The sequence below is a fragment of the Manis javanica genome, chromosome 1 (genome assembly GCF_040802235.1).
Source record: "Manis javanica isolate MJ-LG chromosome 1, MJ_LKY, whole genome shotgun sequence".
Classification (NCBI taxonomy): Eukaryota; Metazoa; Chordata; class Mammalia; order Pholidota; family Manidae; genus Manis; species Manis javanica.
The window spans coordinates 174,604,940-174,677,028 of NC_133156.1; the positions used below are offsets into that span (position 1 = coordinate 174,604,940).

Consider the following 72,089-nt stretch of genomic DNA (forward strand, 5'->3'; position numbering starts at 1 on the left):
CTGATGACTGGAAGGCAGCTGAGCAATTACTTACTAGGAACGGAGGGGAGGAGAGAATGTGCGTGCTTTCCCATCCGACAATCCCAAAACTGAGGAGTGGCTCTGCCCCTGATAAACATCCCACTGATGTGCAAACAGGCTCTTATATGTATACACAATGGGCACTATCAAGGCCAGGCAGGAATCTTGGTGAGAAAGTTCCATTTCCCCACACAGCTATCTCAGGTTTCTGTTATTGAGTAACAGATTACTACATATGCTGAAGATAAAAATAATATGTTTTGTTATCTCACAACTTCCTGTGGGTCAGATGTCCAAATATGGCCTGACTGGGTCCTTGGCATAGGGTCTTATAAGACTACAATTAGGTTTTGGTTAGGCTGTTTTCTAATCTGGAGGCTAAATTAAAAGAGTCTGCTTCCATGTTCATGCAGACAGTTGGCAGGACACATTTCCTTGCAGCCGTAGGACTGAGCACCCCAGCTTCTCACTGCCTATAGACTGAAAGCTGTGAAGTACAGGAGGCTACCCACAGTCCCTGCCGTGGTATTCTCAATATACCTATTTGTCTCTGGAAGGCCAGCAGAAGAATTTCTCTCTGCCGTCAGATAAATGGAGACTGAGAAATAGAATCCTATGTACTTACATGTAAGTGACACTCAGTCATTGTAAAATATGACATAACCTAATCAAGGGAGTGATGTCCTATCTCCTTTGCCATATTGTACTGGTGAGAAGCAAGTCACAGTTCCACCCAAACTTAAGGGCAGGGGAATATCCAAGGATGTAACACACTGAGGATTGCCTAAGGGTGTGTCTGCCAACATAGTTAAACCATCCCTGCAAAGATGTATCTAGAAACCCCATTCAGAATGTGCTCGTGCTTATCTATTTATTGCAGCTTTGAGGTTTTAGCTGTAATTCAAAGCAAAAGGAAAAGTCTCAGCCAACATTCTGTTACCAAAAAACCAAAAGAATCAAAATGTAAGATTCTATGAAATGAAAAATTTAAACAAAGCATGCAAGAAATATGGGAATTGTTTATGTTTGAAAAAGATTTAGTCCATATATCAGAAGTACACTTTAGACATCAATTTATTTGTGATCTTAAAGAAATTAAAATATGAGATAGTTAATGAAAAGCAAGGAAAAATAAATAAAAAAACATACTATAATAACAAATAAAAATGACCTAGAGACTCTAAGAAAAAAAAAATAGAAAATTTTCAATATTGCTAGTAATAAACATGGAATCAACATTATAGAAAATATAATTAAGTGAAGTACAGGTCAGGCTTATGAATGGCAGTTTAAAGGAAATACAAATGTGCCTTATGTTCATCATTTTTATGTAATCAAATGATAATTTCATCTTCAATTGATAAACTGAGAAATATACATTTAAATGTTTTGTAAAGAACATAATTATAAGTAGAATGCAAATCCATCTATAACATTTTACCAGAGGAAAAATATTTTACCAGAGGAAGAATAGTCCTGGTTTACACCATGCATAGAAAGAAAATTGAAACAATAAAATAGAAAATAAAATAATGTAGCTGAAATAAGATAATAAACCTACTATGATATTAAGTTTAATGTGATTAACTTTCCTGTTTAAAGAAAAACATAATCCATATTTAGCATCCATGGTGCTAAATATAATCACAACTGAGACAGAAAGTATAAATTTAATAAGGCTGGCCCATTTCCAGGCCAGAGAAATTAGATACCACCTTTTGAAAGGAGGAATGTCAAATAATTTGCAGATATGTATTAAAACTGCCATAATTTCTCACATTCCTGTATCCTAAAAGAACAGAATCTCCCTAGATTACATCATAGGAAAGAGGTTTTAGAGCAAGTAGAGAGTCATTATAATCTGGGAGTGGATGATTTCTGCCATGGCAAACATCAGTCTTTCATGGGGCAAACATCTTCCATAAATGCCTTTGTTCTCTGGAAATTTCTTCTGAAGCCACCTTCCATACTGCCAGTTCTTTGAAGAAGTATTGCAGTTTTGGGCTAAATAAACCTTTGAAAGCTTCCTCTCCAAGTCCTGAATATATTTGTACTGCTGCCCGCAGTTCCTACTATAAATCTCTACCCATCCAGGCAAGGCCCGGTGTCAGGGGGGCACACTAGTGCTCTGTAGCAGGCACCTCCCCACTGGTTCCAAATGTTTCCTTGCCTGGCATATGGTAGAAGTGATGCTCACCCAATACTCTTTGCTCTTCCCTTGGCCTGCCATCCCAAGAGGCTCCAACCTGATTCCTTCCTTAAGCATTCTAGGAGTGAAAAATGGGTGCCAGCTTCTTTGGGCATACCCTCTAAACTGTAGGGATACATGTAAGCCTTTCCTAAAGCTCTTTCACCATGTTTTAGTCAGTCTTGTATGTGCATTTGGGGTAGGGACAGGAAGGGAAACCAAATGTATCTATCTTTGCACAAACTCCTTTCAAGCGTTCTTCTTTACAATTTCTAGTGTTTTACAGAGTCTGGAAGTTCATGGCTATAATGGAGCAAGGCAGAACCAGTTCTGATATTTTCTTAAGTTCAGCATGGATGTATCTAGACTTATCTCTAAAATATATAAAAATTTCTCAGCTCATAAAGCTAATACTGAACTTGTTTAACTGAAAGTCTGGGTAAATGAAAGGTCCTTTTTTTAACATCCTATTGTAAGATAATGACTAACAATTGTTAAACACTTATGTTACAAACACGTTATGATTAAAACCTCAATGTATGTTCACAACAGCTTTAAAGGTAGGCATTATTATGCCAATTTTATGTTTTAGGCAGGGTAAACCAGAAAATATATTCCCCAGATGATTTGCCTACAGGAAGTTTGCCTGTGAGAGGGTGATGGTAGTAGGCCTGGTCAGAGAGAAAAGTTGAACTTTAAGGCATTTGCAACAAATCCACAGCCCATCCCAGGCTATGCTTCTGAGCAGAGATTACTCTTCATATTTCTCCTGAATTAAGTCCAAAGTGCCTGGACTTTATATCTGCACACTGATCATTCATTGTGCCAGGGAGTTCCCTATGGTTGAGGGTAATCCCTGCAAGGGACTCAGTTATGTGTCATCATGAAGTGGGAAGAAGAGTGCCTTGGCCCTGAAAGCATGATTTGGGTGCTGCCCCCTAACATATATTACAGCTACTAATGACAAAAATTGAGGTTAGAGAGTTTAATTATATCTTCCATTTTTACACAGTCCACAGTTTATAGACAATTAATTCTACCTACCTAAAATCAGTTTATAATGATGAAGAGGAAGAAAACATGAGGACACATAATAAAAGAGTAAAGGACATTTAAAAACAAAGGAGAAAGGAACAGAACAAGAAAATTTTTACCTTAGACCTGGAAAAATTGAATAGACCATTGCCATTGAAGAAAACTGGTAGGTGAATAAGATCTCCTATGGAAAAAGGCACAATGACCAGATGGATTTATAGATGAAGTTCATCTAACCTGTAAATACTGGAAAATTTCAAGGTCTTTAAAATCTACCAGAATGTTGAAAAGTTTAAGAGCTTAATTCATATTTTGAAGCCAGAATAATTTTAATACAAAACCTGACAAAATGACACTACAAAAAAGAAAACTAGTTCATTTGCACTGATGAATATATGTGTAGTAACTCCAATTACATCTTCAAAATGCAATCTGGTAACTAAGGTCAAAATACATTAGGGAAAAGTAAAGTTTATTTCCTGGAATAAAGAGTAGTTAAAATATCAGGAAATGTATGATTTGTTATTAAGAACTGAGACCTTCTGTGTCAGAAGGACTTATATAAAACCAGAGTACTATGCCAGTATGACTTGACTATTTGGTCTAGGAAAGCTATGCCCAGTAAGTAGAAAAGTATAAGCCAACAAATTATTTCACTGTTTGTCTCAAAACACTTCCTCAGAACTATCTATCAAAGACAGGGTCTGCTGACCTGGGCACTTTACTTACTGCATGACATTTTGCTTATTAAACTTGTCCCAAGATCCTTACTTTGCTTTGTTTATCAATCCAAAAACTATTTTAAAATGTGCCTGACACCTCCACCTTAAACCACTTGAACCTGGATACTAATGCCCTGTTATTATCCTACTTCTGACTTCTCTGTTAAATGATTTCTATTTTACTGCTGTATGCTTTCTGATATTTTGGTGATTTCAACAATATCAACAAATGTTATAGATTACAACAATATATAGGAAAATATGTTTAACTTCTTTTGCCATTAAGGGAATACAAATTTGAAATCAAGTTGATGTATCACTGCACACCTAGTAAGACAGGTAAAACAGAAAATAGTGACAATACTAAATGCTAGTGAGGATGTAGATAGACTAGATCTCTGATATATTCTTAGTGGGAATATAAATGGTATAGCTGCTCTGGAAAATTGTTTGGAAATTTCTTATAAAACAAAACATTCATTTACTATATAATTCAGCAATCACCCTCCTTGGGAATATGTTGCAGGGTAATGAAAACTGATGTCCACATAAAAACCTATAAGCATAACAGCATGTTTGTAAAGCCTTATTTGTAAATTTGTCAGAATTTGAAAATAATCCAAATGCCCTCTGTAGGGGAATAGTTAAACAAACTGGGGGAAATCTATACAATGGAATAATACTCGGCAAAATGAAAGAATAAATTCTTGACATATTGTGACTACTTAGATGAAGCTCAAGGGCATTATTCTCCATGAAAATAAAAAAAGCCAGTCTCAAAAGGTTATACACTGTATGACATATATATAACATTCTTAAAGTCACAAAATTGTAGAGATGGAAGACAAATTAGTAATTGCCAGGGGGACAAGGGTAGGGGTGGGTGCAACTACAGAGGAATAGTACAAGAGAGATCTTTGTAGTGGTATAACAGTTCTGTGTCATGATTGTGGTGTCGATTCCATGAATCTGAATCTACACATTTGATTAAATTACTTAAACACACATATATGCACACACCACTGATAGATGCTAGCAAAAAGGGCATTTGATAAATTCAACAGTAATCCCTAACAAAAAATCTAAGTATAATGTAAGGCAACTACCTAAATATCCAAAGAAAGCCAATACCAAATATTATCTAAACTAACAAAACTCACTATTTCCACTAAAATAATTTCTTTTGCACAAGGTTTAGCAGTAATTAGACAATTTGTGAATTTCTGTTGAAATTGTTTTTATTACAGTGATATGTTTTGGTACACACAAGCAAATTGACTTAAAATGAGGTATTAGTTTAAAAATCAAACAATTAATAAATTAAAAATTAACAATAATAGTAATGAATATGATCTAATGTTGGTCCTCTAATCTAAATCAAGAGTCAAGTCTCAAGTGAAACATAGGCTATTTAAACTTTAATGGTTTATAATTTTATTTTGAATTTTATCACTCTGATTTTATGTCATGATTTTTAAGTATAGAGATGCATACCTAAGACATTTATGAAATTACATATTTAAGTGAAATTATGAATAATTTGACTCAACACTTGTGTTCATGAAGATTTCTAAAAATTCCCTTCTCCATATGACTTTGATGAATATTATTTTTCCAACACAGACTCCTGGGAACTTTGCATCACACAACTAGAAAGGATTGAAGCTTTCTTGCAGGGTATGGTATAATAAATCATCATAGCTCTAATTTTGCCTCCTAAAATTATAACAAATATTTAAATGCAAATTTGATAGGCATGCCATAAACACACCACAAAATAATTTTATATCAAACAAACGTTGTGACATGATTTGCAAAAGAAGGGAGAGGCATAAGCGATATAACTTATTGTAGAAATGTGAAACTCCCTGATTATAAAAGCTCTAAAGAGGCAAGCAGTATGCTGAATGATGGTTTTTTTTGTAATTATTACATTAAAATACTGGTTTTTGTAAATTGAGTCCCTTTCTTCTTTTTTAAAAATGAAATTTTTAACACTAAAAAGAATTAAATTACATAGCTTTTACTTTACAACTATATCAAAAAGAGTAAATTTAAAATAAATATTGTCCCTGGTGGGCAAGAGGGATTTAAGGTTCATTATAGGTGATGAGAATGAAAGAAAGCATCAACTGTTTTCTTTTAACTTAATTTTCAAACCAGAAAACTTACGTTTGATTACTGAAGTACTTGTCAAGTCTAAAATTACCATAGATAATCTTTAAGATAGCATGGATCTTGAAAAAGCTAAAAAATCATTTTTTTCAGTATGAAGAATTTGTATTCTGATTTTGATAGCGTAAATTTAGTTTCTGGAAACCACACGTTAATAAACTTGATATTGGTTAACAGCAAAATTCTGAATTGCCAATTTTTAATAAATTAATTGACAATGTAAAAAATATCCATTAAATACACACACACACACACACACATCTGTATCATATTCCTAGAACCCCTTAACAAATTACCGTCTGGAGGCTGAAAGTCTGAAATCAAGGTTGACAGAGTTTCTTCCTCCTGGGGTCTCTGAGGGAGGATCTGTTTTGTGCTTTTCTTTTAGCTTCCAGTGGCTGTCAGCAGTTATAGGCTTTCTTTGACCTGTAGACCCATCACTGCAAATTCTAACAGGGATGGGCTTTTTCCTGTTATACCTCTGCTTGTCTCAAGTCTCCCACCTCCCCCTCTTGTAAGGACACCAAACAATGGACTTTGGGCCCACCTTAAATCCAGGATGACCTCATCTCAAGATCTGTCACTTAATTATATCTGGAAAGACCATATTTACAAATAAGGTCACATTCACCAGTACAGGGAATTAGGACTTGGACTTATCTTTGTGGGGACACAGTTTGACCCACTACAATTTCCATTAAGAATCTTGATGGGTTGGGCTCATTTCATAAAAATTTGAAGAAACTAAGAATTCCAGTCTGAAGAAATGCTAGACCAAGATCACACACTGATATTGGGACCACATCCAGCCTTCCAATCAGCTAAACCTATGTACATCTGCATTTTGATGAGGTGTCTGTACATAAACATTTCTAGAGTCCCTTCAAGGTTTCAGATTTCACAGTACAATCTAAGCAGTGCTAGATTTATATGAACTTTTGCTCACTCTTCATTCCTGTAGATCAGAATTTTAAGCTAAATTAGGCAAAACTTTTTAGGGCCCAATGTTTTACTTCCACAGCTCCTGGGTTGGGTTTTATAAAAGGATAGAAAGGAAGTGGGATCCTGTACTTGCCATCTCAGAATGGTTTTCCTTAACACCCAGGTTGAAACACCATCCTATCTGCAAGACTACTAGAGAGCTAAAGCTGTCTAAAACAGTGCAGGAGAAAGAGGTCATATGATTAATGACCACCATTGTCAAAGTTGGGGGCATAGTTATTCCTAGTGGAAAATATTAGATATTGTGGGGCTAAAGTAGGTCAGGATGCAATTCTAGGGAGGCAGTTTGAGAGGACAGTCAGACACCACCTTGTAAGGTATTGTGGAGGAAATACACTGGAGGGTGAACTCAGTTCCTCCATTTCTTAATATTTCAGTCTCATTGGAATTAGTAAACCAACAAACCACATAGATTTTAAAGATTTTATTTTATTTGTGCCTACGTTACACTGCTTACGTTTTGCACATCATATAAAGCTAATGGATTATTCTAAAGATCCAAGACAGGGTTCAAAATTAACATGCCAACCAATACAAAATAATAAAATGGTTTCAACCTCACATTCCCTGCTAGGTGCCTTTCCCATCTTTCCTTTCTTTCACAGTCAACATTCTGGAGAGTTATTTATAGTCTTTAATTTCTCTATAGTCTATAAGCTCTTCTACTAACTCTCACCTGGATACTATACCGTTATTTTACAAAAACTGTTGCCATTGTGATCATTAATGTTCTTTACATAGTTCAACACAACAGGTACTTTTCATTCATGTATTTGCTTGACTTAATGATATATGACATTATCAACCATGTCATTCATTATTCTAGAAAAACTCTCCTCTTTCCAGTTCTAACATCAACTACTAGATAATCTTCCTATCTCTGTAACTATGCATATGTAATTCCCTTAGCCAGCTTTCCACTTCTACTCAATCTCATTGAGATTCTATCACATGAATTCTATAATTTTATAATATCTTGCTCTTCTCAGCTCTCTCTTGGCCTCAGTTACCATCTATTTGCTGAGACTGAAAATTGTCAAATCTACACAGTCCAGACTTCTGCCTTGTGAACCAAACCTATATAATGTCAGCTAATCTACATGGCATCTCATCTTAGACATATAGTAGGCATCTTAAATTCAGTATATTCAAGCTGAACTTGTCATACCCCAACTTCCAAAATGCATTATCCTTTGGTGTTTTATTATTTAATAGTACAATCTTCACATTGCTTAAGCTAGAAACCTGGAAATCATACTTGATCTCTCTCCTTTATTTTCCCTGCCTACCATACATTTCTTCAATTCTCAGTGCCTGAACATATTGTGTGTGTGTGTGTGTGTGTCTGTGTATGTAGTGAATAAATGAAGCTTTTGTCTATATCTCAAGAGACTAGATGATACAATTTCACAGGTTCAGAAATCTCTCGTGTCAATTAGAAGAAGCTAAATAATTAGCCAACTGTAGGATGTGTCATACAAAAGTTTGTGTGTTTAAAGACTATGTTGAAGCTTGTAATTCCACAATTACATATGCTTCTATAATATAGGATAAGTACAGTTGTAGATTTTCATTTGAATGTAATGTTAATAAGGTATATAAGTGCAATTTGTGCTCCCTGGTCACAAACTGTAGACTTGAGTCCAAACCTCTTTTCAAGAAACACATATGGAACCAAAGTGGAGAACATACAAATAGCTAAATTCATTTCTTCTTTACTGTCACAGAACAGGTAGAGACCCTTTTCCATGTGGTATGAATATGGGCTGTCCAGGTCAATTTTTCTTCCCATTGACTTATATTCCTCTACCATATTTGTAAGAGCAAAGGCTAATTGGGAGAACTTATTTTGTACAGTGCTGAGCCACTTGCTTAAGCACAGCTACCATGGGTGATGGCATATTCTTCCCCTTGATATCCCCACTTTGCTTGGTGGCTGGGGACAGCATGCATTCAGGAATTACAGCTGTTCTCAGGATATTCTTGTCACCTTCCAAAGAGCACTTCTGACAGCATTACTACATAAAATTTATTTGTGCAGTTACAAAAGCTTTGAGAAAAACTAAAAGAAAAGTTAATATGAGAGAAAATATACTTAATTTGCTATGCTAATTGTGACTTCTATAGCCTAAGGTAAAATATCCTGTTTAGCTTGTCTAATTCTGTGTAATGAACTGCCCCCAAACCTATTATTATCTTTGGATATTATATGGTTTCATATGTATTTCTTGAAAAATTGTTTGGGTTCAAGGTGACCACAGAGTATAGACTGAACTTGGTCTTATTAACATAATATTTAACTGAGAACCTGAGAACTGGAATTCTCAGTAGAACTGGAGTGCTCAATAGAGCATATGGAATGGTGGAATTTCAGGCTTCAGAATACTATGTAAACACACCAAAAAAACTGTAGAATACATCTTATAATCTGGTTTCATCTAAGTAACACAAATGATTTCCAAATTTGTGAAACTATATCATCTGTTACATTGCTCTATAGTTACAAGTTCTTTTAATTCATCACACATAAACACACATAGGTATACATATATACATATATATGTGTGTGCATATTATATACAAATGTATAAATATATATCCTATAGTACCCTGGCACTAAGATTTGAATACATGTGGGCAAGAATGAGGGTGGGGCTAAGTATGATTCCCAAGTTTTCAGATTAGCCACATAGTGGTCATTTGTACTGTTTATTGAATTATTCTTTTTTCTTTTTTTTTGGTATTATTAATGTACAATTACAGGAGCAACATTATGGTTACTAGACTCCCCCCATTATTAAGTCCCCACCACATACCCCATTACAGTCACTGTCCATCAGCATAGTCAGATGCTATAGAATCACTACTTGTCTTCTCTGTGTTATAATGCCTTCCCCACCACATTATGTACGCTAATCGTAATGCCCCCTTTTCCCCCTTATCCCTCCTTTCCCATCCATCCTCCCCAGTCCCTTTCCCTTTGGTAACTGTTAGTCCATTCTTGGGTTCTGTGAGTCTGCTGCTGTTTTGTTCCTTCATTTTTTTTCTTTATTCTTATACTCCACAGATTTGAATTATTCTTTTTTATTATATCCCAAAAGTCTAGAGCTAATGAGCTCTGGAGGGGGTCTCTCTCTTAGGGGTTTGTAGTCAGATGCTGGCTGAGAATGGAGTTACCTGAAGTATTCTTTAATCATATGTTTGTTATTTGGGCTAGGATGGCTGCAATAGTTGAAGTCTAGTCTAGTCTATACATGGGTAGCTTAAGCTTCTTCATAACATGATATTCAGTTTTATTACAGGGCAGCTGTCTTCTAAAACCAAGCATTCCAAAAGACAAAGTGGAAGCTGCCCATCTCTTCAGTTCTAGATCTAGCACTTGGCACAAGACCATGTCTCCAATAATCTGTAGGTCAGAGCATCACAGAGATCACAAGATTCAAGAGGTTGAAATTATAGATCCCATGTCTCAGTGGGAGAAGAGTTAAAGAATTTATAGCCATCTTTTAATTGGTCACTGTTGCCACTAAGATAAAACATTCATAAAATATATCAATTTAAAATTTTCCAATCTGTCCTTAGCTCTGCAAATTTCCATGCATATATCTCTAACTATTCTTCAAAAAATTCTATCCCTTACCCAAAAGTGTTTGTTTTGTTCTATGATCCATCATCTTCCTTTAAATGTACATTTCATTTCCTATAGTCTAAGTCACCCTGTATAAGATAAATCCCTCATACCTCCAGCAAGACAATCCAGGGTGGGTGTTCGTACTCTAAGTCCTGTGGAATAAGATCATTTCAGAATGTCTTTACCATCATAAATTTCAGATTTATCAAGAAGGACATGCCTAATTCAGGCCTACCCCTGACCCCCAACCCCCACATATACACATGCATCTCCCATCACCCAGGGGAAACATTCATTTTCAAAATTAGCGTAATTGAAGTTGATATATTTAACTACATTAAAGGGTCGGAAAAGAAATATAAAGGTTTAAAGTTGTCCTGGTCTAAGAAGCAGGGAATGTGTATTATAGAAAATAAGAATTGCATTTATCATCTAAAAGAGGGTCTTTAATAGGACTAATTGTTGCATAGTAAAATACAGGACTGGCATTATCAGAGGTTCCATGTTCCTACAAATAAAAGAATGTCCTTTACTGATTCATTATGCTCTTTCTCTTAGATAAAGATGGCCCAATATTAGCTTATCTTCCATTTTACCAAGTAAAACTTGCTTATTTTCATGCATGTCTCTTACAGTTTATAAACTCAAGGTGGTAATGGGTGGTTAAAAAATCATTATAGACATGATAAAAATATGCCAGTGTCTGTAACATTTAATTTATTCATGTAGTTATATATATATATTTAAAATTATGTATCACATACAATAGTGTATTAAGAAATAGTTTTCATTCACATTTCATGAAAAATATTCCAATTTCTCACATGCATCTTTAACATTAGTATAGTTCTAGAGTCAGTTTTTGTCATTTACAGATGCCTAGAATGTAACATAGTCCCTGCTTTCTAAATTGTCTTAGATATCTTTTTTTTTGTAATATGAGCTGAGTTTTTTCTTTTTCACTAAAAATTTTCTCTGAGATGTTACTGTTGCTTAATAATATACCATTGTTACTTATCATATTAATTTTGTGGGTACATCTTCTTAATTTTTTCAAAGTCATCACTAATGTATTTCTGCTTATAGCGGTCTTTAAAAATCTTCCAAAACACCAGTTTACAATGATATCTAACGTTTGCAACTGTGATTTCATATCTCTAGGAACAATTACTAAGTTTGGTTTGTACTCTTCCCTGCAAAGTGGTTATTTGTTTATTTTTATTGATGTATAGTTGATATACAATATTATATTGGTTCTGGTATATATCATAGTGATTTGACAATTACAGACATTATTAAATGCTCACACAGTAAGTATAGTTACCATCTATCATCATACAAGGATATTACAATATTATTGACTGTATTCCCTGTTCTGTACCTTCTTCCCATGACTATTTTATAATTAGAAGTTTGTACCTCTTTATACCCTTGACATATTTCACCCATTCCCCCATCTCCCTCCCCTAAGGCAACCACCAGGTTGTTCTCTGTATTATGAGTCTATTTGTTTTGTTTTGTTTTTTAGATGCCACATATGAGTGAAATCACATGGTGTTTCTCTTTGACTTATTTCACTTAGGACAATACTCTCTACGTCCATCCATATTGTCATAAAGTGGCAAGATTTCATTCTTTTTTATTATGTGTCTCCTTATAAATCAATTCCCTGAAGGAACTCTAGAGATACCCAAAGAGCCTTGTTTGATGTTTTAAAAAATTTTACTAGATAGTAGCTTTTCTTTCAAATTAATTAAAAATAGAAAATTCATAAGCACTTGTACATAAGCTAATTTTGCATCAGTCAACTTTTGCTAGGTTTGCTGCAAAAGTAACAAACAATATTATAATCCATTAGGGTTTATTATTCAGATTTACGTCAGTCCCATGCCATTCTGTTCTATTTACCTCCTTTATTCTAAGATTCAGGCAGGGGAAATATGCCCTGCCAATGACATGCATTTCCATGGATGGATTGCCAATGGCACCTAGAGCTTTTGCTTAGATGTTGTACAACCACATTAATCACATTGCATTGATCAAGGTAAGTCAGATTGTCATGATGAACATCAGTGGGATGAGGATGTATACTCATCCTATAGAGGAACACTGCCAGTCACAAGGCAACCATAGAGATCTATAATCCTGGATAACTAGGAACAAAAACAAAATCTAACAATTTTCTGAGAAATAATTTCAATGAACAACCTTGCTTGTATTTGTGCATTTAGGGAGTATCTTAACATCTGCTTTTAGCTACACAAAGGTCCATATGAGGTCCTGACCCATATACTTCCTAGGGATTTACTTAAATTCTTAGTCAAAGTATTCTCCTCTTCTCTAACCTGGCTGGAGGTGGCAGTGTATTGAGGGCACAGGGCTTCCTTTTTCCAGATATAAATACAAAGAACACTGTGCTCTCACTTATATGGCTATAAACTTATTTCTTCACTTCCAAACTTGCCATTTGCAATTGAATCCTATGCTTACTGATGTTAGAAATTAATTACATTTATTATCTTTGGGGAGTTCAGTTGCAATTTTGCCAGAGTAAAAGATTGCAAAGTCTGCTCTTGGGAAATGCTTTTACTGTTTTCTTATGATTAATTCTGTGTGGATACTATAACATTTATTATTTAACCATAACAATCATACAAAATAATATAATTGCCTAGGTGCTGGTCATCAATCTTTTATGGAACTTGAAATGAGAAAACATAAAAAGGCATAGACTTTAAGTTGTTTTTCACAGCTTTCTCCCCCATTAATATAACCCTCAAGGTTTAGCTCAACTATAGTATGGTGATTTAAAATACTGATTTTATTGTAGATAGTCTAGATTGTGATGACTAATCAGGTGATATTGGGACATTCATTTACCTTTCTAAACCTCAGTATCATCATGGCAAAAATAGTTTCTATTTCATTCATTTATTATCAGGATTAAAAGAGGCACTTCATGTAAAAAGTCTGGCCTATTGAAGAGTAAATATCTAATAATTGATAGCAATTCATACAACTGAAATTACTAATATTCTCTGAGAATTAAATGAGTTCATATGTATGTGTAAATCACTTAGCCCAGTGTCTTGTACATAAAATAAGTAGTATTAAAGGATTAGCTATAATACATTATCATGCATTATTCCCATTAAGGTGTACACTCCTCTTTCCTGGAATTTTCCACCTTGTGAGTTACTAAAAATGGGAAAAGATCCAATCACCATCACATTTTACCTAGATCATATTAAGACATAAAACATTGACGTGCTCAATGTTTGTTTTCCCAAACCTATCTCACGATTTTCACCTTGTTCTTTTCCAGTACTTTTTAGCCTGGCGTTGTGAGAATCAGATTATTCATGTATTTACTTTAGAACTAGATAATACCAATTAGTCAAATACCAATCTTGCCATTTCATACTTCAGACACTTTGAAAGTAATTTAACTCAGTGTGCTCATGTGTAAAATACAGGTGTCATTTATTTCACAGGGGCTGTTGCATGATTCGAAGGAAATGATAAACTAGTGGGAACATGTCTTGAACACTTACTATTTGAGAAGCAGTGCCAGTGAATATTCATAAACTTTATTCAATTTAAAAAGTTACAGGCTACAAAAGTTCACTTGATGGACTACTGCCAAGGTTTTGCAAACTAAATACAGCACTTCACATATTTAAGGAATACTTTAGTCCTTGCTACTGTTGAAGGTAACTTACTCTATAAACTATGTTTAAGAATATGTTTCAAAAAACTTTTTCCCAGTATGTTTATCCTTGAAGACATTTTATGGAAAAGGATTCCCTGGTCATATAAGTTTGAGAAATGGTACATACTATATACACTTTACCCTAATTCAAAACGTATAGTAAAGGCTCTAAGAAATCCTACCAAAGAAATTTGTTACATGTAGGAAAAGTGAGTTAATAAACTTCATTAGGACTCTGAAGACATTTTACATGTAACCATTATTCTGGAGTTCTTGAAAACACAATATGCCTGTTTTTCCAATATTGCTTTAAGTCACTAGTGTACATGGAAAGAGACATGAGGCTAGGAAAAACAAAGGGACAGGAAATGTTACTTTTTACTTAGGAAAAAATGACACAAAAGAAATTCTTTTTTTAAAGTATCAAAAATTATGCAAAAGGTGTGTGAAATTATGCTAAGGAAACCAAGGTATTTTAGCTTGTAATGGAAAGACATACCCTTGGTCAATGTGACTGGACACGTGTGAAATGAACATTTGTTTTTTAACTCCTTTTGAAAGCCATATTTCCAAATTGTCTGAGGAGGTTCCTGAGCTGGCTATAAGGGAGAAGTTTGCAGCAGGCCAATCATACAGTCAAAATCAACCAGAGAAGCCAAATTATATTTAAAAGAAATCTTTTCTAAGACTTCAGAGAGTTTCTGAGGCAGCCAGGACTTGAGGGGCCAGAACTTGGAGAGAAGGAAGTGTCAAAGTGAGCCTATCTTTCTGGGTGTTGTTCTTTTTCTCAGGGCCTTTCCCATATTTGGCATGAAGAAGGAGGCTAAAGAGCCAAGCAGAAAGCCCCTATTGAGATACAAAGTAGTCCTTAGGACTTTGCAAAAATTCGTAAGGCTGAACAGTGACTACTGGAGGGAAGGCCCAGGCAGGCAAGGCTAAGAGATCCGGGTCCCAGAAGCAGAGAGATACCAAGAAGTGAGCCTGGCACTAGGCATAGGATTTTCTCTCAAGGCATTCTTGTAGAACTGGGCAGAAGGGGATATGAAGCCAAGAAAAGGTGGCTGAAGATCAGAGCAGAAATTCTTACTGATTTTTAGTCCTAGGGCGGCAAATCCCAAAGTTCAGGACCAGCAAGGAGGGAGAACTCTGGATGACAATGTAGGCTTTTAGTCTGCATCTATGCAGGGCTGTCCTGGAGAAATGCCATCCAACTGGTATTACAACAAATTTTAGCACAAAGCAGCCTCAAATTCCTCACTACACTGAGTCAGTCTGCCCTTCAGCTTTTTGCCAGAGTGTGGGATGAATCCCCTCTGGAGAAAAATATCATCTTGAGGTGCTACAATTTTCATGTACATCATTCAATATTCCATTAAAAATCATGACCAAAAGGAGGACTAGGAGGGGAAAACAAAACAAACAGTAGAAAAAAGAAACATAGATGACCCACATATTAGTGTGATTAGACATGGACTTTAATTTGTGATTAATATGCTCAAAATAACAGATGACCAAAATGGTTCTCCTAAGAACTAGAATCTGTAGGGAAAAAATGGGAAGAATATTGATTCTGTCATGGGTTGAGTTTACTCTCCTTGGTTCTTATCCCCACTGCAACAAAGAATTAAAAAGCAGAGACAGAGCAGCAAAGCAAAATGAAAGTTTTATTTGAGTACACTCCAAGGGAAGAGCGTGCCAGAGTCAAGGTAGACAAAGGCAGGAAAGGGAACCTCACTGAAATCCTGCCCAGCATTGGGCAAATCCCTTGACACCTCCTTAAAGCCAGGGTCACCTGGTGTCCAGTGTCTGGCTGGATCTGCACAGCATAGGAACTAAGCCCCTCCCACCTCAGGATTTGGGTGAGCCCCAGAGCACTGGATGGAGAGAGATTACATTCTGAGAACTTCCCAAAGGCAAAGAAAGGAGATTTTCAGGCAGGCTACTAAAGAGCAAGATTATACAGCTGCAGTCCTGTCTGAGTAACCCAGGCGATGGGAACTTGATAGCCCAAATCAGAATTCTCAGTAGCCCCTTCTACTTAGCTGGAGTAGAACAGAAAGTGTGACGCCCTTGAAGAAAGGGGAGTGCAGGCAACCTCAGAGGGGAGGGGTGCTTAAGGGTTTAGGGTTTTATAGAGCCTTTTGGTTAAGGGTCAGCATAAGGCATGATATTTACAGGTGATTCATAATTCCTTTGAGGTTTTGTCTCAAGAATAGGGTAATCTAGGTGACTGCGCTGGTCTGGAGCCAGCATTCTTTATTCACATAGGTTTATTTACACTTCAGAGGTCTAGCTCCTCTCCTGGTTACAAAGTTGGTTAATTAAGGGGCTGGAAGAAGAGAAAGAACAGCGTATAGCTTAAGTTAAAGAATAAACTGGGTCTTTTTGCAGGTCAAGTAGATTTTACAATGGCATTTTCTAATTGGTTCAATTAAGACATGGGCTGCACTTGGATACTTTTCTTTATCTGGGGAATATCCGGACATTTCCAGTTGCTCCAGCCTTTAGAACTTCAACTAATTAACTCATTATCTCTTTGAGTCCTTTCTGGCTCTCTGGTTTTATCTGCTTAACTCTTTGACTTCCTTTTTAGTGGGCTTTACTGGCTTTATTCTCTCTCCATCTGCTGTATCTTGTCTTTCTGTTTAGCAATTCCAGAACTGAGAAAAACAAATTAAGAACTCAATAGATGGGCTTAATGATATGTTTGATACAACTGAAGAGAGCATTAGTGAGCCAGAAGATAAATGAGTTGGATATATTCCTTTGAAGCACTGAGAAAAATGGAGTCTTGTGAGGAAAAGATTTGTTGAGAGAAGAAAGTTAGGTCCCTGTGGTTAGAACACACTGATTTAAAAGATGGGTTATACTAAATGTCTTTAAATACAGCTTTAGAGTACTTTCCAGAGTGCATCCCATTGTGCTGTATTTTTGTTGTCATTGTACATGTTTGTTTCTTTATTGTTTCTTCCTTTGGAGTTGCAAGTAATTTGGTATTGACAAAGGAGCCCCTTCCAGAAGCACTGAAAATTTCTGGAGTGACCCATTATAATGAAAAGATAAGGTAAACATATTTAGACAGAGGTGGGTCACAACTGGCTAGAAATAAGTGGCACCATTACTGCTTTATGCTGGAAAAGGATTAGTGGAAAGTAAGGCTCATTCATTTATGAATTATATACTTTATAACTAACTTTATTAAATTCTAGGAATGAAAATTGACACATATACTGAGTGATACTCTTGCTTTTTCAAAGTTATCCTTGTCTTAAGAAATCTAATTTCTGGTGTAACACCCACTGCAAGTCAATAGGAATTACTCCTAATTACTAACATTTTTTCTACAGTGGAAATATAAAACTCAATAGCATTACATATATATCTAGGTCTCCATGTAAGCATTTCATCCCCCTCACTCTCTATCTTTTAATGGGGTGAAGTAGGTAAATAATACGAGATTTGGTTTAGTTTTCATATCCCTAGAAAACTGCTCTTTAAAGCAGTCCAGGGGTTGCACTCTATTTCTTTCTGAGCAATTAAAATTCTTTCATAGAGTATAATTCAGGAGGAGTGGGGAGAAACAAGACCAAGAGGTTTGGTAAAGTGCTATCAGAATGAAACATTGAATTGCTTGATTACCTAATTGCCAGGTATAGATGGTCAATATTCTTCTTTCCTTGGTGAACAAAAGTGCTGCCCTCTTATTACTGGGAGTTTGGATGTTAAGATGGATTAATTAATAGTTAAAGGATCACAGTAGAATATTTAGGTCAAAGAAGTTACAGTCAAGAGGAGTGGAGTATATATGACTTCCATATTATGAACTGAAATTATAACCACATACATCATTTTTTTTTAACTTGCAACACCATTCCTTCAGGTTGGCATTGTGCCCTGGAAGCCTCACATGGCCAAGCAACTGGGAAATAGAATAAGGTAACTGGAGAGGAAACTGGAGTGGAGCCTGGAGGCAAAAATTCCAAATGGCACTGAGCAGTGATATCCCCAGAAAGTGACTGAGCATTTACTCACCCAGTGAACTGAAAAGAACAAAAATTACTTTTCTTTTGGTGATGGAAACAGGGCACTAGAAAATCTGATTAACAGTATACAATCAGAGTGCTGTCAGTTCACAGAAATCATTGGAATTAAGAAATACATACTTCTTTTTAAGACTCATTACTCAGGATAGAACTGAAACATTCAGGATTCATAAATTCTCTTTTCATTCCTGTGATATGAGTTCAAGACAAAGTCCCATTAGTGTATCGGGGCTGTTCGAACAATTCATAAAGGCATACTCAGTTAAAACCACTGGAAAAATAAATAATCTATGTTCAGGGTATGCTGTGGAGAAGTATGAGTATAATGTCTATTCATAACCACAAAGTTCCCCCCACGGTTTTCAAGGACTTTATTGTTGGGGTGGGATTTGAGTAGTTCTCGGTCCTTAGAGACCATCACCTCCAGCTGCCTGGGTGGCCTCGTGGGTACCACTGCAGGACCGGTTCATAGATGTGTCCACTGGGCTCTTCACCAACACCTCATTTCCCAAAGAAACTTTCACCACTGCTATTAAAATGCCATGATTCTTCATCTGGGAGAGAGAAAGACTGTGTTTAAGGAGGATTTTTATTCTGCTCTGTGTGGAAATTCCATTTCAACACTGTGATAATCCAGTGTAATCCTCCTCCGTCATCGGAAACAGCAGCTGTTACTCTCTAGAGAGGGAGGGTAAGGACAGTGAGATCCTCCCTAGGTCAAGCAGGATTCACTGTGTCACCAACTCTTCGGGTGTGCTGTTGGGAGTGTTTGTTTCTTCTTCTGCCTCTCCTTTCTTCCTTTGGAGTTTGCAAGTACTTCGGGGTTGAAGTCTGTAGTTTGCAGATATGAATGGGAAAATCAGGATATGGGTGCAGCAGGAAATGGGGAAGCTGTGAATTAAGTTTACTAACCTGACAGTGTGTAACTAGCATCCTAGGGTAAAACTTTAGCCTGCTTCAGCAATTTTGGGGGCAGTCTAGAACACACAGGGGTGAGAAGGCACTTCAGGTGTCCATTGCTACAATGGAATACTCTCCTCAGAGCCTTGGAGGCAGGGCAAAGCCCCAACAAATCCATATTGTCAGGCAGAACACCATAAGCCATCCTCAAGAAATCTGTCTCAACTCTGCAGATTTCCATTTGAAACTGCTGCCTTTTCAAATAAAAACAGCAGCTTTCTCCCAAAGATTAGCACCTCCTCCTATTGGAATCCCTCCCTCAGGCCTTGTGTTAACCAATAATTCTCATCCTTTTGCTGCAGACCAGCATCCAGACAATGTCCATAGCTGGGAGTGCAACTGACTGCACTTTGAAAAGGGGAGAAATGTTCAGGGAGGAGAAAATAGTTCCAAGGAAATCTTGTTTAAAATATTTCCACTACTGCCTCAAAGTAATAAGGAGCATTGGAGTGTGGGGAAAAGGCTGCCGCCTCGCACTCCCATTGGCAAGAGGAGAAAGAGGGGAAGTATTGGGTGAAGAACAAGAAAAGCCTTTTAATAGTTTCTTTAAAAAGTCTCAGTTCCTCTTTTCTCAGAACTAAAATTGTCAGAATTATCAAACTGGTAAAGTGCCCTTGTGATGTTCTCACATTTTTCTTTAAATTAATAATTACTACCATTTATTCAGTGCTTGCTGAAGCCAAACATTGTGCCAGATGTTTTACTTACATGCTGTCTAATTTTCTAATCTCATGTAAATTTTGCTATCTTTATTTGAAAGCTGAATGCTTATCCCCAGTAGTTTGCATTTAAAGGGGATTTAAACTCATGTCTATCTGAACCTCATCGCCTTGCTCTCCACATGTTACAAGGCCTCCCTTCTGTGCCTTTCTGAGTGATCCCCACCCAGCCCCCAAATGTGCCACATCTTCTATCACCCCCAGGCAGTCACACTTCTTTCTCTTCCCACTCACCAAACTATCTCTTTGGACACATCTTGGCCATCAGTCACTTACCATTCAGGGACCATCCTCTCTGTGTGCCCTCTTGAAAGGCCTTTGGCATTTGAAGACTCATTCCTCATATGCCTGAACAAGGGTCCACTGCCCATTGGGCACCATAACCCAAATGCAGGACACCAGCTTTTGCAAAAGAAAAGAGCTTTATTGCAAAGCAGCTGAGCAAGGAGATAGGAGGCTAGCTAAGTCTATATTCCTGTTCATCAGCAGGAGAGGATTTTTAAGGCACTTGGGTTCAGGGTTAGGGTGGGGGCTGTTCAGAGCATGGTGAAGTGGGAGGGTTAGGAAATTCCTGCTCAGGTTTCTCCATCCCACAGTGATTTCCACATCATCTGATCCCTGTGACAGCTATGTTTTGTTTTTTAGTAGGTAAGTAGTTACATGCTGATTTGGGACATGTTTTCTGTTGTTGATTGCCAGTTCCCTTTCATTTTATGTCCACACTACAATTATTGGCATCCTACCCCTCAGATCATCATCCCCAAGTCTTGAGGTAGCAATGAGAATTTTTGTTCCAGGACAGTGAAAGGTCAGTGACCCAACAAATGAATCTATCCTGCACGTGATCTAGATGGCTCAGCCAGTTTACCTGTATATAGTGGGTTGTTGGGGAGGACTTGACAGGGTCTTGGAGGCTTCCATCATTCTCTGAAAAATAAGCTCTAGTATTGACTAATTATCTGTGACTGTGCAAGGCACAGTTTCACTCATGGCGGAAGGAAAGGCTCTGCTCCTGGTCCGATGACCTCAGAGGTCATCAAGCAGATCAGGGGACAGATTTGGGGCCAAGTATTCCACTAGTTGCCTGCTTTAGTTAGGGAATACCTTGTTTCCTATTGCCAAGGGGAGAGTATTACCCCTACTAGGAAGTCAGGACGAGGACCTTTAGAAAGCCTTTAGCTGCTCTATATTTGAATGACCAGCAGGTATGGCCATCCATCTCCTACATTTTAGCACAGACTCTCTGCTTTAGGCTAGGGAGTCTCCTGAGTGCCCCTCTCATTGCTCCGGCCTCAGCTGTATCAGCCCAGCGTCACCTTCGGGGACACACACCCTCCCCCACTCCCGGCTTCTCCCCCTATCCTCAGCTCTTCTCTCCATATCCATCTTGAGCCACACACTTTCCTAGATTCCTCTAATTCATAATGACCTTTCCCTTCTCCACAGTCATGAGATCTAGTGGAGCTACATAATGTAGGCTTTAATTCTAAACATCTTTCCTGTTTTCCAAACTAAATTACATATAACACAGGACCAGGCTTTTTTTCTGTTTTATTGTCATTTTTATTGAAAGTCCCCAAGCACCTAGCAGAGGGATGGGCACTCGCTAATGTTGAATGGATGGAAAGCCTGCTGGTTTTTCTAACATGTAAAATAATGTGTTCGTCCCTCTTTGGTCTCTCAGACTGTGACTGAGCTGGCCAGGGGCTGTGACACCATCATTCCATTTCTCTGTCTGCTTGCCCATGTTCCTCACCAGAATGAAATCAGTTACGTCTCAGTACTGAGTACTTACCTAAAGTATTTTGGTGGCAGAAAGCAAAGACCTCTTTTATTGCCCCATCATTTTTTCTATAGAGAAGAAACTAAAGCTACCATTAGAAAGAAAACGCAATCTACTCTAGACGTTTTCCCCATATATATGTATATATAAATAATAAATTTTGTTTTCAGAATCACAGCACAATTGTAGTTGTCCTTAATTTATGCCTCTGAACAGAAGTACAATTCTCATCCACATTGCTTCCTGTCTTCTCTATCTCCCTGTTTAACGTACAGTTATTCAATAACAATTAAAACAATACTCTCCTCCCAGTCAGTTGCAACTGAAAATCATTCTGTGCTGAAGGCTTCTGGGTGATCATGTTGGGAGCAGACAGAGGTGGCTGTAATCTGTGATCCAATCAGGGTAATTACCCAGACATGCAAGCTAACGAGCAGATGAGACTTGAGCCTGCCGAGTAGAAGAGGACCAACTAGGGGATTTAATACAGGGGTAGGGGAGAAGGAACAGACAGGAACGGCTGTCACTACCCATGCCACCTCTTCAGTGCAGCTGAAACAGTAACTGGGTTTTGGCACAGTCCATCTAAATTTTCTCCAAAGATGCTAAAGCCTGTCAGAAATTGCTTCGCTGTCTTACTCACCTGGGAAAAGAAAAATAAACAAACAGCAGAATGGGTAGGAGGGGTGCCAAGTGGCTAGAGCAATAGGCTGGAGTCAGTGCTCTTGGGCAAATGACATCCTGGAAGACCCAGAGAGTCACGTGGGACTTGGCTTGGTCTCTGTGATTACATGGAGAGACGCCAACAGCCCCTGATGTGAGTGCGGCAGACCAGGAAGAATGTGACTCTGGTTCTAGTGGTGCCACGGCTCCTGTTTAGCAGTGAAAACAGGAAATTCCCTTAACTTTTCTCATCCTCGGTTTTATTGCAAACTCAAATGCTTTCAGAGGCAGGAGGGCATTCAGGAAATTCAACCGCTCAAAGATATAAGAAGGGCTTAGAACTAGGGTGTCTAGGGTGCACATACTTGGTCAAAAGGGTTTTGGCATTCAAATCCAGTTTTTAGAAACTGCGTGTATCTTCAGACCTCTGTATTTTGCCTCTAGACTAAGTAATCTCTTAATCCTTTCCTACACAGCTATTCTGTGAACACAAATCCCTGAGAGAGTCTGATATCACTGTCTGACCAACTCGCCATGTTCACCCCAGCATCTGACAAAGTGCCTGGCACACAGTGGTTGCAAATACAATTTGTTGTGAGGCTGGCTGTTCTCCCTTACCCTTTGTTTCTCCAGAGTGAAGTGTTGTCTTGATATTTTAGACTCTTGCCCCATTTGACAGTTCTCGGCTTTCGTCTCTTTTATCATTTTTCTTACCATCCCTCTAGCACGCCTGCAGCGAAGCCTTCCCTGAGCCATGAGGGGCACCCCTGTATGCGGCTCTATTTGGAATATCTGAGACAACCGGGTAAGAACGATCCTTCCATAAGTGAAGGCAGCCCCCAGGGAAGCCAGTGGCCGTCTCCCAGCCCTGGCAGAATGAGCACCATCAGCCAGATCTCCTGCTCCCTTCTTTTAGAAGCAACTTTTTCTTTGTCTGTCATGTCCACCTTTCTTTTCGAATTCCTACTTTAATAACCCATTCAGCTCAATGCCTGTTTCCCTTTCTGCCTGCCCTCCTTACAAGGCTGACCCAAACTGTGAGCTGCTCCCATGCTGTTTTGAGACAGCTCTCTAGGGGAGCTCTGTGGAGATGTTGCAGAGCATAGTCTCATGTATCTTCCAACAGAACCCATCTCGATGGAAAATCCAAAACCTAGTCAAAGAAATATATAGATGATGCTCTCACAGTGCAAGTGAAGAATGAGTATTACATACTTTGGAAATGAGTTCTCATATATTCTTCTGTGACTAAAAATGCATAATACATTTGAAACTAGGGTGATCAAAGGAGTTGTCCTATGGCACTCTCCTTACGGCCCAGAGCCACAAACTGAGTTGGTTAATCATCTGCTAGATGAAGGGATAGATCTTGGAACTGTGGTGGGCTATCCCTCCACTTTGGGGCTTCTCCGTATTGCTTTGTCTATAAATAACTGGGATGCGTTTTATTCGATCACATAGTGTTTAGTGTGATGCTAAGCACTTAGGAAACCTGTTCTCTCCCCTAAATTGATTGCAAACCAATACACATGGGGAACATTTTAGGAAAGGAAAATGGCTCTGAGGATGGCAACAGTGAGAACTTTTGGAGCAGAGCAAAGGGACTGCCCCCTGGGCCTCACTGAGGTATGGGTAGGCACTGAATGGAGGGCAGTGGGCATTGGTTGAGAAGAAAGAGGGGTTTCATTTTGATGGTAAGAGGACTGATCTGACTCTAGGAAGGGTGCATATTGTGACCAAATGGCAAAATGATAAATTCTAACAAGTAGAAGGGAATATGTTTAGGGTAATTTCAAAGGCCAGGCAAAGCAGATAAGATCTGACACAGTAGACAAAAACTGAGGAAACACCGTGAAGGAGAGCAGTGCTGTTATGAGGGAATAGTTGTTTCTAATTGAAAGGGGGCCCACTTTTCATACTTGGAGCCTGGCCAGTTAGATGCACATGAAGGTCCTCTCCCTCACCCATTGATTTTTAAAATTGAGGACAGGAGGCTTGTTTGATCACCACCCTATTGAACTTCAGAAACATTTTTTCCTTATGACAGGATGACATTAGAGTGGTCAAGTGACTAATGAAAAGAAGGTGTTTCCTAGGATTTCCAGTTTCTAGGTAACCACTTCATACTTGAATGGCGTCAGACTCTTCTCTTACTGACATGGCCTTTTGCAGCCCATGCCATATTTAGATTTTTATAGGCCTTTAAGCCAAGTCTCAATGTTTCAAACCACTGTGAAGAATCAATAAGACAAGCATATACATGTGTTTTGCCCAATGCAAAAAGATCATAGCATTAGATGATTTCCAACTTTGCCTCAGAATATTGAAGGGACGCCTCCCTTTGTGTGTACTTACATGTATTGTACAGTGAGAACTGTGAGAAGACAAGTAATCACAGCTGAACGATAAAGTGCTGCTTGCTGGGATGACTTTCAGCCCCATAGTGTTAGAGAGTGTGCAGAGTCAGGGGTATACATATTGTTCCCCCTCCCCCTACTCTGGGCTGTTAGATCAAAAGAAGGGGCTTCGGTAGAATTCCCCCCACACCTATCCTGATAAACAGACGGGCTTGCTAGATGCTTGTTTGTGATTCATTGTGATCCCAGAGGGCCAAGTGAATGAAGAAAGGAAGATAATCAAGAAAAGGTGTGTGAATGAGCAAGTCCCCACTGTGACAATTAAGGCTCATTCCTCCTGCAGCCCTCTTAGTTGTCTGTAGAACCTGCTTCAGTATTTTTATATGAGGGATGAAAAGCCGGGGCATTTATCCACCAACTCCAGGCCCTCGTGTGTTGACAGTTACTCCTGGAGGTGTTAGATCTCCAGTCATTCTGGGCTGCTGTGATTACTGACCGTCTCTCATTCACAGCTGTAGAGCAAAGCCCTCAAAGAGACACAGGCCTTGAAGGAAAAGCTATGCACGTATCCATACCCAAAACATATACACAACACTGTTACCTCAACTATAGGTGAATTCAGAGGTGGGATGAGAGGGCATGATATATTAACAGCTTCTGCCATAGGAAGAATCATTTGCTTAAACATAGGAGGCAGGATTATCACAGAAAACAAAGTTATTCACACAGAAGTTAATTAAGGTTCTCACAAGTGCTGGGAATGGATGTTAAGATTAAGAAATATTATTTTGGCTGTGGAACCTGGGAACTACTGACATATTGACTTCAGTGTGTTCAGGTCCCACTGAGAACAAAGACAGGATAAAGAACATTCTCTAATATCAAAAGTTTAAGTCTCTTTCAGAAATGAAGCTGATGGGTTCAGTGAAAATTATGGCTTAGAAGTCCCAAAAGTATCAGCTAGAATTTATAAATTCACACAAGAGGAACTTGTACATTTCCATATTGTGTAAACAGACACCTTTTAGATGATCAGCATAAGACAAGGGGAAAAGAAAGCCTGAATGGTTCCCAAATATTTCACTTAAATTTCTGAAAGTACTAGAATAGAGAAAAGCCAAAATATTTACATTTCCAAGGGCATGAGAACCAAAGAATAGGAAAAGTGCTTCAAATCTAGAAGGGGAAAAAAGTCACAAGATTTATTTGCAAATTCATGTGGACCAAGTTAAAAGGAACTCATCCAAAATGTGGGTTTCTTTACATATTAACGACCCTCGATCACATCCTGGATTACAAGTGATATAGGACATTTGAAAGAATAAGAAAGGAGGGAGTGAGACAGGGAGCTAAACAAATATAAGAGAAGGCTCTTAGAGGGTAGTAACTACATTTATGACCATGTCTTATCCTAAGCAGCATCTATGCCTCATGTTTTAAATATCAAGTTCATTAATTAAAAGACTGATTGAATCTCTAACTTAATTACTTGACCTAAACATCCATTTAGACAAAAGAATCCTGGTAACAGTTCTGTCTTAACACTGCCTGATTTTGTCAAGGTCAATGTCTAGAAGTCATCCCAGAGCAAATTCCCAGTACACACTGCAGAGTTCACAGTGGCCCTGAAGATAAAAGAATCATTTGGACTTTTCTCAGTTGGCACGTTCTTTTGCAATGGACATTGGTCTGGATTCCTGGCCAAAGGTTCCAAAGTTAGGTTGAACTTACAGCATTGGGACAGAACTTTGCAATTACTAATTTGCAGATGCATCTAGAAGCAACTTCCATACACACATGTGCCCATCCATACCTTCCCTGGGAGATGCAACAAAAAAGTCAATTATGTGTTTAAGTCATATCATGAAGAAATACATGCAACACATTATGTATGGATTTCAAAGTCACCTGTAACTTGTGTCTGTTCTTCCCAATGCCTTTCCATTTAGAACCATTTATGAGTCTAGAAAGCCCTGATTTTGTCACATTTTTTGGCTGCTAGCACTAAAGCAATAAGAAAGAGAATGTGCTACAATTCTAAATATTCTTTATAGGAAATTCTCCTACATGGAAATGAAATATACTAAAATGTTCTAATTTTTTCCTTAATATCATAAGTACATTCATCAAATTATCCAAATTATGTGTAACTGAACTTCTTTAGTCTTTGTAAACTTTGGATCTATATGATACTCAACAAAAAGGTAAAGCTGATAAAATTGCCTTGGCATTTGAAAGGATACTTTCAGAACAAATGTAATGAAATTCAAAAGCTATCTTTAATCATAGTATTACAGAGTCAGGCAATTGCTTCAATTCCTTTAGAACATGGTTGGCAAATGACAGCTGGCAGGACAAATCTAGTTTGCTGCCTGATTTTGTAAATAAAGTTTTATTGGAACGTAGCCACAACCATTTGTTTATATATTGTCTGTGATCATTTCTGTTGCAACTACTCTAACAGTAGAGTTGATTAGTTAGTTGCAACTGAAACAATATGAACTAGAGACTAAAACATTTACTATCTGGCTGTTCACAGAAAAGTTTGCCTACACTTGGTCTAGAACATTATGGTAGTCAACTAGCCACTTGCTACTTTGGACTACTTAGCACTTCAAATGTTACTGGTGCCACTAAGAAACTGAAGATTGAATTGAATTGGGGTTAAAGTAAAAAAGTTCTTCAGAGAAACAGAATCAATAGTAGATTGATTGATTGATAGATGGATTATTGATTCTGTTTCCCTGGAGAACCTTTATATTTAGTATTTTCATTATATTTAATGTTCATTTAAAATTAATTAATGTAGATACATATACTTAAATATTTCTCAATCTCTCTAGATAGATAGATCTCTATATAGAAAATAGGTCTCTCTGTAAGAGAGACATTAAGAGAGGGAGAGAGATTTATTATAAGAAATTGGCTCACATGGTTATGGAGTCTGGGAAGTCCACATCTGCTGTGTGGCTGGCAAGCTAAGAGCCACGAGAGCCAGTGCAGTTCCAGCCTGCAGACTGAACTTGGAGACACAGGAAAGCTGATGGTGTAGGTGAAATTTGAAGACTGCTTTCTGGAGAGTTCCCTCTTGAAAAGGCTAGATTTTTTCTTATATTCAAGCTTTCAGCTAATTGGATGAGGCCAACCCACATTATGTGAGCAATCTGCTTTACCCAAAGTTCATGGATTTAAATGTTAATCTCATCCAAAAATATCCTCCAAATTGACATATAAAATTAATCTTCACACTATTTTAAAAACAAAATTAATTGCAAAGACTTTTTTTTAAAGAATGTAGAATCCTTCCTTAATTTTTACATTGATTACATGCTGAAATTATAATAGTTTTGATATATTGGTTAAATAAGATATATTATTAAAATTAGTTTCATGTGTTTTTTAACTTTATAAAGAAACGACTTACATTATATTTCTTTTTGACAGCACTGCTCTAGAAACTATTCTCAACCTGTGAAAAGTCTTGTTCTCTCCTATACTCTATATTTCATACACTATTCATCTAGTCAGTTTGAATGGCATTTATATTTGTTTATACAAGCTTATGCAGAACCAGCATAAGTTACTCAAGAGGGATGTGAAACATAGTTTAACTGTTACTTGGCTATTCTTGCTGCTGCTGTTCTATTTTTTTCTGAAATCAGGTAAACAAAAGTTCTTTGAGAAGAGTCATCTTAGAAACAACTGAGTTAAGGTCTTAACCAGTTAATTGAATATAAATGTGCTTGCATATGTACATATTAAATGCTAAATACACTGCACTTTATTAAGGACATTATCTCAGTATGGTCTTTCAATCTTCTAAAGATAGCTCATGCCTTTCTTCCATACTGGCATTCAGCACAATAAACATTCCGTAGATTTTTTTTTTTTACATTTTAAACCAAATTTACTAAATTCTGTTACATATAATAAAAGTAAGCCATTTAAAATGAGCAATTTGAAGCACATTGGTGGATGAATACGCCTATGTAACCATTACCCCAAGCAAGACACATGTTAGGTAGAATTCTAAAACCTCTCCACACCCCAGGATTCCAGTTTCTGGTTAGTCATTCAAACACTAACTAGGTACTCCTGTGAAGAAACTTTGCATGTAATTAAGGTTATTAAACAGCTGAGGGAGATGATCCTGGATTTTCTGGCTGGCCCAGTGCAGTCACCCATACCCTTAAAAACAGCAGAAGCAGGAAGGAGGGTAAGAGGAGACAGGTGGTATAAGGGTTGGTTAGAGACACTCAAAATATGAGGACTCGACCAGCCTTTGTTGTGTTGAAGTTGGAGGAAGGGGGCTTTTAGAAGCTGAAAATGACCTTGAGCTGACAGCCGGTAAGGAAACGCATCTTCATTCCAACAGATGCATGGGACTGAATTCTTCAGAAAACTTAAATGACTGGCAGTGGATTTATCCAGAAGAGAACACAGCACTGCTGAAAGCTTGGTTTCAACCTTGTGTAACCTGGAGTGGAAAACCAACGCGACGCTTTGTACCCAGACTTCTGACCTACACAACTGAGATCATAAGTAAGTGGTGCATTTTACTGCTTTACTGGTGGTGTGTTTTATCAGCAATAACAACAAATCATTACAGTACAGATGGCTTCTTTCTGTCTCTTGCCTCATGCTAAGGAGTCCAGTTCACACCTGCCAGAGGCAACCACAGCGGTGCTTTTTGTCCCTTCAAGTTAGTGTTAATTTGAATAGAGTTTCCTGTCAGTGACATTACACAGTATGTGTCCCTTAGTGTTGCTCTTCTATTGTTTATCGTTTTTAAAAATTCATCCATTTATCACATCAGTAAATGATTGCTTTTTCTTGGTGAGTCATATTTTATTATATTATATCACAATTTGTGTATCTTGCACCTGTTGAACAATTGTGTTCTTTTGGGCTTTTGAGTCTTTTGATTGAAGTTGAAAGGAAAGGAGCGACACACAACAGCAATTTACCGGAGAGTTCCCCTTTATTAGGGAAAGGTGCTGGGATATATAGGATGGGGCATAGGGTGATTGTGGTGTTACTTCTACGGGGCTGGTGGCTGTTGGCTAGGTGCTGGGATTGGGAGGGGGGCGAGAGGTGATTGGGCTTCAGGTGGCGCCGGCGGGAACCGAGGACCCCGAAAAGAAGCCGGAAGTTCGCCATCTTACTGGTGGGGACCCTTCATTCCCCCCTTTCTCCTCTATGGGTTTGTGGGCGTTGCTTTCTTTCTGACTGCTTCCTGCTGAACAGGGGCGGAGAAGGGAGTGAGGGTTTGAGGATTGGGAGGAAAGGGTTGACAGGACTCCCCACAGTAAGGATGAGTAGATGTGGACTTCTTCAGGTTGGAAATCAATGAAGGTTCCCTGTAACCATAGGTTGAGGACCTGTTGATTCCAATGGTGCCAAGAGGATATGGGTGTCAGGAGCCAGGCGTCTGCGGCCATTGTTTCCAGGAACAGTTTCCAGCGGAGAGAGGGGTCCATCTCAGCATGTGGTGAGGAGGTCACGTGAGGGTGAGGGGTCTTCCGTGGCCAGAAGCTGGTAGTTCCTGAGTAAAAGCTGGTTGAAAGCTTGATTAGAGATTTTCCCGACTTGGGATTTGATGAACTTTATTATACAGGGTAAGAAGAGACAGACAAGAAGAATGACTATTATGGGGCCTGCAATGGGCCAGAGCCAGGTGAGGAGGGGGTTTGTTAGTATTGACGAGAATGGGTTGGAATTGGAAGCAGAGTGGAGGCTGGAGGCAAGGTCAGTGAGTTTGGTGATGTCAGTTTCTACAATGCCGGATTCGTTGATGTAATAGCAGCACTCTTCCTGGAGGAAGACGCAGGTGCCACCCTTCTCGGCTGTAAGCAGATCTAGGGCCCGCCGGTTTTGAAGGGTGACTTTAGCTAGCGAAGTGACTTGTCTTTGGAGAGAGGCTAGGGAATCGGCAGTGGATGCCAGGGCTCCCTCAAGTTTGGCGTCGAGATCTCTAACTGCCCATAGAGAGTGACCCAAGGCTCCTCCTGAAAACCCCACCCCAATGGCTGAGGTGATTAAAGAGATACCGACCATGATGGGAAGGAAAGCAGCCCTTTTTGTGCGCGAGTGCAAGGGAGGTTGGAGCTCAAGGAATTCTGCCATGCTGTAAAGTGTAAGCTGTGGGATTAGGGTGACGAGAATGCAGGGTGTATCGGAATTGAGAGGCAGTGAGTTGAAAAGGCTGCCATTACACCAAAAGAAGTGTCCCGGTTGTGTAAAAGTCTTGGAGCCGGAGGTAGGGGTGTAGATAGAGAGGCAGTGAAGTGCACTGGAGGGGGGTGGAGTTGGGCCTACACAGTGGTGGATGGTGAGATTACCTGGGTATTCTGGCTCCCATAGGGGTATGTCTGCCAGGGGACGGAGGGGTTGTCCTTCTGCATGGAAGGAGTAGTTGGAAATATTAAGGGGCACGGCGGCCAGCAGTGGGCGCTGTAGTGATGCGCACAAGAAACAATTGGCGGTGTTGAGGGTGTGGTTGAGAAAGATGGTGGTGTCTTGAATGAGCTGTAACCAAGAGTAGGAGGAATAAGATGAAGAGGCGCCGTCAAGAGTTTGGATAATGACCTTTTCGGAATGTCTGATATCTGATGCAACTTGAGAGATCTGGGAGCGAGAGGGAACATACTCTCGAGAGATATGAAGGGTACCGTGGGGGGTCGAGGACCCCTTGTAGTAAACTGAGGCTGTTACTCCAGCAGCCCATCGAGAGTCCCAGGGATCTGGGATTGATAAGGAGAATGAGCCGTTGGGATATTTCATGAAACGGTTGGAGGAGTAATACTGTGGGTACTGGAAGTCACCCATGTAGTGAATGGTGCAAGACCAGTAGGGGCATCCCCCGTAGGTGTCTGGCCATCGCCTGCAATAGGCTTGTCTTTGGTCATAGAGGAAGCAGAGGTAGGGAGAATAAAGGTAGCTGTAAATGAATACTTCAGTGGAGGGAGGAAAGTGGAGGTACAAAGGCTCAGAGCAGCCTTTCAGAGGGCAGTCTGATGTGGCAATGAGGGCAGTAACTTTTGTTTGATGCTGTGTGTAAGTCTGCTTGACTTTGAATCGCCATACAAAGGAGGATGGGGCGGCAGGGAAGACAATAGGAATGAGGGAAAAAAGCGAGAGAGCAGTAAAGGAGGAAAAAGTCATGATTCAGGTATGGATGGCAAAGGGGGTGCACGGGAGATGCGGAGCTTCAAGGGATCAGAGGGATGAGGCGTGGTAGAGTAGACAGCGTCTTGGGCTGTGTCCGAAGGACTCTGGATTGTGACTGATGGGTCTTGGGTGTCCAGAGAAGGTGAGTCTTGGGTATTTGGTTTCAACCTGGAGATATGAATCCAAGGGGTGACAGAGTTATCAGGCAGTGAGAGCTTGGCAGCCGAGGGGGTGCAGAGAATAACTGGGTGTGGACCTTCCCATTTCGGGGTGAGAGAGGGCTGATCCTGTGGTGGCTTATAAAACACTAGTTGGCCGGGCTGTAAGACAGGAGGATTTTGGGAGGCGGATGGATCAGGAAGGAGCCAATCTTGATATTTCCACAATTCAGTGCGGAGGAGAGAGAGTAGTGGAAGGGCTATATTGGGAGGAATTGGTCCTTTGTGGGAAGGGAGCCCCGGGGGTAGAATCGGGCGGCCGTACATGATCTCAAAGGGTGACAAGAAGGAAGGTTTTTTTGGGAGGGCTCGAATGCGGAGTAGAGCTAAGGGAAGTAAGCGAACCCAGTCAAGGTGTAGTTCTAGAGATAGTTTGGTCAGGATGTCTTTTAGAGTCCTATTGGCTCTTTCTACTTTTCCTGAAGCTTGTGGTCGATAAGGACAATGTAAATGCCAGGGGAGCGAGAGCGACTTGGAGAGGTTCTGGATAATTTGGGCAGTGAACTCAGGGCCGTTATCTGATTGGAGGGAAGTGGGCATCCCGAACCTAGGAAAGATCTGGGTGAGGAGGATAGAGGCAACTACGGATGCTCGTTTGTTAGTGGTGGGGAAAGCTTCAACCCATCCTGAAAATGTATCTACTAGCACGAGTAGGTATCTGGTACGTCGTACAGGGGGCATGTTAGTGAAGTCTATTTGCCAATCTGCAGCGGGGACATTACCCCTTGCTTGATGAGCCGGGAAGGGTCGGGCTTTGAGGGGGGTATTAGGGTTAGTGCGTTGGCAGATGGTGCACTTGCAGGTTATTTGGTTAAGTAGGGTTTTGTCTTCAGGAGAGAGAGGAAAAAAAGATTGTAAAAAATGGATTAAGGATTGGGGGCTGGGGTGGAACAGGTCATGTAAGAGGCGGAAGAGAGACTCTTTGTCCTGAGAGCAGAGGGCATCTTGTGATAAGGCTAAAACTGCAAGGGCAGACGGATTGTTGCCTGGTGCGTTTTCTGATAGGGCAACTGACCGGGCTACTCTGTCGGCCTTGTTGTTACCTCTTGCAATGGGGGAGTCATCTTTTTGATGTGATTTGCAGTGGACTATGCCTAGTCGGTGTGGGAGTTGTGAAGCCTCTAAAAGTTTAGTAATTAAGGCTGAATTAGTTATGGAATTCCCTTTTGTGGTGAGGAGGCCTCGTTCTTTCCATACTGCCGCGTGGGACAAGAGAATGTGGAATACGTACTTGGAGTCAGTGTACAATGTGAGAGACGTGTCCCGGGCCAGAGTGCAAGCTCTGGTGGCTGCAATGAGTTCAGCCTGCTGATTGGTTGTACCAGGGGGTAGGGCTCGTGCTTCAATGACATCTTCGAGGGAGACTACTGCATATCCTGAGTAGTGGATGCCCTCATGTTTAAAGGAGGACCCATCAGTAAACCAGATGAGGTCGGAGTGTGAGAGGGCTCCTTCGGAGATCGTGGAGTGGCATGGAAGGAAGTTGTGAAGGGCTTCTAGGCAATCATGCGAGGGAGTATGAGGAGAGCAGGGTAGAGGAAGAAGAGTGGCCGGATTTAGGGGCGGGCAGGGGAGGAAAGAAATGTTTGGATTTTGGAGGAAAGAGGACAGTAAGGTGAGGAGTCTGGAGGGGGGGAGAGTCTGTAAACTTTTGTAGGTTAAGAGATCTTTTAGGTGATGTGGGGACAGAATGGTAAGTGGCGCTCCGAATGTTAGTTTATGAGCTTCTTTCTGCAAGAGCTGTCCAGCGGCTAATGCCCGTAGGCAGGGGGCCCATCCCCGAACTGTGGGGTCTAATTGCTTGGAGAGATAAGCTACTGGGGCAAAGGATGGGCCATAATATTGGCCTAGGACTCCTAGAGCTTGACTGGACCTCTCATGAATGTATAATGAGAAGGGTTTTGACAAATCAGGGAGATGGAGAGCTGGAGCTTTTACAAGGGCTTGACGGAGCTTAATGAAGGAGTGTCGGGGTGAGGATGATAATGGTTCTTCAGGGGGGCCCTTGCTGAGGTCGTATAGGGGTCTTGCCAACAGGGAGAAGTTAGGGATCCACGCTCTAAAATACCCAGCCAAGCCTAGAAAGGAAAGGATTTCTGTCTTGGTTTTGGGAACGGGCAGGTCAGAGAGGAGTCGTTTTCTGTCTAAGGTAATGGACTTTCTTTGCTGAGACAGAAGGAATCCAAGGTAAGTGACAGAAGGGGAAGAGATTTGAGCTTTGGCAGGGGATACTCGGTAACCTCTGGAAGCTAGAAGGTTAAGTAGAGACGCAGTGTCAAGTTGAGACTGTTCCCACGAGGGACTGCAGAGCAGAAGATCATCTACATATTGTAATAAAGTGGACTCGGGGTGATCATGGTGAAACTGTTTGAGGTCTTGAGCTAGGACTTGTCCAAAAATATGGGGACTATCTCGGAAGCCTTGTGGTAAAACTGTCCAAGTAAGCTGAACAGAATGTCTGGTGTATGGGTCCGTCCAGGTGAAGGCAAAAAAATCTTGGGAGGAGGGGTCTAGGGGAATAGAAAAAAATGCGTCCTTGAGATCTAGGACTGAGAAGTGGGATGCAGAAGCAGGGATCTGCGATAAAAGGGTGTATGGATTTGGAACTAAGGGATGGATAGGGACAACGGCTATGTTGATGAGGCGAAGGTCTTGGACAAGGCGGAAAGATCCGTTGTTTTTTTTTAACAGCTAATATGGGGGTATTAAATGGGGAGTGAGTGGGTCTGAGGTAGTTTTTGTTTAAGAGATCTTGAATGATGGGTTGGAGGCCTATGAGGGCTGAAGTGGTTAGGGGGTATTGGGCCTGGCAGATATACTGAGAGGGGTCACGTAATTTGATAGAGGCGGGGGGACATAGGGCCATGGAGGGGCTTGTAATGTCCCAAACTTTGGGATTTACAGGGTGTATAAGGGCAGAACTGGAGCTTTCATTGGGTAGAGGGGGGCTGTCGGCTATGAGGGCCATCAGAAAGGGAGTACTGGGGGCTGTGGGATTGGATATAGTTATGGAAACGTGGAGGAGGGAAAGGATGTCCTGTCCTAGTAAGGGGATGGGACACTGGGGCATAACTAGGAAGGAGTGGGAGAAAGGTATGGGACTGTCTAGGATTGTGCATAAAAGGGGGGGGGTTTTTAATGGGAAAATCTGTTTACCTCCTACCCCGACTATAGGAGTAATGGCTGGCGTGGTAGGGCCCCGGTATTCTCGCAAGACTGAGAAGGTGGCTCCTGTATCTAGGAGGAAGGAGATGGGGCGACCGTCTACTGTTAAAGTAACCCTGGGCTCCTGTTTGGTGATGGAAATGGTCGGGCGAGAAGCCCCCGGGCCCCGTCAATCTTCTTCTGCCAGCCCCACTACGGTGGGCTTAGGATGGGGGTTGTTCGTCCAGCCTCCCCTTCGGGTGGTTGGGCAATCAGACCCCCAGTGGCCCTTTTTGTGGCATCTGGGGCATGGGGTGGTAGGAGATCTGGGGGAGGGGCACGCCCTTGACCAATGTCCCTCTTTTCCGCACTTGAAACAAGCTCCTTGTGGGGGCTTGTCTGTAGAGGGGCGCCCAGGTTGTGGTTTTATCAGCTGGGCCAACATCTGGAAATTGGCCTGATCAGCTTTTTGTTTACGGCGTTCTTTCTCCTCCTCCCGGTTATGGAAGACTTTAAAGGCCACTGTTAGGATCTCAGTCTGTGGGGTAGCGGGGCCCTGTTCTAACTTTTTGAGTTTAGCTTTAATGTCGGGGTAGCTTTGAGCTAGGAAGTATGTCATAAGGACCTGTCTTCCTTCAGGTGTTTCTGGGTCCAGGCTGGTATACTGTAATAGGGCTTGAGTGAGTCTATCTAAGAACTCGGAGAGGGTTTCATCTCTCTTTTGAATTATGTCTTGGAGCTTTTGAAAATTGACTACTTTACGAGCTGCCTTTTTTAGACCTGCTATTAAGCAGGAGGCAAAAATATCTCGAGAGTGGAGACCCACAGCGGTGTTATAATCCCAGTGTGGGTCTTGTTCGGGGACAGCAGTGGGACCAGGGGGACAGGTGGGGTCAGTCCTGTGGGTTTCGGTAGCATGCATTTGGGCGAAGTCCCAAGCTCGTCTACGCTCCTCAGGGAGGAGAGTATTGGCCAGGAGCATGAAGATGTCATGATGCGTGAGGCTGTAAGACTGGAGGGTCCATTGAAACTCCCTGATGTAGGTCGTGGGATCAGTGGAAAAGGAACCTAGGCGTTTCTCTAGTTGGGCTAAATCTCCTAAGGAGAAGGGGACGTGAACACGCAAGATGCCTTCGGATCCTGCTACTTCCCGGAGCGGGGCGATAATTTTGGGAGGCCCTCGGGACCGAGTCTGAGGGGGACTGAAGGGTTCTGGCTCAGTCTGTGCAGGGGAAACAGGTAATGGGGGCAAAGCCGCGATAATTTTGGGAGGCTCTCGGGACCGAATCTGAGGGGGCAAAAATGGACGAGGCTCTTGGAACTTAGTTAGAGGGGGGCTGAAAGGCTCAGGCTTGATTTGCGGGAGGGGGGAAGGTGAGGGGGACAGAGGAGGAGGTGGTGAGGTGCAGGAGGAGATGGTGGAGGAGGGGGAAGGGAGAGGATGGGAGGCTTCTGCGGGGGTGGAGGCGGCGGCGGCGATAGAGGAAGGGGGAGGGGCTGTTGTAGGAGAAGAAGGGGAAGGGAGAGGATGGGAAGCTTCTGCCGCGGGGAAAGGGGCGGCGGTGGCGGCGGGAGAGGAAGGGGGAGAGGCTGTTGTAGAAGGAGAAGGGGAAGGGAGAGGATGGGAAGCTTCTGCCGCGGGGAAAGCGGCAGCGGTGGCGGCGGTAGAGGAAGGGGGAGAGGCTGTTGTAGAAGGAGAAGGGGAAGGGAGAGGATGGGAAGCTTCTGCTGCGGGGGAAGCGGCAGCGGTGGCGGCGGTAGAGGAAGGGGGAGAGGCTGTTGTAGAAGGAGAAGGGGAAGGGAGAGGATGGGAAGCTTCTGGTGCGGGGGAAGCGGCAGCGGTGGCGGCGGTAGAGGAAGGGGGGGGTGCTGTTGTAGGAGAAGAAGGGGAAGGGAGAGGACGGGAGGCTTCTGCCATGGGGAAAGAGGCGGCAGTGGCGGCGGAGGGTGGAGGGGTTGTAGGAGGGGGAGGGGCTGAAGGGGGAAGTCTGTATGGCGGAGGCTCGTCGGCCGGGTCAAAGGTAATTGAAGAGGGACTGGGAGTGTGTGGAGGGGAGGGAGACGGCTTGCAGGCTAGGAGAACTTGGGGCGGGGAGCAGGTGGTGCAGAGGCTGGGATTTTGAGCTAGGAGGCGAAAAGCTTCGATATAGGGAATCTCCTTCCATTTTTTCAGGCGCTGGCAGTAGTTAAAGAGATTGCGAGTGATGTTAGGATCAAGAGTTCCCCCTGCGGGCCATTGGTTGTTATTGTCTAGGGGGTATGTCGGCCAATCTTGGGAGCAATATTTACGGAGAAGTTTTGGTTTTATATCAGGCGTCAGGGAGAGGGTAGCCAGATGCTTAAGCAGGCATTCAAGAGGTGAACTTTCAGGGAGGGATGAGGAGGCTCCCATGGCTAAAGGACAGAGAAGGAGACAAACAGGGGAAGACGAACGGAGATCCTCAGACTGGAGGCAGACCACAAGGAGACAAAATGGCTAAAGGACAGAGAAGGAGACAAACAGGGGAAGACGAACGGGGATCCTCGGACTGGAGGCAGACCACAAGGAGACAAAGGGCGTCCCCGATGATCCTTGGTGGTCTGCGGAAACTCGTATACGAGTCGGAATTTCTTGGGAAGTGTGGGTCGTCACCCAAACTTCCCTAAGAAGGCAGAGTGCCGGAGTCACGAGGTACCTAGCGCTAGGCGTTTTCGGCGGGCCGAACAGGTTTCGGCGGACGGAACAGAAGGAGGAGGGAGCGGGAAAAGGAGCGTTCTCATCCGCAAAGGAGTCACCTCATTTATGGCTGTTGGGGGGGGGGCTGAGAGTCTGCTGCAGCTGTGAAGGCCTGAGGTGGGGGTTTATGGCTTTTGGAGGAGGGGCCTGAGGGTCCGCTGCAGCCGTGAGGGCCTGAGGCAGGGATTTATGGCTGTCGGGGGAGGGGCCTGAGGGTCCGCCGCAGCCGTGAAGGCCTGAGGCGGGGAGCGTTCCCTCCTCGTCCCCGAGCGTCAGGGCCTTGCCGGACGATCACGGTCAATGGCACTGCGATAGCTCAGGGAAGAGTGGCCCACCCCGGGGAAGTTTTGCTTAAAAAGTCTCAGCTGAGGTGGGGGTTTATGGCTTTTGGAGGAGGGGCCTGAGGGTCCGCCGCAGCCGTGAAGGCCTGAGGCGGGGAGCGTTCCCTCCTCGTCCCCGAGCGTCAGGGCCTTGCCGGACGATCACGGTCAATGGCACTGCGATAGCTCAGGGAAGAGTGGCCCACCCCGGGGAAGTTTTGCTTAAAAAGTCTCAGCTGAGGTGGGGGTTTATGGCTTTTGGAGGAGGGGCCTGAGGGTCCGCCGCAGCCGTGAAGGCCTGAGGCGGGGAGCGTTCCCTCCTCGTCCCCGAGCGTCAGGGCCTTGCCGGACGATCACGGTCAATGGCACTGCGATAGCTCAGGGAAGAGTGGCCCACCCCGGAGGGGGGGGGGGGGACTTACCTAAAGGCCAGAGAGGAGTGGTGAGTGTGATGAGCCAGCGCCGGAAAAAGAGGACGAGGGCAAGCTGCTGCTGGTGTTGGGGGAAGACGGGGCCCAGTTGGGGTGTCCCGTCTCCCGGGTTTCGGCACCAATGAAAGGAAAGGAGCGACACACAACAGCAATTTACCGGAGAGTTCCCCTTTATTAGGGAAAGGTGCTGGGATATATAGGATGGGGCATAGGGTGATTGTGGTGTTACTTCTACGGGGCTGGTGGCTGTTGGCTAGGTGCTGGGATTGGGAGGGGGGCGAGAGGTGATTGGGCTTCAGGTGGCGCCGGCGGGAACCGAGGACCCCGAAAAGAAGCCGGAAGTTCGCCATCTTACTGGTGGGGACCCTTCAGAAGTTGTAGTGAACTTTCATGTGTAAGTCCTTGTGGAGGTAGGTTATTCTGTTTCTTGCGGAAATAACTAGGTGCAGAAGTGCTGTGTCATCTAGCGTATAGTCCACGGTGGTGGTGCTGTTTCACACTCCTTTCAGCAATGTGTCGGGAGTTCAGTTGTTCTGTGTCCTTGCCAGCACCTACCACAGTTGATCTTATTTTTCCTTTCAGCTATCTAGTGGCAATTATGAAAATATTACTTTTAAAATTTTAATGTAATTTTAATTTACATTTTCCTGATGATTAATGATGTGAAGTAGCTTTTTGTGTACATTGCCCTTCCTTATTTGTTCTTTTGTAAAATGTATCAAATTCTTTGCCACTTTGTAATGGTTTGACTCTCTAATTGTTGAGGTTAGGAGTTTCTAATGAGCAAAAGATTCTATTTTGAGTATTATTGACTGCAAGTATTTTCTTCCAGTCTGTATTTTGTTGCTTTATTTTTCTTAATAATGTTCTTGATGAGCAGATGGGGGTAGGAGGAAGCACCTTTTATAATTTTTTTGGTTGTTTCTTTGTTTATTGTTAATGCTATTTGTGGGCTGAGAAATGTTTGCCTGTGCCAGGGCTGGAAAGATTTTCAACTATATATTTGCTTATGGAGATGGTATAGCTTTAGTTTTTATATTTAGCTCTATGATATTTCAAGTTAATTTTGTGATTATGTTGAGATAAGTGTCAAGGTACTTTTGTGTTTCCCTGGGAGTACCACTTGTTCCTTCACCACTTGGTGAGAAGACTTTTTCCCATTTAAGTAACTTGTACATTTGCTAAAAATCCACCATATATAAAGACTCCACTCCAAAACTGCTAGAACTAATATCAGAATTCAGCAAAGTTGCAGGATACAAAATTAACACACAGAAATCTGTGGCTTTCCTATACACTAACAATGAACTAATAGAGAAATCAGGAAAACAATTCCATTCACAATTGCATCAAAAAGAATAAAATACCTAGGAATAAACCTAACCAAAGAAGTGAAAGACCTATACCGTGAAAACTGTAAGACACTCTTACGAGAAATTAAAGAGGACACTAACAAATGGAAACTCATCCCATGCTCCTGGCTAGGAAGAATTAATATCATCAAAATGGCCATCCTGCCCAAAGCAATATACAGATTTGATGCAATCCCTATCAAATTACCAACAGCATTCTTCAATGAACTGGAACAAATAGTTCAAAAATTCATATGGAACCACAAAAAACCCTGAATAGCCAAAGCAATCCTGAGAAGGTAAAGCTGGTGGGATCTTGCTCCCCAACTTCAAGCTCTACTACAAAGCCACAGTAATCAAGACAGTTTGGTACTGGCACAAGAACAGACCCACAGACCAGTGGAACAGTATAGAGACTCCAGACATTAACCCAAACATATATGGTCAATTAATATACGCTGAAGGAGCCATGGACATACAATGGGGAAATGACAGTCTCTTCAACAGGTGGTGCTGGCAAAACTGGACAGCTACATGTAAGAGAATGAAACTGGATCACTATCTAACCCCATACACAAAAGTAAATTTGAAATGGATCAAAGACCTGAATATAAGCCATGAAACCATAAAACTCTTACAAAAAAACATAGGCAAAAATCTCATGGACATAAATATGAGTGACTACTTCATGAACATATCTCCCCAGACAAGGGAAACAAAAGCAAAAATGAACAAGTGGAACTATATCAAGCTGAAAAGCTTCTGTACAGCAAAGGACACTATCAATAGAACAAAAAGGTACCCTACAATATGGGAGAATATATTCATAAATGACAGATCTGATAAAGGATTGACATCCAAAATATATAAAGAGCTCATGCACCTCAACAAACAAAAAGCAAATAATCCAATTAAAAAAATGGGCAGAGGAGCTGAATAGACAGTTCTCCAAGAAGAAATTCAGATGGCCAACAGACACATGAAAAGATGTTCCACATTGCTAGTCATCAGAGAAATGCAAATTAAAACCACAATGAGATATCACCTCACACCAGTAAGGATTGCCACCATCCAAAAGACAAACAACAACAAATGTTAGTGAGGTTGCAGAGAAAGGGGAACCCTCCTACACTGCTGGTGGGAATGTAAATTAGTTCAACCATTGTGGAAAGCAGTATGGAGGTCCCTCAAAATGCTCAAAATAGAAATACCGTTTGACCCAGGAATTCCACTTCTAGGAATTTACCCTAAGAATACAGCAGCCCAGTTTGAAAAAGACAGATGCACCCCTATGTTTATCGCAGCACTATTTACAATAGCCAAGAAATGGAAGCAACTTAAGTGTCTATCAGTAGATGAATGGATAAAGAAGATGTGGTACATATGCACAATGGAATATTATTCAGCCTTAACAAGAAAACAAATCCTACCATTTGCAACAACATGGATGGAGCTAGAGGGTATTATGCTCAGTGAAATGAGCCAGGTGGAGAATGACAAGTACCAAATGATTTCACTCATATGTGGATTATAAGAACAAAGAAAAACTGAAGGAACAAAACAGCAGCAGAATCACAGAACCCAAGAATGGACTAACAGTTACCAAAGGGAAAGAGACTGGGGAGGATGGGTGGGAAGGGAGGGATAAGGGTGGGGAAAAGAAAGGCGGCAATACAATTAGCATGTATAATGTGGAGGGGGAAATGGGGAGGGCTGTACAACACAGAGAAGACAAGTAGTGATTCTACAGCATCTTAAAAAAAAAAAATCCACCATATAAGTATGATTACATTTATGGATTCTTTGTTCATTCCATTGATACACAGTTTTATCCTTATAACAATACATCACTGCTTTGTTTACTGTAGCATTATAGTAAGTCTTGAAAGTAGGTACTGTTAAATCCAGTTTTTTTTTTATCTTTTTCAAGATTATTTTGTGTATTTTAGGTCTCATTTTTCCATATACATTTCATAATCTTCCAATTTCTACAGAAAAGCTGCTGGGATTTTGAGGATGGTGCTCAATCTATAGATTAATTTGGGAAGTTTTAATATTTCTACAGTATTTTGTTCTGTCAAAGTCTTTTTATTTAGAATTCCTTTAATTTTGTTCAGCAATATTTTGAAGGACATTTTTGAATATCTGTTAACTTATCCCTACATATTTTGAGATTTTTAAATCTCATTTTCCAAATATTTATTGATAAGCACATACACATTTAATTTTTCATCTATAAACCATATATTCTTTATTTTTATCTACTACCTTTTAGAGATTGCTTAGAGTTTTCTATGTGCATAATCATGTTAACTGCAAACAGAGATCATTTTGTGACTGCTATTGAGAAAGGAATGTGTGACTTTAATTTCTTTGTAGTGCCTTATGGCACTGAGTAGAATATCTAGCATAATGTTGAATAAAGGTAAGATAGAAATCCTTGCATTTTTCCCAATTTTAGGGAAAAGCATTTAGTTTTTCACCATAAACTGTGATAGCAGTTGTAAGTTCTTATAAATAACCTTTACCAGATTGATTAATTTCTTTCTATTCCCAGTTTGCAAAAAGACTGTATTATGAATGGATATTAACTTTTGTAAAATGCCTATCAAATAATCACTTTTTTCCTTTGTTTTATTTTATGGTAATTGCATTAATTGATTTTCCAAATGTTAATTGAAATCTGCAGTCCTGAGATTAAGCCATGAGTTAGAATATAGTTATCTTTTTTACATATTGCTGAATTTGATTATTTTCTTAAAGATTTTGTGTTCATGTCGAAGAGGATATTGGTTTGTGGTTTTGTCTTTTATAGATTGTATTACCGATGTAATTCAGGCCTCCTAAAATGAGTTAGAAAGTGTTCCCTTCTCTTCTATTTTCTTAAAAAATTTCTGTAAGATTGCAAACACTTCATCCTTAACTGTTTAATAGAATTCACCAGAGAAACTTTCTGAACTTGGAGTATTCTTTATAAGAAGTGTTTGATTATCTAATTAAAAATTCAAATTCTTTAGGTTATATAGCAGTATTCTGATTTTTGTAAAAATTTTTCTTATGTCAGCTTGGGTAAATGGTATTTTTCAGGAAATGTGTCCTTATTAGCAAATTATTGATTGATTGGTGTTAAATTATTAATACCATATTATAATTTTAATACTTGCAGGATCTGTAATAATGTCCCTGTTTCATTACTAACACTAGTAATTATTTTCTTTTATTCTCTTTATGTATCTAGGTACAGTTTAAATCTACTGTATTCCTTTCTTTTTTTTTCCTAAATACCAGCCTTTGGGTTTCTCTTTTATTCTATTTGTATATGTGTTTAAGCTCATTGATTTCTGACTTTATGTTCCTTTTCTCCTGATTATTTTGAATTTATTATTTTCATCATTTTTTTTTACCTCTGGAACATGGAAACTTGGGTCAATTATTTTAAGTCATCTTTTTAAATGTAAGTATTTATAGATATAAATTTTCTTTGTACTGCTTAAACTGCAACATACAAATTTTTGTTACATTTTATTAGCACTCAATAGAAAAACATTTTCCTTGTGCTTTCTTTAGCCCATAAGTCATTTGGAAGTATGTTTTAATTTCCAAATACTTGGTCATTTTCCAGATATCTGTTATTCATTTCTAGTTCAGTTTGTGTGTGAGTTAAAGAAACATATTCTGTATGATTTCTTTTAACTTCATGGACATTCATTTTTAACCCAGAATATGGCTTTATTTTGTCTAATTTGAATATTCCAAGTGCACTTGAAAAGAATGAAAATTCTGTAGTTGTTGGGTGGGATGTTCTATAAATGTCAATTAGGTCAAGTTGATTAATAGTATTGTTCAGTTCCTCTATATCCTTACTGACTTTTTCCATCTATTTTTTTTCTACCAATTACTGAAGGCATTGAATTATCTAACCTAGAACTGTGTGTTTCTTAATTTCTTCTTTTCTATCAGTTTTCATTTCATGTATTTTAAAGCTCTGTAATCAAGAGCATACATATTTAGTACTCTTTTTTTCCATTCTGAATTAATCCTTCTAAATGTTCTTTTAATTGCTGGTAACATTCTTTATTCTGAAATTTTTGTCTTATATTAATATGGCCTGTCCAGCTTTTTTTCCTTCTTTTTTTTTTTCTTTTGTGGAGGGGTGGGATGGTGTAGGGGGACAGTTAGCATGATACATAAATGTAAACATAAGGTGAAAAGCAAAAGAATTTTTTTTATCTGAAAATTCACACTTCAAGTAGATATAGTTGTCTTTTTTTTTTCCACTTTGTTTTGACCATTTACAGGAAATAGGCAGACTTCCTTTATGATAGCATTTATGTAAGCATACCATCTTTATATTTGCATTCTATTTGTCTCATCTTTCTGTTTTATATTCTCTGCTGCCCTTTCTTATTTGAGCATTTTTATATTCCGTATTATTTCCTCTTTAAAAACTTTCAGTGGGTGCTCTGGGTTTACAAAATAAACCTTAACTTACAGCAGTCTACCTTGACTATTATTCTGTTTTCCATATAGTCTAAGAAACAATTGAGTATATTTCAATTTTTTCCCCATACTTAGTCCTATTGTTGTCACACATATTCTCTATAAGATTCTATAATTACATTTATACCACTTCTGGTATTCTTCCTTCCTTTGTGAGCACTGAGTTGCCATTGGCTAAAGTTTCCTTCAGCATGGAAAAAAAAGTTTTAACATTCTTATAGTCCAGAATTACTGATGACATGTTCTCAGATTTTTTTTTAATAGTATTCAGCAAAGAGTCAATGTGAACTCTGTGCATGTTTCCAGAGCTCTTTCTGTGTGTGATCCTCTTCTCCAGTCCTGTTCCCTGTGAAGTCTGGCTGCTTCTGTCTTCACATACTTGGATCTTTTTCTCATCAGTTCAGTTCAACAAGATGCTCTGATTGGGTTACCTATCCCTGCACCAAAATTAAGGAAGAGCATGAAGCCAGGGCTCACCTCTTGTTTTCCTTCTCTCAGAGATCATGATACTGAGCTGTCTATTGTACAATGTCCACTTCTTTGTCTCATATTCATCCAGTTTTCTACTTTTTTTTTTCAGTCACTGAGTGTAGCTCCATAGGGAAGGGTGCTCCTGATCCAGGAAGAATCCCCTATGAAATGGGTAAAATTAGTCAAGGGAAAGAGTGGGCTGGGAGAAAGGCTTTCTGTTGCTCACACCTTGCTTGAATTCACTACCTGGGCCAGACCCATCTGCTCCCGCGGTCCCTGCCCCTCACACTTTGCTTGCTCTTTACTTCCCACCTGCCCCTTCCGAGACCAACTCTGTTGGTGGGTCCTAGGTGACTGACAAATGCCAGACCAATTATGTGCTGGGAAAGGAGGAGAGGAGAGAATGGCCGTTATCTCTCCACTCCTTGCCCCAGAGACTGTGGGAAGCAGAACTGGTAAAGACCTATTGATATGTAAATGGCTAAGGCTAAGCAAAAGATTCTGAAAATTCTGCCTTTTACCTCACAGCCAGCAAATTCTCTAGTAGTGACTCCACCACATTCAATTGTAAGAATAACGCTTTCAAAGAATAGCAGTAAGATATTTTCAAGTTTGTCCAACCTGTGGAACTAGCTATCTTTCAGACCCTCATTGCCTCAGAAATCTTAATCTCTAGCATCTTTGTTTAGGATATATTTTGCTCACTTTTGTTACAGATAAACTGCATACCTTATTTACTTATAACAATACTAGTTTTCAACTTATGAAAACTCCAAAATAGGTGGTCTGTGATTGGCTAGGCAGAGGAGGGGAAATAGTATTCTGTTCTACGCATTCACTCAGGGACTCAGGAAGCAAACCAGAAACTATATTAAAATGAATGAAAATTTCCACTGTAAAAGGAGGACATGACTCTTTTTGGCTAGGTGGACATCTTTACCATGCCCACTTACCTATTCAGCTTATTTTCTTCCCATCTCATTCATTCTTCCTCTCCTTAAAACCATTCTTTAACATGTTAAACCTCCCTGCTACCTGCAATTCTTCATTTTCTTGTAACCTCTTTGGACTTTCCAGGGTTCTCTTCTTTCCCTACTTGACTTGTATACAGTGTTTATCACCAGAGCAGCAATCCTTGCTTACCTGTCTTCATTCCCCAGTGAACTATGTATCTAAACTTTGGATTAAAAATAAGGACTGTCTTAACTGTCATGGGATACACAAAACAATGCATAATACACTGAACAAATTTTTGGTCTCCATCCTGCCAATTACTACACTTGACAGAGGTAAGTTCCATCTTGATTTCCATCACTGACTCCCCTAAAATTTCACTATTCACTATAACCTTCCATATACCCATCATTCTCTTAATCTCAGGAAAATACTTACCTGAAACTTCACTCAAGCTGATTCAACTATTTGTGATCTTCCTCAACCCACTGCATCTCCATTTATTACTTTACATATACATTTCTTATATCTATGTCTCAGTTAAATTGGAGCTAAGGTTGAGTCTCTAGGCTATTCAAAGTCAATACCTATTCCAGCATACAAAATCCCAAAGCATTTATATTTCCTTAGGATTACTTTACATTCTTACCCTTTTCTATCATATTCTTATCCTTTATTGGTAATAGGCAAGAAGCCTATGTCAAGATTTTCCTTGATTTAAAAACCTTCCTTCCATTGATCGATCTTGTGTGCTCATTCCCCTCTGATTCAGATGCCTCAGAAAAGATGTCTGTGTATACTTTGTCCACTTATTACCCTTATCTTCATGCTTCAACATCAAGGATATGTGACCCTATAAGAGAGGATCTAACATTGATGTTATCAGAGTACCAGAAGGAGAGAAGAAAAAAGTTGAAATTAAAATATATACAAAGAAATAGCTGCTGAAATCTTCTTAAATTTGGCAGGAGACATAAATGTTTGTTTAATTCCTTGAATGTATAGATTAGCAAGAAGGTAAAACAAAGGGATCTGTGTTAAGACATATTTTTAATAAAACTTCTGAAAAATAAGACAAAGGAAATATCTTGAAAGATGCCAGGAAAAAAAAAACAAAAAACTTTCATTTAGGGGAAAACAATTCATATGACAGTGGATCAGAAACCTTGGAGTCCAGAAAAAATATATGATTTTTTTTCAACATTTGAGAAACATTGTCAACCCCAAATCCTGTTTCTATTCACAACCAGTCACAATATTTAAGAATGAGAGGGAAGGGAAATCAACATGTTCTCAGATGAAGGAAAACTAAAAATTCCTCACCAGCAGACTTTCCCTAAAAGAGCAGCCAAAGGAAGTTTTCAATATAGATATAAAGAAAGAAAACAATAGTAGAAAGAAGATAATAAAAGAATGAACCTTGGAACATAAGGGAGAAATATAGAACATGAAAAGCAAAAACAAGAGAAAGTAAAATAGGATTTCTTTTCCTAAACAATTTCCTAAATTATTTGTTGAAAAAAATGATAACACTGATATGATTCTAAATGTAAGTAGAAGACATATTTAAGACAAATATAAATATGAGGGTAAAGGAGTTTAATAATAGCCAAGCTTTCTCTAATCAACTGGTAAATGATGGCTCCAATATTCTATGAAAGCTGTATATATTTAATGTAATAGTGATATCAACCATTAGAATCCTGTACTGAGAGTCAAAAACACTATGGGTAAATCAAAATGTAATTTTAGAAAATACTCAAGTAACAAAGGAAGGCAGGGAAAAAAAAGTGTTAAGTCATAAATCTATTATTTTATTTATTTTAATATATAAATTACATAAATGTGAATGTTTTAATATAGAAATTAAAATGCAGAGTGGATCGAAAAAAACAAAACAACTGTATGCTGTCCAAAATAAGTTTGTTATGAGTAAATCCCCTTCATCTGCTTACTTACTGTTCAACATTTAAAGATTTAAAGATACACATTAGGTATCATTTCCTCTTCTTTACCTCAAAAGAGTGCATAGTTGTTGCATCTTCCTGTGGCACTCTGTGTGTGTCTTTATCATGACATCTCATATTACTGATGTGCCTGGTTTCCCCTTACACTGGGAGACACCCAGGGTCAGGGCACATCTCCACAACTCCAGGATAATGCTGAAAAATGGATGGAGACCTTTGAAAAGATAACCCACTTTCATTTTATAAAGACAACTTCTCATGAACTATGTGTTCAAAATATGGGGAAGACATGAACTTGTTGTACATGAATTCAACATATCTACTGAGTACCAACTGCTGACAGATGCTAGGAATACAGTGATGAAAAAATCATACTTTATGTCCTTAAGAAGCTTATATTTAAGCACAATGTCGGTCTGCAAGATGTTCTGTAACGGAAAAGATTTAATTCTGAGTAGGTTTCATAAGATCAATACAATGATTGTGGAAGAGGTTATTGGTGATATTTCAGAAAGCCAAAGACCCAAAAGTCAGGGCAAGAGTCAAATACACCAAGAGAAGGATCCTGATGCAGGTACAGTGATTGGGAACAGAAATAAGTGTCTGGGACCAGTGTGAAAAATTGAAAGAGTTGAGTTCAGAGTAAAAGGACACAGGATAAATGACTAAAAAAAAGTTTGTTGACATCCATTTGTTGATGTTTTGGATGAACTGAAATGTGGGGTGTAAGTGGTGCTAATTTTGAAGAACCAGCAGATGACTAGCCACTGTGCCCTTAGATGATTGCCACTTACCTGCACCCCACATCGGTGAGACTTGGCCCCACTGAATATAGGAGAGTCTGGTTCCCTGTTGTTTGAAGTATTTTTCTTATGGGTTCTGCATTCTGCCCCAAAACCACATGATTCTCTAGACACTGGCAATCCTCTTTCTCTACATTTTAAAAATAAAAAACAAAACTCTTGGTCATCTCTTTTTATACTGAGACACCAGCCAGTTATATAGCTTTTTCTGTAGAAAGAGAACATGAGCAACCTCTTCTTTCCTGGGCTGAGTCACTATTGCGTCCCTCTGTTAGGAGTAAGATCAGTCAGGCCAAGAATGGTAGAGTGCAGGAATGAGGTCTAAGGTAGCTGGGTCCCCTCAAGAGAGTACATATCTATCCTCTCAGGTCCTTTTCTATTTTGATGTAGTTCGTAATTCTTATAGTGACTCCTGTCTCACCCCAGTTCCCAGGTAATCTCTAGTCCCTCTTAGAAGACTTTTTCCATTCTATGGTTCTTTTACAGTCTTTGGAGAAGCTATTATCTCCCAGAATTCATGTTTCCCTGACTCTGTTGGAACTAGAAAGTTTGAGCTTCATGAGATGTACATTTACTATACCAACAAAAAAGGCTAAGAAAAAATCAGAAAATACAGAAAATACAGAATCAAGACCCTGACTTCACTCACATGTTTAGAGAGTCCGGGAGCTCTGCAAGTGATGGAATTCATTTGCAGTCATTTTATTAATTAATGCATATATTTTCATTCAACAAATATGTATTAAGCCCCTACTAGGTGGAAGACATTGTTAGGTGCTTCGTTCCTGCCTCTGTTGACTTTTCAGTCTTGTGAACTCTGATCTTCTGGCTATAAACTACCCCCGATTCCAAAGTCATTCACACTCACAAAGGCATGAAAAAGGGGCCACGGAGCAACCTAACGTTATCTACGAATGCGTGCACTTCTGGGTATATTGCTTCTGGCTTTCTTAGCTTGATGCTCTGGGTTTAGGCTTTTCCCATAAAGACTCCCAACACCTGCCTCAGCTAATCCTAAGAATCATTCCCTCTGCATCCAGTATAGATGAGATGATTTTCAGTGAGACAAGGAAGGTAGCAGTAGCGGTGCCTACCAATAAACTCTCTGCCCAGGCAGCTGATAACCCCACTGCTACGATCTGGTATCAGGGTGAACCAGAACATCAAAATGTCCAAAAGGCCTGTGCTCTTCTCCAACCCCTGCTCATGAGTCCAGCACATTCCCCCTTGGTATTCTGCCTCATACTGAAGTTCATCCTTAAAGCAGGATTCCTTTCCTGAACTCTACCCCATTTGCTTGGGGCCCTAATGCCCTTCTAAGCTCTTGTCAACTTCATCCCCAGAAGAACTATTGACTGTTTCTTGCATTCTCTCACTCGCTTAAGAGAACTGTCCTTTCAACAGACCATTCCCCTGAAACACTACCATTCTGCCCACCACCTGCTTCCACCCCCTTGACTTCAGGTCTCCCACCATCTGTAGCCCAGCTGTATCCTCAGCCACGTGCTCTGCATTTTGCTAAACCCCGGTGTACCTCCAGTAACAATTAATGATGCACAGATGGTTCAAGGGTGGATTGAGACTGCCATCTTGTTTGTGATATTTCTTTCCATGGGACAGCAGAAAAATTCAAAATTAAACAATGTACAATGAACTGAAATAATTTACAGATATTTTTAATGCTGGAGAAAAAATAATGATCCGATTAAATCTTCCCCTAAGAAATCATTATTCTATTGAGTTCATCCAAATAGCAGGGTATAATTTTAATTATTATAATGGAACATAATTGTCACTAAACTGAAGAGTTAATTATTCTGAAAATAATTGTGCTATTCTTCTACAAATAAAATGATACAAAAATGTATTTTGTGGCTCTGAGTGTTGAATAATACCAACACAGCCAATATATTTACTCATGTGAAACTTAAGCAGTAGTCATTTGTGATTCACCCAATTTTTTCCCAAGAGTTGGATTTGCAGTTTTAAACTTGCAAATTAGAGGGAAGCTACATTATTTTTCTAAAGGGAAACACAAAATTCTTAGAGAAATGCCTCAAAATTGGCATTTGCCATCTATCTTAAATGCCACCATCCACTTGGAGCATTTTTATTGTTCTCATTGAAACTGTCTACTTATTTGTCTCTTCTGTTTTATGACTTTTGATCTATAAGATGAGTTGATCCAGACAATACAGCAGAGACTCAAAGACATGAAATTGTCAATCGATTACCCTCAAATGAAGACTAAAATTGTGTCCCTGGAGAAAAATGGTGAATTCACTAGGGCTAAGATTGAATTAATGGCTCTCAGAGAATAATCTAAGCATCTGGGCAAAACTGGTAACATTACCTTGCTCTCTAGGACTTACTGCAATTAATTTAAACATCATTCCATACCTTGTTTCTAGGTTTCTTTTACATTGATGTATCTTACCTGGCCCCACTATCATGACCAAACCACCCCTCCCACAGCCTATATCCTGGGCCCTTGGGCACCTTTGCCACCAATATTAATAGTTTCATAACAGTCCTGTTCTTTCTGTTATCTGAGCACTTGAATCCATTACAGCCATTGGCATGAATTGTTATCATCAAAGTGTTCAGGCTTGAAATTCTTCTACAACTACCAGTTAAGTGTCAAAAAGTCAAAATATGAGGAGGGAGCTACAGAATCTGGAACTTTCCCAAAAAATATGTCAGAGATCAGAAGGACAGATGAACTGAGTGAGATTTAAGCTTTAGGTGAGCAAAGAATCAGGCAAAGATTAAGTGAATGCAAATTTTCCATTGGGCTCCACCATCATCAGTATTTACTATTATTGAAAAAAGACCACAGACTCAGATTGAAAAACAAGATACTACTGTTTTTAAGAACTACAATTCAGGAAGAAGTAAGGAACTGGGGGCTACTACATACCACTTCCTTAATACATCAGAGTTACACACTTTATTTCATACCTGACTGTATTCTAAGACTTGCCTAGTTGTTATCATGGACCTCAAGACATTCAGGTGGTAAAGATGAGAAAGCGTAGCACCCAGCAGGCTACTGTGCTGACCCTAGAGGAAGAAGAAATGCAAGAAGAAGTTTGTCATGGAAACTTAGGAAATGTAGTATTTTAAGAAAGACAGAGAGGTCAACTAGATCAAATGTTGTTCAGAATCAAGTGAACTAAAGAGAAAAAAATGCTCTTTGAATTCAACAACCTATTTATCACTGGCGACTTCAACAAGACTTGATTTAGGGCAACAATAGGGATAGGAATCAGATTAGAAGGGCTGAGGGACAAGTGGCATGAAATGGGGACAACTGGTATAGACAGTTAGGGGGAAATAAAAGATATGGAAAAAAGGAGAGATGAAGGTTTGCTTGTTTTTGTTTTATTTACCAAGTATTGTTTGGGAGAGACTTAAGTATGTTTAAAAATAACAGTTTAGCTGAGAGGAAGTGGTTGGATATAAGAAAGAAAAAAGATTCAGCAATAGGGCATGGTCCCTGAGCAGGATAATATTCATTGGACCAAAGTAGAATTGGTCCTAAGTTAGAGGAGGGAAGTTTTTGTCTCTGTCATTAACTCAAGATTAGCCATAGAGATCAGTAATTTCATCCTCTCAGTTGAGACCTCTTTCTCCCTTCCTAAAATACCAGCAGTATATTCAAGGTTTATTCTCTGGGAACCTTTTTCCCAATTTGAGATGGGGGTGGCATTATTTTTACACTGATGAGAAACCTGAAACTCCACCTGCTGCCAGATAGGAAGGCAAACTTGAGTCAACCCTGCAAGCGTGCAGCACACTCCCTACAGGGTGTCCCTAACCACTAGTGAAAGCTTGTGGTTATGTTGTGTACATATCCTTATCCTGAGAGCAGGAGATTGAGTTACTTATTAATGGAGAAGGGAGAAAACAAAGTTGAGATACATTCTAAGTGTTGCTTCTGAGATTCATGGAGAGAATCTATAAAGGGGAAATCCTTCTTTTTCCCACATATGGCCCATGAGAGTGGCCTTGAGTGGCTTGTCCCTGAGATCATGGGAGTCCTATAAGAATAAAGTAAGCTAAAGGAAGAAGAGCCTGCCAGTGGCCTAGAACAGGGGTTCAGAAGTGAAGCAAAGTACAAAGGCAAATCCTGCACACTCCATTTTTGTAAATTCTTTTACTGGAATAAAGCCAAGCCCGTCACTTCATGTATGCTCTATGGCTGCATTAGTGATACAGTGGCAGTGCTGAGTAGTTGTGGCCAAGACCATATGACTCTCATAGACCAAATATGTATCCAGCTTTTTAAATTAAAAAATGGGAGACCCTGGCTTTGAGGAAGGGGAGGGCTATACAATGCCCAAGGCTATTGATGGAGAAGTAGGCCAGAGTTCCTACTTTGCTAGTAAGTAGAAATTTTAAGACAAAGGCCACTGTCAGAATCCACAGACTCAGCCAGGAGGGCTGGGATTTAGAGACAGGACCTAAGTCCTCATAAGTGTTCAAATTGGTTATGCACTTCTCTTCTATTACACACTCGGTTTCTGAGAAGGAGCTGGGTTGTGGAAACAAGGCAGAATCCAAGGATTAATAGAGGAATGCAAGGCTAAAATAGAAGAAGTGTAAAGGTGGACTAGGATCACTTATAGACAAGAGTCTGTTGGCACTGAACCCACAGTGGAAGAGGCTGGGCAAAGGGAAACAGTCACTGTTGAAACAGGCAGGCATCCAAGAACCTTAGGCGCTGTAAGTTCTTCATAGGTGAAAATGATAAAACCTTCATTTCATTAATATTAGTTATTATAAAAGCTAACATTTATTTATGTATGCATCTGACACTTTCTTTATCCACTCATCCATTGATGGACACTTAGGTTGTTTCCATATCTTAGTTATTGTGTATAATGATGTAATGCAGATGGGACTGCAGACAGCTCTTCCAGATTGTGCTTTTACATTCTTTTATATACCCAGAAGTGGTATTGCTATGTCATATGATAGTTGTGTTTTTACTTTCTTGAGGAACCTCCATAATATTTCCCATATTGTACCAGTTCATATCTCCCCCAACAGTGAAAAGGATTCTCTTTGCTCCACATCCTCCCTAGCACTTGCTCTCTCTTGTCTTCCTGATAATAGACATCCTAACAGGTGTGTGACGATATCTCATTGTGATATCATTGCATTATATCATTATGATATCTCATTGCATATCCCTGATGATTAGTGATGTCAAGCACCTTTTCATCTAACTATTGGACATTTGAATGTTGTATTTGGAAAAATGTTTGAGTCTTTGCCCATTTTTTATTTTGGTTGGTTGTTTTTTGCTATTGAGTTATCTGAGGTACTTGTTTATCTTGGATTTTAACCCCTTATCAGGTAGAAGGTTTGCAATATTTTCTCCCATTCCAAAGGTTGATGATTTCCTTTACTGTACAGAAGCTATTTAGTTTGATGTAGTCCGCTTGTTGTTTTGCTTTTTTTTTGCTTTTGCTTTTGCTGTCAAATCCAGAAAATCATTACCAAGACCAGTTTCAAAGAGATCATCCCCTGTTTTCTTCTAGTAAATTTATGCGTTCAGGTCATCTATTTAAATCTTTAATCCATTTTGAGTTCATTTTTGTGAATGATGTGGTCAGTCCAGGTTTATTCTTTTGCATATGGATATCCAATTTTCCCAACACCATTTATTGAAAAGAATATCCTTTCTGTATTGTATATTTTTTAACTCCTTTCTCAAAAATTAATGGACTCTGTTCTTTTGGGCTTTGTGTCTTTTTTTATGCCAGTACCATATTTTTATTACTATAGATTTGTAATATAGCTTGAAATTAGGAAGTGTGATGTTTCCAGCTTTGTTCTCTTTTCTCAAGATTGCTTTGGCTCTTCAGTCTTTTGTGGTTCCATATACATTTTAGAGTTGTTTTTCCTATTTCTGTGAATATGCCTTTGGAATTTGGATAGGGATTGCATTGAATGTGTAGATTGCTTTGGGTAACATGGACATTTTATCAATATTGGTTCTAATCCATGAACATGCAATAGCTTTCCATTTATTGTATCTTCTTCAGTGTATTTGATCATTCTTTTACAATATTCAGGGTACAGACCTTTCACCTTCCCATTAAATATAGTCTTAAGTATTCTATTCTTTTTGATGCTGGCTTTATTGGGATTGTGTTCTTAATTTCTCTTTCCAATACTTTGCTGATAATTTATAGAAATACAACTGGTTTTTGCATATTTATTTTGTACTGTGCAGTTTTACTTAATTTACTAGTTCTAACACTTTTTTGGTTGAGTCTCTAGGGTTTGCTGCCATCAGATCACATCATCCACAAATGGAAAGGATTTGACTTCAATTTGGATTCCTTTGATTTCCTGCCTAATTTTTATGGCCTGGACTTCCACTGTTATTTTTTTTTTTGAGAGAGCATCTCTCATATTTATTGATCAAATGGTTGTTAACAACAATAAAATTCTGTATAGGGGACTCAATGCTCAATGCACAATCATTAATCTACCCCAAGCCTAATTCTCGTCAGTCTCTAATCTTCTGAAGCATAGCGAACAAGTTCTTACATGGTGAATAAATTCTTACATAGTGAATAAGTTCTTACATGGTGAACAGTACAAGGGCATTCATCACAGAAACTTTCGGTTTTGATCATGCATTATGAACTATAAACAATCAGGTCAAATATGAATATTCGTTTGATTTTTATACTTGATTTATATGTGAATCCCACATTTCTCCCTTATTATTATTATCATTATTATTATTATTTTTAATAAAATGCTGAAGTGGTAGGTAGATGCAAGATAAAGGTAGAAAACATAGTTCAGTGTTGTAAGAGAGCAAATGAAGATGATCAGGTGTGTGCCTGTAGACTAAGGGTTAATCCAAGCTAGACAAGGGCAATAAAACATCCACGGATGCACAAGATTTCTCTCAAAACAAGGGGATGAGGTTCTAAGCCTCACCTCTGTTGATCCCCAAATTCTCACCTGATGGCCCCCCTGCAACTGTGCCTGTCTTAGGTTGTTCCTCCCTTGAGGAATCTTACCCGTCTCTGACTAACCAGTCATCTTCCGGGGCCATACAGGGAAATGTAAAGTTGGTAAGTGAGAGAGAAGCACTATTGTTTGAAAAGGTTAGCTTTTTTACTTCTTTGCAGATTTATGCCCTGTGGCTTCTATGCCCAGCATTTGTCTTGAGGTATCTTTACCACTTGGAAGAATTATGATACTCGGTAAATTCAATATGAGGCATGAATTCTATTTAAGGGTTGTAATTAGGAAGGAAGAAGAAAAGCTATAGAAGTAGCAGGCGGAAGAAAACATGGGAAGATTGATTATTTATTTGACATATCTTCTTGTAGAGTAACGTAAGCATGTATAGGTTTTAAACTACTAATTATATTGCGCACACATATTAACATAATAGGAAGACAGTTACATAACCAAAGCAGACCTATAATTACCAGCCATCTCCAGTGAAACCAAGAAAACCAGTTAGGCACCCTAGGCATTTGTGAAAATTTATCTATGATATGATGGATATTGTCCAACTGAACTTGAACAGTCTGAGAGAAATCAGACAAATTAAAACAACCCATTCCTGGGAACTGTTCACATTCCCTATGTTCTTTTAACCGTAGATAGTCTATAGTCATAAGATTTTGGAGTGCTACAACTTGCACCCCTCCCAACTCCGGGTTGAGTTCCAACAGTACAGATCCGGTCAAATTTGTTGTTTTACTGTATGCACAGGCCAGCTTAGATATCTCCTTCTTCATTCCCATCGCAAGTCCAGGTGGGATGAGTGCAGCTACAACTGTAGCAGCACCTGGATCTTTGTTGAGGTTTTTTGATGATCATCTTCTGGTATGACTCTTCCAGAGAGTGCTTATGTTGGAAGTTCTTCTTCATATCGTATCTTAGTTCATTTTCTGGGTAGCCAAATTAGGCTTTGATCCTCTGTACAAACACAAACAGACCATTTGCCCATACTTTGATATGCCCTTTATACCATTGTGTAGAACTCATTGGAGGTCACCACACAGGAACTGCTTTTTTTTTAAGAGAAAGGAATATTATCAGAAAAATGTACCTCCATAGCCGATCATCTGACACCCTTTAAGTGATCAAAATTAAGGCTATTTAAAGCATGCATTAATCGTTGATTTACAGTTAGTTTTATCCTATCAGGGAATATTCCCCCTTTTCTTTCTTTTTTTTTTTTTTGTTATCATAATCTTACACTTACATGAAGGACACTATGTCTACTAGGCTCTCCCCTCTACCATGTCCCCCCCACAAACCCCCCTACAGTCACCGTCCATCAGCATAGCAAAATGCCGCAGAATCAGCACTTGACCACTTGTCCTCTCTGTGCTGTACAGCCCTCCCATATCTCCCACCCCCGCCATTATGCCTGCTAATCTTAATACCCCCTTCTTCTTCTCCCCCCTTATCCCTCCCTACCCACCCATCCTCCCCAGTCCCTTTCCCTTTGGTACCTGTTAGTCCATTCTTGGCTTCTGTGATTCCGCTGCTGTTTTGTTCCTTCAGTTTTTCCTTTGTTCTTATACTCCCCAGATGAGTGAAATCATTTGGTATTTCTCTTTCTCCACTTGGCTTATTTCACTGAGCATAATACCCTCCAGCTCCATCCATGTTCCTGCAAATGGTAGGATTTGCCCTCTTCTTATGGCTGAGTAATATTCCATTGTGTATATGTACCACTTCTTCTTTATCCATTCATCTACCGATGGACATTTAGGTCGCTTCCAATTCTTGGCTATTGTAAATAGTGCTGCGATAAACATAGGGGTGCATCTGTCTTTATCAAACTGGGCTGCTGTATTCTTAGGGTAAATTCCTAGGAGTGGAATTCCTGGGTCAAATGGTAAGTCTGTTTTGAGCATTTTGAGGAATCTCCATACTGCTTTCCACAATGGTTGAACTAATTTACATTCCCACCAGCAGTGTAGGAGGGTTCCCCTTTGTCCACAACCTCGCCAACATTTGTTGTTGTTTGTCTTCTGGATGGTAGCCATCCTTACTGGTGTGAGGTGATACCTCATTGTAGTTTTAGTTTGCATTTCTGTGATAATTAGCTATGTGGAGCATCTTTTCATGTGTTTGTTGGCCATCTGTGTTTCTTTTTTGAAGAACTGTCTGTTCAGTTCCTCTGCCCATTTTTTAATTGGATTATTTGTTTTTTGTTTGTTGAGGTGTGTGAGATCTTTATATATTTTGGATGTCAAGCCTTTATCAGATCTGTCATGTACAAATATATTCTCCCATACTGTAGGGTTCCTTTTGTTCTATTGATGGTGTCTTTTGCTGTACATAAGCTTTTCAGCTTAATATAGTCCCACTTGTTCATTTTTGCTGTTGTTTTCCTTGCCTGGGTAGATATGTTCAAGAAGCGGTCACTCATGTTTATGTCTAAGAGGTTTTGCCTATGTTTTTTTCCATGAGTTTAATGGTTTCATGACTTACATTCAGGTCTTTGATCCATTTTGAATTTACTTTTGTATATGAGGTTACACAATGTTCCAGTTTCATTCTCCTACATGTAGCTGTCCAGTTTTGCAAGCACCATCTGTTGAAGAGACTGTCATTTCACCATTGTATGTCCATGGCTCCTTTATCAAATATTAATTGACCATATATGTTTGGGTTAATGTCTGGAGTCTCTAGTCTGTTCCACTGGTCTGTGGCTCTGTTCTTGTGCCAGTACCAAATTGTCTTGATTACTATGGCTTTATAGTAGAGCTTGAAGTTGGGGAGTGAGATCCCCCCTACTTTCTTTTTCTTTCTCAGAATTGCTTTGGCTATTCGGGGTCTTTGGTTTTTCCATATGAATTTTTGAATTATTTGTTCCAGTTCATTGAAGAATGTTGCTGGTAGTTTCATAGGGATTGCATCAAATCTGTATATTGCTTTGGGCAGGATGGCCATTTTGACAATATTAATTCTTCCTAGCCACGAGCATGGGTTGAGTTTCCATTTGTTAGTGTCACCTTTAATTTCTCTTAAGAGTGTCTTATAGTTTTCATGGTATAGGTCTTTCACTTCTTTGGTTAGGTTTATTCCTAGGTATTTTATTCTTTTTGATGCAATTGTGAATGGAGTTGTTTTCCTGATTTCTCTTTCTATTGGTTCATTGTTAGTGTATAGGAAAGCTACAGATTTCTGTGTGTTAATTTTGTATCCTGCAACTTTGCTGTATTCCGATATCAGTTCTAGTAGTTTTGGGGTGGAGTCTTTAGGGTTTTTTATGTACAATATCATGTCATCTGCAAATAGTGACAGTTTAACTTCTTCTTTACTGATCTGGATTCCTTGTATTTCTTTGTTTTGTTTGATTGCCGTGGCTAGCACCTCCAGTACTATGTTAAATAACAGTGGGGAGAGTGAGCATCCCTGCCTAGTTCCCGATCTCAGAGGAAAAGATTTCAGCTTCTCGCTGTTCAATATAATGTTGGCTGTGGGTTTATCATATATGGCCTTTATTATGTTGAGGTACTTGCCCTCTACTTCCATTTTGCTGAGAGTTTTTATCCTGAATGGATGTTGAATTTTGTCAAATGCTTTTTCAGCATCTATGGAGATGATCATGTGGTTTTTGTCTTTCTTTTTGTTGATGTGGTGGATGATGTTGATGGATTTTCAAATGTTGTACCATCCTTGCATCCCTTGGATGAATTCCACTTGGTCATGGTGTACGATACTTTTGATGTATTTTTGAATTCAGTTTGCTAATATTTTGTTGAGTACTTTTGCATCTACGTTCATCAGGGATATTGGTCTGTAGTTTTCTTTTTTGGTGGATTCTTTGCCTGGTTTTGGTTTTAGGGTGATGTTGGCTTCATAGAATGAGTTTGGGAGTATTTCCTCCTCTTCTATTTTTCAAAAACTTTAAGGAGAATGGGTGTTATGTCTTCCCTGTATGTCTGATAAAATTCTGAGGTAAATCCATCTGGCCCAGGGGTTTTGTTCTTTGGTAGTTTTTTGATTACTGCTTCAATTTCATTGCTGGTAATTGGCCTGTTTAGATTTTCTATTTCTTTCTGGGTCAGTCTTGGAAGGTTGTATTTTTCTAGGAAGTTGTCTATTTCTCCTATGTTTCCCAGCTTGTTAGCATATAGGTTTTCATAGTACTCTCTAATAATTCTTTGTATTTCAGTGGGGTCCGTCGTTGATTTTTCCTTTCTCATTTCTGATTCTGTTGATTTGTGTTGACTCTCTTTTCCTCTTAATAAGTCTGGCTAGAGGTTTATCTATTTTGTTTATTTTCTCGAAGAACCAGCTCTTGGTTTCATTGATTTTTGCTATTGCTTTATTCTTCTCAATTTTATTTATTTCTTCTCTGATCTTTATTATGTCCCTCCTTCTGCTGACATTAGGCCTCATTTGTTCTTCTTTTTCCAATTTCGATAATTGTGACATTAGACCATTCATTTGGGATTGTTCTTCCTTCTTTAAATATGCCTGGATTGCTATATACTTTCCTCTTAAGACTGCTTTTGCTGTATTCCATAGTAGTTGGGGCTTTGTGTTGTTGTGGTCATTTGTTTCCATAAATTACTGGATCTCCATTTTGATTTGATCATTGATCCATTGATTATTTAGGAGCATGTTGTTAAGCCTCCATGTGTTTGTGAGCCTTTTTGGTTTCTTTGTACAATTTATTTCTAGTTTTATTCCTTTGTGGTCTGAAAGTTGGTTGGTAGGATTTCAATCTTTTGGAATTTACTGAGGCTCTTTTTGTGGCCTAGTATGTGGTCTATTCTGGAGAATGTTCCATGTGCACTTGAGAAGAATGTGTATCCTATTGCTTTTGAATGTAGAATTCTGTAGATGTCTATTAGGTCCATCTGTTCTAGTGTGTTGTTCAGTGCCTCTGTGTCCTTACTTATTTTCTGTCTGGTGGTTCTGTCCTTTGGAGTGAGTGGTGTGTTGAAGTCTCCCAGAATGAATGCATTGCATTCTAATTCCTCCTTTAGTTATGTTAATTATTTGTTTCAGATATGTTGGTGCTCCTGTATTGGGTACATATATATTTATAATGGTTATATCCTCTTGTTGGACTGAGCCCTATATCATTATGTAATGTCCTTCTTTATCTTTTGTTACTTTCTTTATTTTGATGTCTGTTTTGTCTGATACTAGTATTGCAACACCTGCTTTTTTCTCTCTGTTCTTTGCATGAAAAATCTTTTTCCATCCCTTGACTTTAAGTCTGTACATGTCTTTGGGTTTGAGGTGAGTCTCTTGTAAGCAGCTTATGGATGGATCTTGCTTTTTTATCCATTCTATTACTCTGTGTCTTTTGATTGGTGCATTCAGTTCATTTACATTTAGGGTGATTATTGAAATGTATGTGCTTATTGCCATTGCAGGCTTTAACTTTGTTGTTACCAAAGGTCCAGGGTTAGCTTCTTTACTATCTTACTGTGTAACTTAACTCGCTTGTTGAGCTATTATAAACACGGTCTGATGATTCTTTATTTCTCTCCCTTATTATTCCTCCTCCTCCCTTCTTCATATGTTGGGTGTTTTGTTCTGTGCTCTTTTTAGGAGTGCTCCCTTCTAGAGCAGTCCCTGTAAGATGCCCTGTAGAGGTGGTTTGTGGGAGGGAAATTCCCTCAACTTTTGCTTGTCTGGGAATTGTTTAATCCCTCCTTCGTATTTAAATAATAATCGTGCTGGATACAGTAGTCTTGGTTCTAGGCCCTTCTGTTTCAGTGCATTAAGTATATCATGCCATTCTCTTCTGGCCTGTAGGGTTTCTGTTGAGAAGTCTGATGATAGCTTGGTGGGTTTTCCTTTGTAGGTGACCTTTTTTTTCTCTCTGGCTGCCTTTAATACTCTGTGCTTGTCTTTGATCTTTGCCATTTTAATTATTATGTGTCTTGGTGTTGCCCTCCTTGGATCCCTTGTCATGGGAGTTCTGTGTAACTCTTGTCTGAGAGGCCATTTCTTCCCCTAGTTTGGGGAAGTTTTCAGCAATTATTTCTTCAAAGACACTTTCTATCCCTTTTTCTCTCTTCTTCTTCTTCTGGTACCCCTATAATGTGGATATTGTTCCATATCAATTGGTCACTCAGCTCTCTTAGAATTCTTTCATTTCTGGAGATCCCTTTATGTCTCTCTGCATCAGCTTCTCTGCGTTCCTTTTCTCTGTTTTCTAGCCCATTAATGGTCTCTTGCATCTTGTCCATTCTGTTTTGAAGTCCTTCCAGAGCTTGTTTTATTTCTGTATTCTCCTTCCTTAGTTCTTGCATATTTCTCTGCTAGTCCATCAGCATGGTTATGACTTTTGTTTTGAATTCTTTTTAGAAAGACTGGTTAAATCTATCTCCCCAGGTTCCTTCTCAGGGGAAGATGTTGCAGATGCTGAAGCTGTCTTGGTTAGTCTTGTCTGGATCAAATTTTTTGCCTTTTCATGTTGATATGTGCTATTGACTGTCAGCTGGGAGAGCCAAACTTTCCACTTGCTACTGGCCTTTCTTTACTGGGACAACTGCGACCCCTAGTGGCTTGTGTTTGGCAATTGCGTGTAGACTGTCTCTTTGTGTCTTGCCCAGCCAGTATGGAGGAAGCTCCCTTGCTGAGGGCATGCCCAGTCTCAGGCTGCTTCTCTGCTGTGGCTACGCCCCGAAGGGGTAGTGGATGGGAGGCTGTTTGACTGTTTATCTCCATGAGGGGTCTCAGAGCTGTTGCCCAGGGGGTTAGTGCACCCACATTTCCCTGTAATTTGCAGCTGCTGGACTATGACCTGGGTAGTTTCCGTCCAGCTGTTGCGTCCTTGTCCCTTTAAGACTTTCAAAAAGCACTCGCTTTTCTTTGTCACAGGGGCATCAGCTTCGGGACCCGCTCAGGGGTCTTGCTGCCTTGTTTCCCTAGTTTCCAGCCCTCCACGCATGCACTGTGTCTGCACTCTGGTGCGGATGGCTGGGACTGGGTGTTTAGCAGTCCTGGGCTCCCTCTCCCTCTCTGCTCCAACTCCTCTCCTCCCGCCGGGAGCTGGGGTGAGGGGTGCTCAGGTCCCACCAGGCCGGGGCTTGTATCTTACCCCTTTCACCAGGCGCTGGGCTCTCACATGTGTGGATGTAATCTGGCTGTTGTCCTGTGTCTTCTGGTCTCTCTTTTAGGATTAGTTGTATTTGTTGTATTTTCAAAAATATATATGTTTTTGGGAGGGGATTCCCACTGTCCTACTCATGCTGCCATCTTGGCTCCGCCTCACTTCCACTGTTATTTTTAATGAGAGCAGAGAGAATGGGCACCCTTGCCTTGTTCCTGATCTTAAAGGAACATTTCTACCTCTTTACCATTGAGTATGTTAGCTGTGGGTTTGTCATATATGGTCTTTATTAAGTTGAGGTATGTGCATTCTATACCAGTTTGTTAAGAGTTTTTATCACAAAAGGATGTTCAATTTTGTCAAATGCTTTTTCTGCATCTATTGAGATGATCATGATTTTTATCCTTCATTTAGTTAATGTGACATATTACATTGATTTGGGGAATGTTGAACCAGCTTTGTTACCCTAGAATAAATCACTCTCAATTGTGGTGCATGATCTTTTTAATGTACTATTGAATTTCTTTGGCTAGTATTTTGTTGATGATTTTTGCATCTGTATTCACCATGGTTTTAGTCTGTCATTTCTTTTTCTTAGAAGATCCTTGTCTGACTTTGTTATCACGGTAATGCTGGCCTCATTAAATGAGTTTGGAAGTGCTTCCTTCTCTTCTATTTCTTGGGAGAGTTTGAAATGGATTGGTGTCTTAATTGTTCCTTACAAGTTTGGTAGAATTCTTCAGTTAAATCATATAGTCTTGGGATTTCTATATTGGGATATTGTTGATTACTAATTCAGTCTCCTTATTTGTTATCAGTCTTATCAGATTTTCTACATCTTCTTGATTCAGTTTTGGTAGGTTATAGATTTCCAGAAATTTATCAATTTTTTCTGTTTTCCAATTTGTTGGACTATAATTGTTCATAGTAATTTCTTATGATCCTTAATATGTCTGTGTGATGAGTTATAATGTCTCATTTCTAATTGAATTTGAGTCTTACTTTTTTCTTACTTTAGCTAAAGCTTAGTCAATTTATTATTTTTTTAAAATAGCTCTTAATTTCATTGATCTTTTCTGTTGTCTTTTTGTCTCTGTTTCACTTCATTTTTTACTCTTACCTTTATTTCCAGAATTCTAACTTTGGGCTTCATTTATTCTTTTTTCCAATCCTTGAGGTGTACATTTGCATTGTTTATTTGAAATCTTTTTTCTTAATGTATGTATTTATCACTGTAAATTTACCTCTTAGTACTGCTTATTCTGCATCCCATAAATTCTGTTGTTTCCATTTTAATTTGTCTCAAGATAACTTTTAATTACTTATTTTCTTCTTTGACCCATTCATTGTTCAGGAGCATGTTTAATCTTCATACACTTGTGAATTTTCTGTGTTTCTTATAATCTATTTATAGTTTCATACCGTTTTGGTAGGAAAAGATGCTCAATATAATATCAGTCATCTTAAATTTATTTAGATTTGCTTTGTAGACTAACACATTATCTATCCTCAAGTATGTTCTATGTGTGCTTGAGAAGAATGTGTATTCTGCCATTCAATGGAATGTTATATAAATGTTTGCTAAATCCATCTAACCTAACATGTACTGTAAGTCTAATATTTTCTTATTTATTTTCTGTTTGGATGATATGTCTGTTGTTGAAAGTGGGGTATTAAATTCCCCTACTATTATTATATTGATGTCTATTTCTCCCTTCAGGTCTGTTAATATTTGCTTTATATAGTAGGTACTCCAGTATTGGGTGCATAAATATTTGTAGTTGTTAAATCTTCTTTTTCGATTGATGTCTTAATGACTTCCTTTGTCTTCTGTTACTGTTTTGGCTTAATGTCTATTTTTTCTGATATAAGTATAGTTACCCCTGCTTTCCTTTGGTGGCCATTTGCATAGTATATATTTTTCCATTCCTTAACTTTCATTCTGTGTGTGTTTTCAAAGCTGATGGAGTCTCTTGTACATAGCACATAGTTGGGTCATTTTTGTTTTTATTTTTTTTCCAGCCACTTTGTCTTTTGATTAAAGAACTCAGTCCATTTTTATTTAAAGTAATTATGGGTAGGTATGTACTTACTACTGCCATTTTGCTAATTTTTTTTCAGGCTGTTTGTGATTCCTTCATTCCTTTGTTCCTTTCTTGCTCTCTTCCTTTGTGATTTGAGGATTTTTCTGTCATTATTCTTTGATTACCTTCTCTTTGTCTTTTGTGTATCTGCTATAGGTTTTGGTTTGTGGTTACCATTTGGCTTACATAAAACATAACAGTCTGTTTTATACTGATAAAGACTTAATTTCAAATGTATACAAAAGCTCTACCTCTTTACACTCTCCTCATTTTATATTTTTGATATCACAAGTTACATATTTTTGCATAGTGTATCTATTAACAAATTTTTGTAGTTATAGATTTTTTAATACATTTGTCTTTTAAACTATACTAGAGTCACAAATGATTAAACAACCATTAATACAATATTAAAATATTCTGAACTTATATGTTTACCAGTAAATAAAATTTCCATGTGTTTTCCCACTACTAATTACCACCCTTTTGTTTCAGCTTGAAGAACTTCTTTTGACATTTCTTGTAAGGCAATCTTTTATGTGACAATCATGAGTTTGAATTATGGCTTATCTAAATTCAGCTATGAGCTTGGATAAGATTTTTATTGCTATAGTCTAGTGGTGATTAATTCATTCATTTTTTGCTTGTCAAGAAAACTCCATCTCTATTCAATTCTGAAGGATATGTTCTTGGTTGTCATTTTTCCTTTTAGTGTTTTGACCATATCATCCCACTCCTTTCACCTCATATCGGCTGAAAAATCCACTGCCAGTCTTATTGGGGGATCTCTTGTATATAATAAGTTGCTTTTCTCTTGATGCTTTCAACATGCTTTCCTTGTCTTTAACTTTTGGCAATTAAATGTCTCCCTATGGGCTTCTTTGGGTTCATCTTTGGAACTCTCTGGGATTCTGGGATCTGGGTGTCTGTTTCTTTCCTCAGGTTGGGGACGTTTATAACCATTATTTCTTTAAATAAGTTTCCTTTCCCCATCTCTCTCTTCTCCTTCTAGGGCCACTATAATACATAATACATTGGTCTACTTGATGGTATCCTGAGTCCCTTATGCTACCTTCATTCTTTTCTCTTCTTTTTTCATTTTGCTCCTCTGATAGGATGACTTCCACTGCCCTGTCTTCAAGCTTGCTGATTCTTTCTTCCACTTGATCTAGTCTGTTGTCAAATCTCTCTATCAAGTTTCCACTTCAGTTATTTTATTCTTCAGCTCTATGATTTCTCTTTGGTACTTTCTTGTATTTTCTATCTCTTTGTTAAAGTTCTCACTTTTTTCATTCAGTGCTTTCCTGACCTCAGTGAACATCTTTATCACAATTTTGTGCTCTCTGTTGAGTAAATCACTTATCTTACTTTTGCTGAGTTTGGTTTATGGAGATGTATCTCTTGTTATTTTCTTCTAAATATATTCCCCTGTTCTTCACTTTCTTGGACTCTGTCTGTTGGCTTCTGCATATTAGGAAAAACAGCTACCTCTTAATAGTCTTGTGTAGAAAATAAAACTAAGTCATCAGCCTGGCTTGAGCTTCTCATTGTCTTTCAGAACTTTGTGCAGTCCAAGCCACTGTCTCTGTTGTTCTTGACTCCCAGTAGTTGAGGGTGTGCCAAGACCTGTCATTGTTCCAAACTGGAGGATTGCAGTCAGTACCCATATATAGGCTAATTAGAAGCCAGACCCTCAGGCAGCAGCTGGGAAAGTATTTAGTTAAGCCCTTTCCAGGAAGAAATTTGGGAGACAGGCATTTTTGCCTGCTCCCTATGGTGAGCCAATGGCTATAGAAGGAGTTTTTGCATCTGTTTAAAAACTACTGCTTTTTTTGCTAGAGTCCTTTGGTGCTTGTGAATGCAAACCCTGTTGGAGTCAGAGCCAAGCAGTTCAAGGGCCCATACATCAGGCAACAGCCGTAAGAGTTGGAGTGCCATACATGTGTACAATCTCCTTCCGGAGAGATGTTGGCTACCCGGCTTTACCTTCGCAGCAAGCTAGACAGCAAAGGCAGGGAAGTGCCATTAGCTCCCACAGGTTCTGAGGAGGATTACAGCCATACTCTATATGTGTGCTAAATTAGAAGCTGTATCCTTCGGCTGCAGCTTGTAAAGTATGCAGTAAAACCCTTTTCAGGCAGATGGGCATTTTTGTCTGCTTCCTCTGTGCTGAGCCTGGGGTGTAGCCACAGTGAATGCTCATTCTCATTCCCACTAAGTTTGTTATAGTCCTGTGGGTCTAATGGACATGGACTTTTTGGCTTTCAGGTAGAAAAGTTGGGATGCTATATGCATGAGCCAAACCCTTTGCTCTTCAGAGAAAAGCTGGGAGTTGGAAATTACCTCCTGATTTTATGGCACCGTGCCAGAGGAAGTTGATGGTGAGAGTATGTCTCAAGTTTGCCTATCCATTTCGATCTGGGTATTCTCTTAATTACACAATGTGTAAGAGTCACTCAGCTAATTTCTGGGTTTCTTCCAGAGAGAACTGCTCTATGCACACCTGTGCATTTGGTACATCCATGGGAGGGGGAAGTTCTGGAGACTTCTATTGCCGTCTTGGTCCTTCCTTCCTGAAGGCATTTTGTTATACTTTACTTCTGAAGAATCATCAATGCACTGGCTTTCAAATATCCTTCTAAACATTATGAACTCCTCTCCTGATTTTCAATTCCAAATCCTGAGAGTTCTCACTGTCATCTCTAAATCTGTTTTCCTAAACCAGCTACTCAATGTGTGCTTAACTTCTCACGATCCTGATATAAATCTCTCCCTTGCTGAGTTTCCCAGCATGTTGTTTTATCTCATGTCTTGTAGCCATATTATGTCCAATGGAATTCTCCATGAATATTTTCTTGACCTCTTTTTTCTTATACTTCATCATGAAACTACTAAATCACTTACTATTTAACCAGTACATTTTTTTCTCTGAATTATATTCTTTACTGAGTTTTCATTTTTCTTTACATATTATAGGTACTATCTTCCTAATTAGGTTATTATTTCCATAAGATTAGGAAATTTTCTATTTTCTTTCCTATATTGTGCATCTAGCCACACCCTGGGTAACAGACTTAACACTATCTTTTATGTGACAATCATGAGTTTGAATTATGGCTTATCTAAATTCAGCTATGAGCTTGGATAAGATTTTTATTGCTATAGGACTCAGTCACTGTCTGTGGTAAAATGATGAACATAATTTTTTCCAAAGGGTAGTTATAGTCACCCCCAAAGCAAGAACATTGTCCATCTAGTTTAGTGCTGCATACCCACAAGCACAAAGAACTGTACTTGGTAAACAATCAGGTATCAGTAAATGTTTAAGTAAAGGTGAAGACAATATGAAATGATTCTTATCAAATCTATACCTGACACAGAGTAGAAACTCAAAAAAATGCCCAAATCCTACAATTCTTCATTTGCCAGTTGGCTTTACCCCTAGCTTTGCTGAGATTCATGATTTAAGTCTCTTTCACTGCAAAGGGAATAACAACAGCCTCCTCACTGAGCATCACAAGGCAAATGGAAGGTGACAGCAATGATGGGATCGTAAGAGAGGTGCTAGGTAGGTCATAGAGGCATCTACAAAGAAGCGATGTGTTACTTTTGTTCTATCTATAAATATAACAATGATGTTCATCACTCTGTCAAGGGTCACTTCACTCCCTAGAACTCCAGATTTATGTATTTTTCACATTTAAGAGTATTTAACAAATTCTTTTCGATCAATAAGAGTTTTGTCTTAATTTCTGCACTTGGGGTTTAGAAGGTGTATAATGTTCTCTTTGGCCTAGGTGCTATGGTAGAATCTTGATGAGGCCTCTGAAATGCAGAAAGCAACCTAACCAGATTTCTTGGACTTTTTCCAGGGGGGTATTCGTAATGTTTAGGAAAATATTTTTCTTAGTCTTCCTACTACCCTTTAATCCTTAAACACCTTACTGACATCTCAGGCCATAAATGGCTCCTCAGAATATTTATATTCATGTAGGTTGAGAAAGAGATTTCTGGAATTGTGATAGCATGAAAGGCTCCTTAGATTTTTGGGGATGTGATTAAAAAGATGACATAATGTAAAATGCCTGGGCTTTGGCACTAGACCAAACTGTATTTGAATATTGATCTTCTAGTCATTAGCTGTGTGATTTTGAAAAACCAGTTAACTTTTGTGAGCCTCCTTGTATTCTTCTGTAGAGTAAAGATAAACAATAACTGCATTTTAGGTTTGTAGTCAGAATTACGTAGAATGAAAGTGGTTGCAATATTTTACTGCTTTGTATTTCAAAATCTCTCGTTTGAGGTCAAGTGGCTCCAACTATAAAGAGAAGAGGGTTACAGAGGAGGGAACAATGAAGTCATAGAAAATATCATGGAGAATAATGGTAATAGTGTTAAATGGTATATAAATTAGGGTAATGCCAGCTACTATAACAGATAAATCCCTAGAAATCTTAGTGGTTCACTGTAATAAAATTCAGTGTTTTGCTCATCTATCAACCCAGGAAGCATGTAGGTGGCCTTCTATGTGGTGATTTAGCCACCAAATTGCCTTTTGTCTCACTGTCCCCCCATCTTTCAGAGTATCTAAGTCCTTCACTTCTAGCTAGTGGGCAGGAAAGAGTGAGGATAGTATGGAAGGTCTTTACAGGGTGGGTCTGAAAGGGACACCAATCATTTCCACATTTCAATGGCCTCTGTCATATAGTCACAATAAAAGAACAACTGGGAAATAAAATTTACCTCTGTACCCAGAAAGAAAGGGGAATAGGTGTGGTAAGCAGTTAATTTTTGTCAATAGGGATCAATACTAATCAGAGAAATTTAGTGTATAGAAGAGAGGTGCCAACATTAAGTTACTTAATTGTTAAATTTGGGGAAAACTGCACATTATTGGGATCTTAAGAGAGAGACATCTTGTGGAGAGAAAGAAACAAAATGGGATAGAAAATACATAGCACTTGAAATGGTGTGCATTCTCTTAAACAAGAGAGAATAAAGTAACCAAGAATCCAGAAGAAATCTGATTAACTAGAATTTAAGTTTCATCCAAAGCTTTAATTTATAATATTAACATTCCAATAAAAAAATCTGTACATCCAAGTAACAATTAACTAGTTGCAAGGCTAATGTTACCTAGTTAGTTCAACCTGGGAAGAATTTTGGATAGAAATATAGGAACTTTTAATTCGATGAACTAAAAAAAAAAAGATCCTGTCATGATGAGGAAAACTAAAACTCATGGATTAAAGGTTATCAAGAGATGAACAAATATCAAATGCTTCAGGGAATTTTTGAAACTGTTGACTTTGAGCATGGTAAATGTTCAGTGATAAGACATAGAGCCTGCATATCCCCCTGTTTTTGCCTGGTCTACTCTGGCATAGCTCTTAGTAAGTAAATCCCCCATAACAGGAATTTTGACATATGAGACTTACTCAGTCTCCTAGTGGTTGGGAGCAGTCCAGGCAGCCTGCCACTTGCATTGCTGTTCCTACCTTATAAGTGTCCTGGAAGACTGAGCCAGCCCCCAGAAGCAAGTTCACAAAAATGAGAAGGATGTTACATGTCACTGCCCGTTCCTTAGCTGACTTTCTTCTTTTGGCTCAGAGAATTTTACTTTTCTCCTAACAGTGGAGGTTCAGAGGTCATTGAGTTGGCTCTGTTGCTTCTCTTTTTTTATGCCAGTGGTTATTTTGTCCATAATGAACAAGAAAGTTGCATTGTGTTAGGAAGCACCTGTGCTTGACCCAAGTCTCCCTAAATCCCAAAGAAAGAATGAGAGGAAGATATCATTTGGCACATGCAACCCATTCCTTTGTATCCCAATTCTCTTGCCATAATGCCCTAAATCAAACATTTTATTTTCTTCATCTTTTTAGACTCCAATTTCTCTCCCCTGCCTCCTTTAGCTTTAATATGAAGGAAGTTTACACGTTTGCCAAAGGAATGGAAAAACAATGAGGAGCTCAAGTTAGATAGGGACAAGTAGGGAAGAATTCCTAGATGGAGAAAGCTTTGGAGACCACCAACTATAGCCTGGGGGCCAGATCCAGCCTGCTTTAAATTGTGTACAGCCATGAACACAACCATACCCAACTGTTTATTGTCTATTAATAAACTTTATGTTTATTAATAACCAGATTATCTCGGGCTGCCTTCCCACTACAATGGCAAACTTAAGTAGTTTTGACAGAGACTGTATGTAGCCTCCTGGACTAGTCCAGGACCGAAATATTTACTATCTGACCCTTTGGAGAAAAATGTTGCTGACCTCTGACCTATATTATCATGATGGAATTGAAGAAAAATCCAGGTATAAAGGAACAGAAGCTCTGCAGTAGAGAGGCAAATATGAGCATGTTATGAACAGTAAACAGCAAAAAGACTATAAACTATAGTAAATAAACAATAAAAATACATATATACATGTATGTGTATATATATAAATGTACATGTGTATCTGTACATTTGATTTTTCCTTTAATTATTTCATTTATATATGTTTATATACCCATGTATATATAATTGTATGAAATATATATAATATATGAAAATATATTTCTATGTAAATTATTATATATTCACATATATGATATATATATGCTATATTTGAGATTTTGAGAATAGTGATCTTATGTTTTACTTTTAAAAAAATTCTTTTCAGTTCTTAAAGCAGGTCTAAGAACATAGAAAGCAACAATTTTTGGCTAGCCAAGTACATTTAACTTAAAACCTCATGACTCCTCATGTCTCTATCTCTAGGCCCTTATCTCTGTTTTCAGTTTGGGCAAATATTGACTGTTTTAAAATGGAAATTCCTACAGGAACTTGTATTTATCCCTGCTCAGTTAATGAA

The 72,089-nt window shown here is 39.3% G+C and overlaps 1 protein-coding gene and 1 long non-coding RNA gene across 2 annotated transcripts; both read right to left on the minus strand.

Moving 5' to 3' along the window:
* Positions 1-18,883: 18,883 nt before the first annotated feature.
* Positions 18,884-20,663, minus strand: LOC140849602 (uncharacterized). Its single transcript, XR_012131694.1, has 2 exons — positions 20,485-20,663; positions 18,884-19,360 (listed from the first exon to the last, which is right to left on the minus strand). It is a non-coding gene; the product is annotated as an uncharacterized lncRNA (long non-coding RNA).
* Positions 20,664-29,984: 9,321 nt separating this feature from the next.
* LOC140850688 (endogenous retrovirus group FC1 Env polyprotein-like) lies at positions 29,985-39,376 on the minus strand. The gene is made up of 2 exons (XM_073241830.1): positions 39,002-39,376; positions 29,985-32,349 (listed from the first exon to the last, which is right to left on the minus strand). The coding sequence occupies exon 2, from the start codon at positions 32,173-32,175 to the stop codon at positions 30,493-30,495; it is 1,683 nt and encodes a 560-aa protein (XP_073097931.1). The 5' UTR covers positions 32,176-32,349; positions 39,002-39,376; the 3' UTR covers positions 29,985-30,492.
* Between the last annotated feature and the right edge of the window lie 32,713 nt (positions 39,377-72,089).

What these genes read in the sequence shown, in the direction of transcription:
- LOC140850688 (XM_073241830.1), bottom strand. Translation starts at nt 32,175, where the DNA reads ATGACTTTTTCCTCCTTTACTGCTCTCTCGCTTTTTTCCCTCATTCCT.